Source organism: Saccopteryx bilineata, chromosome 7, assembly GCF_036850765.1.
Source record: "Saccopteryx bilineata isolate mSacBil1 chromosome 7, mSacBil1_pri_phased_curated, whole genome shotgun sequence".
Classification (NCBI taxonomy): Eukaryota; Metazoa; Chordata; class Mammalia; order Chiroptera; family Emballonuridae; genus Saccopteryx; species Saccopteryx bilineata.
The window spans coordinates 63,729,584-63,801,672 of record NC_089496.1 but is presented as its reverse complement, the minus strand read 5'-3'; the positions used below and the strand labels follow the sequence as shown (position 1 = coordinate 63,801,672).

At 47.3% G+C, this 72,089-nt stretch overlaps 1 long non-coding RNA gene across 1 annotated transcript; it reads left to right on the top strand.

The window, feature by feature from the left end:
* Nucleotides 1-44,400: 44,400 nt before the first annotated feature.
* Nucleotides 44,401-47,332, top strand: LOC136311233 (uncharacterized). The gene is made up of 3 exons (XR_010726692.1): nucleotides 44,401-44,538; nucleotides 46,378-46,463; nucleotides 47,074-47,332. It is a non-coding gene; the product is annotated as an uncharacterized lncRNA (long non-coding RNA).
* The last annotated feature ends 24,757 nt before the right edge of the window (nucleotides 47,333-72,089 follow it).

The following is a 72,089-nucleotide window of genomic DNA, read 5'->3' as shown; positions in this document are numbered from 1 at the left end:
GCCGACGAAGAGTCTATAACACGTCCTGCACCTCTGCACAGATCTGCCTGGTGTGTAAAGCATGTTAGAGATGGACAATGGACCACTACAGAAGTGCGGGCCTGAGTCCTCAACATCCCCCCAGGCCCTGGCCGGTTGGCTCAGCGGTAGAGCGTCGGCCTGGCATGCGGGGGACCCGGGTTCGATTCCCAGCCAGGGCACATAGGAGAAGCGCCCATTTGCTTCTCCACCCCCACCCCCTCCTTCCTCTCTGTCTCTCTCTTCCCCTCCCGCAGCCAAGGTTCCATTGGAGCAAAGATGGCCCGGGCGCTGGGGATGGCTCCTTGGCCTCTGCCCCAGGCGCTACAGTGGCTCTGGTTGTGGCAGAGCGACGCCCGGGAGGGGCAGAGCATCGCCCCCTGGTGGGCAGAGCATTGCCCCTGGTGGACGTGCCGGGTGGATCCCGGTCGGGCGCATGCGGGAGTCTGACTGTCTCTCCCCGTTTCCAGCTTCAGAAAAATACAAAAATACACACAAAAAAAAACAAAAAACAAAAACGAAAACAAAAAAACATCCCCCCAAAGTCATCTGGAGATGATAGAAGTGAAATCCCGTGGTTATTTATCTGTTTGCATGAGTAGTTGGACATAATGCATGTATACGATTATACGCTGGTATTAGTAAATCTCTATCTACTATTGTTATTTTTATCCACAATTTCCTCCACTTATCTCAATAAGTACTTGGTTGTACTTATTGAAAGAGAAGCTTGCCGCTGCAATGGTTACCTTCCCCACAGACCTTCCACAGGTTAGTTCACCTGCGGAACTAGATTCAAAGAGGAGTGGGCGGGAAGGCTAGACAAGGGACGGGGGTGAGACTCGCCCACTTATTTCAGAATGTTCCTCTACTGCTGAGTAGTGTTGATATTTTTAATGGGGGGGAGTGTTTGTTTAAGGGTTTAAGTATCTTTGATTGCATGGCGGTTGAGTCAATGGCCAAGGTATAGACAGTGGTTACACACAAGCCTAGCTGCTGGTCCACTGATTTCCGTGCCGCCCCAGGTCTTTGAGGTGAGTTAGGAGGGGGGTCGCTTCCAGTGGGGAGCACGGCAGAGACAGCTCAGAGAAGGTTCCTGATGCTTGGATCCCCTCCCCCCCTCCCGCCCTGCCCCTCTTCTCCGACCCCAGCTGTCAGAAGCCCTTCGGAGTCTGTTCCCATGGTCTCAGGGAGTAGCAAGCCCCTGGGTTTGCTGTACGGTCAGCAGGGAACCCCACGCTGACTGTCACAGCAGCGGCCTCCCCCGAGGATGGGGCCCCGCCCCTACCCGCCAGCCTGCCCTGCAGAGGTCAGATGTGACCCCCAGGGGCCAGATGCGGGTCACTGACAAACACAGAATACGATACACCTTCCATAAGGTGTCTGAGCCTACAGACTGTTCTGTCTGTCGGCACAATGGTGTGGAAAAGCATTATCAACTTTGCAATATGGCCAAACACACGAGGCTGGACCATATGCTTGCTTGAGCCACGGCAGTTCACAGAGTGACTCCCGTTTCGCCGGAGAGCAAAGTCACTCTTCCTTCCGAAAAATTTTCCATGCACTTCTCTCCCATCTCTATTTCTCTTTCTCAGTACTCCCAAAAAAGATGTGAAGTGACTACAGTGAACGTAACGCAATAGCAATAAAGCATTAACAGCAGAGTTAGGGGGAAGAAATCACTCAAAGGGGAAGAAGAGGAGGAGCTGTTATCAAGGTTGAGGGGCGCCACAGTGATAAAGCACAAAGCTCTTCTGGGAGCTTCCTAATGTCCAAGGCAAAAAGGGAAACTCGTTGGTTCTCTTCAATGAAACAAAGGCTGTCAGTTCTATTCTATTAAAATAAGCAGGAGGTTGGAGGGAAATTATAATAAAGGCACTGGACACCTGATGTCTTCAATGTAACAAACCGTTGTTGCTAGTGAATGGCTGGGTACCTTGGAATGCCACTTATTCATGGGGGACTTTTTGGTGAGAATAATTAGCTATGTGGTATGGATTTAGGGTAGTCGGAACACCTTCCTGGCCCCCCGCCTCCATTATTTGATTGATCTAGACAGCGTTGGCAACCTATGGCCTCCACGCCAAGTCTAGCCCACCTCCTACCTGGGTAAGTAAAGCCTATGGGGACATGGCCTGCCTGTGACCTATAGTCTGTGGCTGCTTTTGAGCCACAAGGGGGGAGTTGGACCACAGTGACAATATAACCAGCCAATTCTAAGATATTTGAGACCTGGCCTCATTACAGAAAATGTTGTCCAAGCTCTGGTCTAGAGAAAGACCTGAAAAATCAGCTCTTAAAACTAAGAATTATCCCCTTGTGGACCACATTCTGCTAATTTTTTGAACAAATACATAATGTGCCCCCTGCAAATGTCAGTGGAATCAGAACATTTTTTTTCCCTATTTTCATTGCAGGTCAGGTCTAGCCCGCTTACCTGTGTCGTATTTGGTATTTGTAAACCAAAGAAACAAAGGAAGCTGAACATCAAGCATGAGATCAAAAGGTCTTTTGTACGTTAAACTTGGAAAATTTAGGAGTCTGATCTTTTTGTTCTCAAAAAAAGGTAGACAAGTTGACAGTGGTTTTTAGAAAAAACATATCTGAGCTCTGGCTCCCTGTTAGAAACCTTTCTGACCTCCAGGCTCGGTGATTTCAAGTTTGTGAGCTATGCAGAGTCACTGCTATGTAATTAGGGAGGAAGAGAGGTCTCCGTTAGAGGATGTGTATTTTGGATTTTTCTGGCCTATGAGATTCTGCTTTAACAAAACTTCCTATTGAAATAGACTCCCCTCCCCCTCCTAATATGAACATCTTTCTTTTAAAAAAAATATCATCTTTTTAGTACTTTTTAGCAAAAAGCCCTCTGTAGTTTTAATGAATCGAGACTTGAGTAATTAAAAATGAACAAGAAACAAAGACCCTGACATAAAACTGAGTAGGAAAAAAATGTGTTTATTGAGTTCGTCCTGCCTGCATTGTGTTAGTTGCTGGGAGAATGAGAAGTGTAAAAAATCAGTCATTTTTTTCAGAGTTATTCAAAGCAGTAAGGAAACTGGGCCAATGTCTCTCTCTCTCTCTTTCTCTTCCTCTCACATGGAAAAAAAATCAAATACAAATATACTAATAAAGCCCTGGCCGGTTGGCTCAGCGGTAGAGCATCGGCCTAGCGTGCGGAGGACCCCGGTTTGATTCCCGGCCAGGGCACACAGGAGAAGCGCCCATTTGCTTCTCCACCCCTCCGCCGCGCTTTCCTCTCTGTCTCTCTCTTCCCCTCCTGCAGCCAAGGCTCCATTGGAGCAAAGATGACCCGGACGCTGGGGATGGCTCTGTGGCCTCTGCCTCAGGCGCTAGAGTGGCTCTAGTCGCAACATGGCGACGCCCCGGATGGGCAGAGCATCGCCCCCTGGTGGGCAGAGTGTCGCTCCATGGTGGGCGTGCCGGGTGGATCCCGGTCGGGCGCATGCGGGAGTCTGTCTGACTGTCTCTCCCTGTTTCCAGCTTCAGAAAAATGGAAAAAAACCAAAAAAACCCCCAAAAAATATACTAATAAAAGGTAAATATCAGTGATTTGCCTAATCTACCCATTGTAAAAAAAATGAATAAACCTTCTTAAAGATACATTAAATAATAAACATTTCTCAAAAATGTGTTATTAATGACAATTTGGAAATACGGCAAAGCGCAAAAATCTCGTGGGTTCTCAGAAATATGTTGAACTTACAGTGATGGGAAAAACAAGGTCATATCTTAGTGTGTTAACAGAGGGACTGAGCTTGTTTTATTGTGTTGCTAATTTTGCAGCTTGAGTCAGGGATTTTATTATTGTTCTTTTTTTTTAATTCAGTGAGAGGAGGGGAGGCAGAGACAGACTCCTACATGCACCTCGAACCGGGATCCACCCGGCACGCCCACTAGGGGACAATGCTCTGCCCATCTGGGGCGTTGCTTCGTTGCCCAGCAACCAAGATCTTCTTCACCCCTTAGGCCATAGAGCTATCCTCAGCACCCAGGGCCAACTTGCTCCAATTGAGCCATGGCTGCAGGAGGGGAAGAGAGAGAGAACAGCAAAGGGGGAGCATGGAGAAGCAGACGGCACCGCTCCTGGGTTCCCTGACCGGGAATCGAACCTGGGACTTCCACACTCTGGGCCAATGCTCTACCACTGAGCCAACTGGCCAGGGCCTCTTATTCTTGCTTTGTTTTGTTTACTTCTGTGTCCTCGGGTCCTAGGACAGCCCCTGGCCATGCGAAGGCACTCAGTAAACGTCTGTTGAATGAATCAAGGCAGGAGTGAGTATGAGAAGAAAGTTCTATGAGATAGAAGTTGTCACGGAAACACACAGTGACAGTGAAGGGAGATGAGCCCTCCCTTATCTTTGCTGCAAACATCCTTCTTTCCAAATATCCATTTTATGTTTTTCTCAGTTAAACGGTATCTACTGGTGTGGGCTGGAGAGGGTACTACCAACTGCCTTGTCAACAACACTAAACAATGATGGGCTGACAAGCTTAAACTACATGCTTCTAATTTGATGCTTGGCCCTGGCTGGGTAGCTCAGTTGGTTAGAGCATCATTCTGATAGGCCAAGTTGCAGGTTCAATCCCCAGTCAGGGCATCTACAGGAATCAACCAGTGAGTGCGTAAATAAGTGGAACAACAAAACGATGTTTCTGTTTCTCTCTTAAAAATCAATAAATGAAATAATAATGTGATGCAGAGTAGATATCATTTAACAAAACAATTCTTCTAAGTTCTGAAATTTCATCCTCTGAAATTTTGTGTTCAAAAAGGAATTTTATTTTGGAAATCTCAGACTTTTGTGACTTTGCTAACAGTGAAATGTAAACATAATCAGTAGGGTTAAGTTTGGAAATTTCATTCACTCCATTTCCAGTCTTCGTTTATAAATATATGAAGTCAAAGCTTTCAGCCTTCACTTTTTAATTACGAGGCTGAGAAACATCATTGGGAAGGGGTCTCCCGGACTCTGCTTACGGGCAGCAGGATGCTGGTGAACCCAAGGGGGGAAGTCAGAGCTGGAAAAGACAGTGCCCGGATGAAAGGCGAACACAGCCCAGCGCTGAAAGCCTACTCAGCGTCTCCAGTGCCCCGCCTCCCTGCCTCCCTGCCCACCTGCCCACCCCGAGGAGCGAGGAGGGATCCTAGCTGCTTCTACACACCTCGCAGGTCAAAGACAGGGAGGGCACTCACATGCGGCAACTATTACTACCTAGAGAAGGGAGGACCAGAAAGGCAACTTAGATGCTCACAGGTGACTTGTACCACTTTGTGACAGTTTTTATATATACGTTTCTCTAAAAAAAAAATAATGTAGGAGCTCATTTTTTTCATTGTTTAAGAGCTAAAAACAAAACAAAACAAAAAACCCTCAAACACCCAAATCTCTATTCTAGAAATATTTTCCTCTGTGGAAGAAAAAATAAAATAAAAATTACTGTAGAGGAAAAAATATTTGACATAATGCACTTTTCCTTTGAAGATAAGTCATGCATTTAAAAATAGCAGGCAAACTGAATGGTGGGTAAGATATATGTAACAAGTTGTACTGATTTTGGAAGTTCCCTAAGTATTTATAATACACAGGAATGTCAAAAGCTGTTTACCTAAATCCTGTGAGATATAAACACGTTACCCCCTTGGCAAGTTATCTGATGATGAAATATAAATTTTGCTGTATATAATGATTTCAGGATATCAAACATGACTCTTGCCACAAACTCCCAAATGTGTCAACATCAAGGACTTCTAGTTCATAAAATAAGGCACAAAGCTGAATTTAGAAACATTCCCATCAATCGGATACAGTATATCCTGTGTCTTAGACCACAAATAGTCCATCAAGATGTCTCAGTAGCAAGATCCTGTACCCTCATATATCTATTCCCCTTTTAAAATAAAAAAGATTCAATGAACACAATTCACTAAATCTCAAAAATAGGCCTCATTCATATTAAGACCTTGGGAGTTTCAAAAGCGGTAGCTTTTCTCTTTGGTTTTCCCTTTTTTCCCCTTCTTCTTCAATGAAGTGTCATATGAACACTTTGTAACAAGGACACCTCTACAAACTTGTCTAGAAATTTTAATCCGCAAAAACGGATGTCCGGCCATTTTGGAAATAGGCAGATAATGAAGCTGCCCCTTAAAATATGCACATGCCACTTAAAATATGCGTGCATTTGGGATGTGCAAAGAAAAGGCGTAGGTGGCGATGATACCTTTGATCACGGAAAGAACTCAGACACAGAGGAACCGCGGCGGGGGCGGCTAGCGTCGGCCCGTTTCCTATTCCCCGTGCGCAAATAATTTCTTGCATGCTACAAGTCAAGCCCCAACGCTGGGCTTCAAAAGCAATTTCAGCAGCAAAATAACGTGCTTTTCTTCAATTTTCCAGCCATTTGTAGGAGGTTAGTGTTGTTTACCCACCTGGTACACTGATATTTACATACCCCTTTAAAGAAAATTGGTAGGTATGATTTATGGAGTACCGTAAGAGCACAATTTTCCATGTAGTGAACCTAATCGGAAAGCTACCTCGCAAAGGTCACTGTGGCCATACAAATACCAAGTCTTCTCTTTGGAATAAGTTAGGATATTCATTTTTCTTGAGAAATGTCAGCCGTACACTACTCCAGGGGTTAGTTTATGCAGATAAATGCGTAAGACTTTAATCTTAGAGCAAAAATACTCTACAGAAACGTAAAAGCAGTCCATCTATCACTGTTAAGACCTGTAATTTGTTTTTATTTAAATCCCGAGCCGGGGCAGGGTGGGCAACAGGACCGCGAGGGTGGGGTCTCCCACGTAAGTCAAGAACAAGGCGCAGAAACGCGCTGCGTCTCTCAGCCCGGGTGGCTGACCCCAGCCAGGCCCGCTGCTCTCAGCTGCTCTGAATTCTGCAGCTGGAAGCTTCCTGTCCAACTCAGTTCCTGGGAAACCGCGCAGCAAGTCAGTCCCCTCTCCCAGGCTGCGCTTGTCAGAACTCAGATGGTCTAACTTAAAGGTTTGCTCCGGAGCAAGGAAGAAAAAACAAAGCCCGGAGAATCACTTCCTTTGTGAAGTTTTCTTTTCCCGAAAGAACTGTCATGTTCAAAGAAGAAAAATCTCTCACTTTTCCTATCAGGCATCATCCTCCGTCCTGAGATTTTTACCTTTGCAACTGACAAGAGGATTTTGGAGAGAGAGAGAAGACTGGAGAGAGAGAGAAGCAGGAACACTGATCTGTTCCTGTCTGTGCCCTGACCGGGATCAAACCGGCAACCTCTGTGTGTCACGGCGATGTTTCAACCAACTAAGCCATCTGGCCAGAGCTAAACTTTTCCCTTTTCCCCCAACAAGCCAGCATTTTCCCACCACTCTTTCTTTAAAGCTCATCGATTCCTAAGTCATTAAAACGGATGAGCCCTGTGTTTCTGTTTGGGCGAAGGGTGTGGGTAGGGGAGAGACAGCTTTGGGGGGATGCTGGGAACATCCGCACACGCATAGGGCCAACCGCAGAGCCCCGCTCGCCCCGTTTCCGTCCTCTGCCCCGCTGGTGGGCAGTGTCCGCGGACGTAGCGGCCAGGCTGCAGGGCCACGGTCACGCCTTCTCCTCCGGAAGGCTCCTGATCGGCGACCGGGCGGTTTCCGAGGCCCCACGAAGAGTGCTGCCCTCTGTTACGAGCTGTGTGACAGCGGGAAATACCACGACCCCCCTCCCCGGCTGCCCCCAGCCAGAAGACTGACATTTCCCTGCGACTCTGCTTTAATTAATGTCTGGGCGACGAACTTCGATGCCCACCCACAGCAGCAGCAATTAGAGGCAGCACAGGCGGTGTTTCCTTCCCGGTCTGCGCTTTGTACCTGCCGGTCGCCACGTGCTCAGACAGCACCGCCCCTCTAGACTAGGTCCTGGAAGGAAACAGGGGACCACAGAACTCTGTCCCTGGACACCTTCTCCCGGTTCTCCCTGAGAAAACAGACGCGTTCCAAAATAGATGTCCTTTTGCTCAGGGTTACAAGTGGGTTCTGAGCTTCCGCCGGGGAGGGCGCTGTCGCCCCCGGTTAATAAGATCACCGATGTCGATGTCAGACTCACGGGTAAGTAGCTCAGTGGCTTTAGGTAAGTCGCTTAACCTCACTGAATCTCACTTGCCTCACCTGAAAAAAGGCAATAATAACTGTCCTTACTTTACAGGCTCATGACAAAGGCAAAGTGAGAAAAATCGTATAAAGAGCCACCGATAGCCATAGATCTCAGCTATGAAGTGCTTAATAATAATTAGATTTTTGTTTTTGCTGCTACGTGACAAGCCGTACCCGGCTCAGGATAAAGGAGACTCCTTCCTTTTGCCTTTGTGGACCGCTTAACATTGTAGACTCTTTGGCTTCATCTAATAATACTACTGCTAATAAGAATAACATAAGATGTAAAAACAGCGAATCAAACTGATTTTTTTTATTTATTTTTATTTTTTCGAAGCTGGAAACGGAGAGGCAGTCAGACAGACTCCCGCATGCGCCCGACCGGGATCCACCCGGCACGCCCACCAGGGGGCAATGCTCTGCCCCTCTGGGGCGTCACTCTGCCGCAATCAGAGCCATTCTAGCCCCTGAGGCAGAGGCCACAGAGCCATCCTCAGCGCCCGGGCCAACTTTGCTCCAGTGGAGCCTTGGCTGCAGAAGGGGAAGAGAGAGACAGAGAGGAAGGAAAGGGGGAGGGGTGGAGTAGCAGATGGGTGCTTCTCCTGTGTGCCCTGGCCGGGAATCGAACCTGGGACTCCTGCACGCCAGGCCAACACTCTACCACTGAGCCAACCGACCAGGGCTTCAAACTGATTTTAACCGAAGAAGTAGGGTAGAGTATAAGCTTAACCACCAACTCTTGTGCTAAAGGTCCTCAGATTGTTTTCCTGGAACTGTAACACCCAGCGTCCCAGATGTAGTGGTCTCTTTGGGACTATTGGGTCCAGTTGTGGAGGTGGTTCTGGGTGTTTCAAAATGGCTCTCTGCCATCTAAAGGAGGGACCAGGGAGGGGTGACCAGGAGAGCGAGGGGTACCTGAGAGCCACATCACGGAAGAAGTGGAAGACTCTGCCTCCCTCCGTAGTCCAGTTGCCATTGATGCCAAGGGGACTAAGGGGCAGAGGGATCACTTTCAGGAAAGAGGCAGCCCCAGGCCCCTTTAGCTAGCCATTGGCCCTGGCTAGCTTGCTTAGTGGATAGAGTGTTGGCCTGGTGTATGGACGTCCCAGGTTCAACTCCCAGTTGGGGCACACAGGAAAAGCGACCATCTGCTTCTCTTCCCCTCCCTTTCCCCCTTCTCTCCCTCTTCCCCTCCCACAGCCAGTGGCTCGACTGGTTTGAGCATCAGCTTCAAGTTCTGAGGATAGCTTGGTTGGTCTGAGTGGCAATCTCAGGTGCTAAAAATAGTGCAGCTGATTCGAGCCACGGCCCCAGGTAGGGGTTGCTGGGTGAATCCCGGTCAGGGTGCATGCGCGAGTTTGTCTATCTCCCCTTGTCTCACTTAAAAAATATAACCAAGCACAGGCATGGCCAACATATGGCCCATCGGCCACATGTGGCCCACGTAATGAGTTTATGTGGCCCACGATTAAGTTTTTAATATTGTCCGCTTCTTTAAAATCTTAGCTACTCAGAAGCAGAAGTGTCTTTGATTACTGGAAATCGAGATATTTAAGAAGATAGTGATATGCAGAAAAGAATTCCATGTGTGACTAATCTAGGGTTAACTTCCAATAATTGGTCAAATGGATTTGTGATACTTATTTTTAAAAAAATTCCATTATAAAGATTTATAACTTTTGTACTTGTCTGTACTCGATATTAACTGTTTGACATATGGCGGTGATGTGAAACCCACATTCTTTTAGGCGGAGTTTGGCAGTGCGCACCCAAGGCCAAACAATTCAGTATTTTTGTGGTCAAGTGTGCTGAATCAAGTGGCATTGTAGCATAGACAATAGCTGCAGTTGATAACTGAAAACGTGTTCAGGCTGTTTGTAAAACGAAATAATTGTTTTATTTACGATATAACCCCTTCAATCTCATTCTATTAATTAAATATTGTTTCAATTGATTGAGATACAGTTTGGATATTTATATGGTAATAAATTTTATTAAAATATATTTTTATTAAAATAATATTGTATATTAAAATTTTTTTTACTCACATTTATTCGTAAACAAATTACATAACAAAATTTTGTTTACTTAAATGAATCGTTTTTGTATTTAACATTTTTTAATTTTAATATTTCATCCGGCCTGTGAAAAAAGTTTTCTTTCTAATCTGGCCTGGGGGCAAAAACTGTTGGCCACGCCTGACCTAACATCAATCAGTAGAGGGTGCAAAGAGAAAGTTCTGAGGAAGATTTATAATTAAGTTTTGAATCAACAAATTGGCAGCTTAGTGCGATGCCTCCCCCTGGGGAGGAGTGGAATTCTCTTCCTGGGACAGCCTGCCGTTCTGGGAGGGCTTTGACGGTCATCCTTATGTTGGGAGGTTCAAGTGGCTGGTCTGAGGTCTCTTCCGCTCTAAGTTCTGAGAGAGAGAGCCGTCTATCTGCTGCAGGAGAGACCCGGCCAGAGGGGCTTTGAGCCCTAAACTTCTCTCCTTTCTGCAGTTTCCAGATTTAGTCAGTGGCTCTCCAATATAAATGAAGGTGCTATGCCTATCAAAGTAGCAGATTTACCACTAGGGGATGTTCTTGGGAGAATGAGAAGCCTTAAAAATATACCCATTTCCCCATTAAAAAGTGAAAGCACGCCTGTGTTCTTCAGAGGCAAAATAGAGGGAAGGGCTCCCGTGGAAATCCCAGCCTCGGGGCGTGAACTGTTGCCGACACTTCACGCTGTCACTGCGCGGGCACCCACAGTCGTGCAACCCGGGTGTGCTCCCGTGCGGGCGGCTGGCTTGCCGTCGAAGCGTGACCGGCGCATCAGCAACGATAAGCAAACACGCGGGGGAGCATGTTAACATCATTTCCTATCATTTCTACCTGATGTGGAGGGGGTGCAGGGTCTGCGACACCAGCCATGCAGAAGATGCTCAAAGCGGATTAGCATTTCCTGGACACTGGCAGCCATTTATTTCCGTGACATTTCAATGCGAGCTCACACCGACTGGCTCTTTCGGGGGAAAAACACGCACCGTATCGTAGTGCAAACCTGAGGCAGCCCCGAGGATGGGGCGATGACAGTGTGAAAGCCCACAGTGGGCCACGAGGTCCGTGTGCTGAAGGCCACTCCGGGGAGACGAGAACCCAGATGAGAGGGTGTAAATGGTGCTGTCTGGTTTTATATTAGCTGTTGGCCCTTGTCGGACTCTCAGACTCTACTTGTGACAATGTGTAAAATGGGCTGCATGCCTGGCAGACAAGGGTCATTGGGTTGTCATAACAGCCATCACGGAGAAACTAATTTTCGCCGTTCACATGGACGCACGACACAACTTTGTAGAAAATTCAGTGCAAACACGTTCAGGGCCACTCTCTGAACTTTCGGGGATTTCAGGAATTGTCATGGTGGGCGGTGAACGTACAATACAATTCACAGATGATGTAATACAGAATTGTACCCCTGAAATCTATAGAATTTTATCAACCAACGTAATCCCAGTAAATTTAATTAAAAAAAAAATCTGTCATAGCAAATATTCAACTGAAGCCAGATGACTGCTTGTAGGAGTGATAAATTGGTCACAGTTTTACAATTTCTTGATTCCCTTCTGGTTTGCAGCGCACGACCCCCGTCCTGCAAGCCGCCGGCCCCTTCTCCGTGATCAAACACGGTCACAAAGTTAGGGAGCGCATCGCAGCGGGGCGCCTCTCAGAACAATGGGAACCTTCTAAGGGCGGCTTTTCCTTGCTTGTCAATAGTTGACATTTCAGCATTTATTTCAGACATTGCTGATAATATTTGTTGAGATAGTCAAGAAGAAGTGCTGTGTGGGTATGCAATTATGTTCATAATGAGATGCAAAAATGCAAATACGGTGTTACGTGCCCCCTCTTTGGAGTGCCTTTTTGACAGAATTGCAGGCACCATGAGACTTTGACAGATATCATGTCACGGAGCAGAGTTGGAGGGCTGATGGCTTTTAAAGAAGCATCTATAACGTGTTATCTGTAGATGCTAATTAGCAGGAACCCTTTGCGATGATAAATGTAGAGGCCATTTGTTTTCCCTTGGTAAATTTTGACAACTTCATCGAACCAATCGTATCAATAGGATTAGCCGGTAGATGCCGCAAACATCTTTATCCTTTTTTATTTAATGTGCCATTTAAAATTCATTGTATATTCATCAGAGTATCCATGAGAAGGCTACCTTGCATGATTGATTTTTTCGAAAGTTCATTTAAAATGGAAATAAGCGTGCACCCCATGAAGGGACTCCATCAGGTACTTGAAAATGACATGATCTCTTTCCGATATATTGTTTCCATCTATGCATGTTGGGCTTTTTTTAAGGAAGAAAAATCAAAGAGGTTACAGGGATGACGCCTTTGAAAATGATCGCGTGTTCTGCGTTCCTCCAGCTGTTAATCTAATACAGTTTTCAAGCATCACAAAGTAATTACAGCTATGGAAATAGGATAATGAAGAGGATATTATCCTTACTTCCCAAGCTTCCTTCCCCACAAGCCAAGTGTTAATTCTCACAATGGTGACAGGGAGCGATAGCTCGAAACAATGAATGATCTCGGCCAACAAATCACATACGTTTTACAAATGTCTGCTGGACACTCTACGCAGACTGGATGTGGCCGAAAGTAACACAGCCCTTCTCCTCGAGACTCTTAGGGTGCAAGCGGGGTGGGGGGCAGACAGGAAAGTCAACAATTACTTGACAAAATGACAAGGGCCACATGGAGATTGTGCAAGGGGCAATGAGGTTCTGAGCGAGGGGGTCTCACTAACCAGATGGCCTGGCTCCCTAGATGGCAATCTTTGTCCACGGACAGTGTATTCTTCTGTCCACTTCCCATCCCCTGATTCACCAACTGACTTTCAGAACGAGAGGTGTCAGCTTGGTGCTCAGCGACCAAGCAGCCTGGGCCAGTGCCCGCAGGCAAACTGGCGGCGGGCGGGGCAGCGGCCTTTCTGAGCACACAACTGCTCTTGCCAGTCTCTCCTTATTTCTAGGACATAGATGCCACAACGGCCAGGGGTTGATTTGGGTTGGTGACCTAACTAGAAGTGACAGCTCTCTGTGAGGGCAGGGACAAGCTCGTCATCGACTATAAGCCCAGTACCAATCTTTCCCCATGCCCAGCACACAGTTGATGTTTAAGTGAATGGATAATCAAAATGCTATTGAATGTTCTGATTTTATAACTAGTATGGATCAGAAAAAAAAAAAAAGTCAAGTATAGGCCCTGGCCGGTTGGCTTAGAGGTAGAGTGTTGGCCCAGCATGTGTAAGTCCCAGGCTCGATTCCTGGGCAAGGCGCATAGGAGAAGTGCTCATCTGCTTCTCTACCACCACCCCCTTCCCTTCTTGCAGCCAAAGTTCAAATGGTTGGAGTGAGTTGGCCCCAGGCACTGAGGATGGCTCCATGGCCCCACCTCAGGCGCTAAAATAGCTCAGTTGCTGAGCAACAGAGCAGCGGCCCCAGGTAGGCAGAGCATCACCTGGTAGGGGGCTTGCCAGGTGAATCCCGGTCAGGACGCATGTGGGAGTCTGTCTCTGCCTCCCCTTCTCTCACTTAACAAAAAAGTCAAATACATTTGTCAGAACTAGAGGTGAAGTCAGAGAAAAACAGTTCCAAATAACCTCCCAATTTATCCAATAAGCAATGGCTTGCCCAAAGCTCGGGGCTAGCTGGTTTTAGAGCCTAGACTCTGAATGGCTTTCCAGGGTGGAATTATTCTGTCAAGCAAAGGTCAGAGAGCCACATCATGTGCAGAGCAAGTGAAAGAACTGGGGCTGCTTAAGCAGGGACTGAGGAGAGTCTGAAGGTCGTGAATGCTATTTTCAGTTGTTTGAAGAGAGGTCGGAGAGATGTCACCCAGACGAGAGATTCGCTTTGTTTTGTACGTCATCAACAGCTCAGATTTAGGACAGTGCATGCAAGCTCGAAATAAAAGGTCCAGGAAAGCAAGATATGTCCGAGGGTCCCCCGTCGTAGGAGGTGTAAAACTACAGAATGACTGACTCTTTGTGGACCCGCTGTACCGGGGATTCAGGCCCTAGTTAGATGGTGGGGTCTAACCAGCAAGTTCCCTTCCGACCCACAAGTGAGAATGAACAGTACCAAGTCAGTAGCTTGGGACACGGGTGGTTTTAGCTCTACCTTGCTGGAGTCAAGTCTGGTAGAAACTACTTCTAAAAAAGGGCAAACCAAGTTGACTACTCATGAAATGAACACACAGAAATAGAATAGTATTGCCCATAACTTCACAGACGCATTGGCCAGAATGTAGGGATCACAAAGCATCGTATGCAGCTGGGTCCTGTGGTCAGGCTTCTGCCCTCAGAGTTGTGGCTGCGTCTCTTTCTGTCCTCCCACACGCTTCGACCCGGTGCCCTCCCCTACGCCCGTGCATTCAGGATCACAGCGTTGTTCCTGCTGACACACCCCGCCAGCTCTGAACATCTCTCATCCCAGGGAGCCAGGAACGAGTCCTATGTGACTTGATCGCTGGTCCTGAGCTCTAGGGATTCAACCCCCATTGGGCGTCATGCTCCCTTCACAGTGTAGCTGGAGTCCCATTCATATCCCGGTCATTGTGGTGATGTGCTGGCATGCTGGAGAATATCTAGTCTGCAAAGTGTGGGATGGAGTGGATGGAGCATCGACCTGGAACATCGAGGTCACCGGTTCGAAACCCTGGGCTTGCACGGTCGAGGCACATGTAGGAATTGATGCTTCCTTCTCCTCCCCCTACCCTTCTCTCTCTATTTCTGTCTCCCCTCACTAAGAAATTAACAACAAAAACAAAAAACAAAATATGGAATGAAAAATAAACGTGCACCTCACATTCATTAAAATGCATAAAAATTATTCCAACAATTCACGGACTTTAGGACCAGGATGGTGCTAAGGGCAAAAACTGGCTCCGACGATTGGAATAGTTGTTGTGATGAGTGTGAAAGAGCAATCATACGAGAGAACCAAAGAGTCTGGGTCTGTGTTTTCCTTTTAAAACAGTCAGAGTTCCACTGTTAATTATGAATTAGTTCTCACAGTGCGGACACACGCGTATCCGACTGTCAAGGATGCCGCCGCAATAAATTGTATGCCTGGGTTTCAAAAAAAAAAAAAAAATGATACCCCAGACATTGCATTTCAGGGTGATAATTGCACTTCTTAGGTGGTTCGGGAAAAGATGGTCTACAAATAATAATTAAAAAGTTGAGCCCCAAGGGAATAGGGATGTCAGAGTGGAACTCAAACATAGAAATGTTAGACTCATGGCTGGACTTCGTTCCACTCTGTTCCGTGTTATGAATTCTAAGCACATCTATGCTTCCGTATTTAGAGGTGACAATTTGAGGGTGCATTAGGTGGAGACGAGGTAATGTTTAGACTAGTGTATTAAACTACCCCTTTGACGCCATAGCTTCTTCGACACTTTAAAAAGCATCAGGCTGTTAACACTCATAATTAATCCGCGCCAAGTTCTCCTGTGCACTTTAGAGGCACGTGGCTGGGGGAGGGGAAGACATACTTAAGCCCCCTGCTCCGGGGTCGACATCGCACAGATGTGCTATACTTGGTCCACACATTATTTCAGAAGTTTGTAAGATTCGTTTCTTGCACTTGAAAATTAGAAAAAGTGTGAACAAAGCATTTGGATTTCTGGAGTCTCTCAGTTTGGACAGGGAGGGTTGGGGTGGAAATCGGTAGATGTAGCGAGACCGAGCCGTGGTTCCACACAGCCACGGGGAGTCGCCGTGGAGTGGTCACCGTGTCACGAGCGCTTCAGTTTCTCGGCGACTCCACAGCGTGGACGGTCCTCACCTTATTCTGCTGCTCACTCGGCTTCTGCACAGGGTGCGTTTGTATTTGACTTTGATCCTGAAGGAAGTCCTAGTCCTGCCCATGTCTCACAGATCCGAATAAAAGTGAGGTCTGCCATGTGGCGGTACCATGTGTGCTGTGACCCATACCCTCCGCCGGGGACCGAGGAAAGATCAGAATGATGTGACCTGATTCTCATGGAAGTCAGACTGGCTCAAGAGTCAGATGTGCAGATCAATAGGATGGAACAGCGAAAGGTGTGTTGCAAGAGAGCCAGGTCACTCCCTGGGCTGCCAAGACGAGGCAGCCTCTAAGCAGATGTTTTCTATGTAGAAGGAGGAAGAATGACAACCCAGGAGAGGAAACATCCTAAGTAGAAGCAAAGAGGGCACAAGCCAACAGTGTCTTGGGGACCTGAGGGACAATCCCTTAAGGAAGAGGGACAGGAAGACAATGGGAGATGACTCACAGCCAGGTCACACTGTGGCGCTTGGTTCTTAACATTTACAAAACATCAGGGACAAGCCGGAGTCCTCACCAGCACTGGACAGAGGAGTGACCCATCAAGCTCACCTTTAGAAATGAGCCTTTGCCCAATGGCTGACATGTAGCTTGCTTGAGAAGTGGGCTGTGCTAAAGACAGGATGGAAATCGCACCTGCGCATTAGCGGTCAGGCTTCAGCACCGGGCATTCCACGTGACTTGGGAAAACTCGGCCCCCCCCCCCCCCCGTGTGAGTTGTTTTGCCACTGCTGTGGTGATGGTTTGCGACACCACAACATGTGTCTGTAGCTATCGGCATGTACCAGGTGACGGCCGACCATGGTGAGTCACAGCGTCCGGCGCATGGGTGCTCTCTGACATCACCCTGAACTGCCCTTGAACGACAGGAATGAACAGATTATGTGGCAAGACCATCCTATGGGTTCCAGAGAACAGCCAGAAATTTCATGATGGCTATACTCTGACACTCAGCTAGAGGCGACAGTGTCAAAGGAAAAATCACACAAGTGGAGGCGGAGGGAAGTCAGGAGAATGCTGTGCGGAAGCACATGGCTCCCAAGAAATGGCAGCTGGTGGCAGAATAAGGGGGCGGGGACAGACTGAAGGCAGTGTCCCTGGGAGCCGGTGGGGAAAGGGAGGGCCAAGCTGCTGGTGAGTTGTGCCGCGGAGACAGATGTGACAGGGTAAGACAAAGACCAGCGCAGAGCCAGCGGCAGACAGCACCTGGAGGTGGCCCCACACACTCCTGTCCTGTACAGAACTTCCTGCAGTGGTGCTGCCCGTTGTCACTGCGAGTTAGAGACCTCAGCTTGCTTTCAGCTCCTCTGGCGGTGCCCGGGAGGTCTGGAGGCTCTCTTTGTGTGCTCATCATCAGAGAGGCCCGCCTCTGGCCCACGGACTGCGCACACCTCCACCTCCTCTCCCGCCACCTGTCTGCTCATCTGCCGTCCCTGCCGGAGAGTCGGGCGCCTGAGGGTGCGACCTCCACTTCTCACCTGTTTTTCCAGTAACTGTGTTTCTCCAATTAGGGTGGAGTGGGTCTGGCGGCGTGCCGTGTTCGTGCCAAAGTGTATGGTGCGGTGGGCGGGCCACCTTACGCAAAGACTTGGGTGACCGAGCATTTTACGTAAATACGATTACATGTATTGAGGAGCATGATGTGACAGTAATAATGTGATGAAGGGAACTCAACATTTCTAAAATCTCTTGGCTTTGGTTGGGCTGCTTTGTGCTAACCCCTTAGACCCGGCGAGGCTGATGGCAGACCCACGCATTCCCTCAGTTCCTGGGACTTCTTTCCCAAGTCTAGAAGCAGTCTGCAGTTGTTTCATGCTTGCTCGTGGGAAGGAGGGGGACACAGGGTACAGGCTGGTCACCTCCACTATCTTCCACGATCATCACAACATGGTCAATGGAATAAAATACCAACCAACAATCCAGCAAAGGGAGCCGAGAACCAACACTCTGTAACCATGGCGCCAGCAATAACAAAACCTCACTTCCTGACACGCGGTCCAATAACAAAACCTCACTTCCTGACACGTGGTCCAATAACAAAACCTCACTTCCTGACACGCGGTCCAATAACAAAACCTCACTTCCTGACACGCGGTCCAATAACAAAACCTCACTTCCTGACACGCGGTCCAGTAGAATGATGTTTGCAGTGACTGCACTCATTCGTGAAATGATTCCCTTTGTTCTACTGCAAGGTCTTACTCTGTCCCCTGGATCTGCACGTCCCTCTTTAGACCAATACTGCCCTGTCTCGGTGGCTGTGGCTTTATGGTCCCTTCTGAACTCAGATCATTTGATTGCTAACCTTCTCCAAAGTTATTTTGGCTTTGTAGGCATTGATTACATTTACTTTAATTTCTGATACTTGAAGTCATTACACTTTTAGAGAACAGCAATATGGGTTGGTAGACCCCGTTAACTATAAAGAAAGTGGCCCTGGAAGAGCCATTAAATTCATGGGTCTCTTGACAAATTTTTATCAATAATACGTACATCTTTTTTTTAATTTTTATTTATTTAATTTTAGTGAGAGGGAGGGAGATAGAGAGACAGACTCCTACATGTGCCCAGACAAGGATCCACCCAGCAGCCCCCATCTGTGGCCACGCTCGTAACAGAGCTGTTTTTAGTGGCTGAGGCAGAGGCTCCAGAGTCATCCTCAGAGTCTGGGGCCAACACACTGCAATCAATCTAGCCATGATGTGGGAGGAGGAGAAAGGGGGGAGGAGAGGAGAAGCAGGCGGTTGCTTTCCCTGTGTGCCCTGACCAGGAATCGAACCTGGGACATCCACATGCTGGGTCGATGCTCTACCACTGAGCCAAGATATGCCCCAGGGCCTACCTCCCTATCACATGTATGAATGTGGTATATACTGCATGCACAAACGTGTATACTGCATTTGTGAATATGTGCGTGTATTGTATATGTGCATGTACTTCTAACAAAGTGAATTCTAGACCTCCCTGGAAGCTGGTGGGCGTCAGTGCTCGGGACTCCGTGCGGCACCTGTGCTGCCCCTGACAGGCGCCCTGGGGGCTGGACCCCGTCGCGGCTAGCAGGCGACTACGTGGGCTCTGTAACTGGTGAGCAGCCCCGCTGATTGTTACCGGCCACCTCTCCGGGCCTTTCTTCCATTCAGACTGAGCCTTTCTGTTCCGAGTCCAGCGCTTCCAGGCCCCCACCGGAGCCGGGCAGAAAAGGCTCCGGCGGGCAGATTATCTCAGGGCAGTTAAGCATGTAATTGTTCAAATGAGTTAAAATCCCTTCAAATATCTGTCTTTGTACTTCCTCACACCACTTCACAGACTCAAATATTTGACAATTGATGAAGATAAACTCAAGGGGTCTTCATTAGCTACCAACCACCGTGACAAGCTTCCTTCAGAGAAGGCTGCTGAGTTGGGAACTTATTATCTACTCAAAAACTGCAGGAAAGCAGACAAATACTTCAGTGAACTTCAGAATAGAGAAGGCGGGAAGCTTCACGCAGAAGCGGGGGTGAGGGGAAAAATAACATGGTTTGCTAAACTAAGGCTGCGCTTGCTAAAAAAATGGGGGGTAAGGCAGGCAAATGCATTTATCCAATAAAGGGAGGGAACTCCAATCACATTCTCATGCCACCATCATTAATGGCCGTGTGTTCAATTTAGAGGTAATTACAGAAATGGAGAGAGGGAGGCAGAAAGAGGCTAGCTTAGTGTGGGGCTTCCCCAGAGGGACAGACAGGCTTTGTCCCGGGAAAACGCCAGGCGCTGTGCTGAGCCGATGTCTTGGGAAATTTGCTCTGGCACAAACCCCAGCAAGTCCTCTGACTTTCAGGAACCTCAGTGCTCTGTGTGAAGCTGTTTAGACTTGATGCCAAGGACACTAGGGGCTAACGTGACCAGTGGGCATCAGGGTGGAGCGGATAGCGAACTTCAAGTGTGAGGGCCTTGTACTCACCATTGTGAGGTATAGAGGAATTTATAGTGTCAACGTCCTTGTGTATCACACGGACCTACTAAGCCATGTTGTGTCTGACTGTTCTGTGAGGAACAATGCAAGGAGCGCTTTATACAAATATCGGCAGTTATAAAATGTGGAAGCTAGAATTCTGCACCATATTATTTCATACCTAATGTGGACCTGTAAACTCTATTCCTTCCATAATAAAAGTAATGGGGAAAAAATCAGTACTCCAAACTAGAAACGTCAGAAAAGGTACAAGGAAATGTGAAGAATTGCATTTTCTTTTTGGAGATTGGTTTCCGTTAGCTGAGCATGTCCGGGCTGTTCTGAATGGGGGTCACAGAGGGAGGTCTCTGGCTTTGGGGCTGTGTCTTGTCTTCATGGCATGGACTTACCCTTGACCACCCTGTCCAGACTTTAGTCTTCTGGCCACTCAGTAAGGTGGTTGGGTAAACAACAATGGTGAGTAGACAGATTTGAATGAGTCTTGACTTTTATGGGAATTCTTCTGGGGTTTATTTTTGAATATGATACTGGCTTTTGTTTAGACATAATAGCTCTAATGAAATATTTAAGCCAGATGTTTGAAGAATGACTACATTAAACTCTTATTAGCTTTAATACATTAGCCAGTTTGTCTTTTAACTTATCTTTTTCTATCATCATATACATACTTACACACACACATACACACACAATTAGGGCTGCACAAAAGTCAACCATGGTTTAGATATCCAGCCTGTGTTGACAATTCGCTTTTGCTTTGACCTTGGCCTTTGGAAGGCTGAGGCCTTTGGAATGGCTACTTTCTGGCCATAGTGTACGATCTATGATCAAATGGTCATGTTCATTACTATCGCGTCTAGTCATAGGCCCTGGCCGGTTGGCTCAGCGGTAGAGCGTCGGCCTAGCGTGCGGAGGACCCGGGTTCGATTCCCGGCCAGGGCACACAGGAGAAGCGCCCATTTGCTTCTCCACCCCTCCGCCGCGCTTTCCTCTCTGTCTCTCTCTTCCCCTCCCGCAGCTAAGGCTCCATTGGAGCAAAGATGGCCCAGGCGCTGGGGATGGCTCTGTGGCCTCTGCCTCAGGCGCTAGAGTGGCTCTGGTCGCCAACATGGCGACGCCCCGGAGGGGCAGAGCATCGCCCCCTGGTGGGCAGAGCGTCGCCCCATGGTGGGCGTGCCAGGTGGATCCCGGTCGGGCGCATGCGGGAGTCTGTCAGACTGTCCCTGTTTCCAGCTTCAGAAAAATGAAAAAAAAAAAAAAAAAAATGTAAGTAATACAGTGTAATACATGACAAGCACTAAAAAACAAGATGTTCCTTTCGAATGTATTGCATTATCTTAATATTGGCTTTTTGGAAGGAGAAGCATTCTGTATTTTACTCTAAAAAACACCTGTTTTTTATTCTATATTTTATATTTAATATAAGATCTACCGAAAAGTTCTGTCCGTTTCTATCACAACAAATTTCAGCACGTAAGTACGTTTATTTGGTGCATGTGTGCCTCTCTATTTTTATCACTTAATGTATACATACTGACGTAGCAAATTAACTAAAATGAAATTGATTCACGTTAATCTTATGTGTGAAGTGATAGTGTACCCGTGGTTACTGATAAAGTTCATTTACCCCACTGTAATTTTTACGAATTTCAACAAGAAAGAAATACTACAGAAGCATGTCTGTCACACCCACCATATTCCCCGGACTTAGCACCCTCCGACTATCATTTGTTTTTGTCCTTACAACATTTTTTGAAGGGCAAAAAATTCAAAAATAAAAAAGATATCAAACAAGCACTGGTTCAATTTTTTGCATCAAAAGATAAAACATTTTTCAAAAATGGGATATACAAATTGCCCTCACGCTGGCAAGAAATCATTAATAATAATGGCAATTATATTATTTAATAAAGTTTACTGACAGAAAAATTGGGCCCTGGCTGGTTGGCTCAGTGGTAGAGCGTCGGCCTGGCGTGCAGAGATCCCGGGTTCGATTCCCGGCCAGGGCACACAGGAGAAGTGCCCATCTGCTTCTCCACCCTTCCCCCTCTCCTTCCTCTCTGTCTCTCTCTTCCCCTCCCGCAGCCGAGGCTCCATTGGAGCAAAGATGGCCTGGGCGCTGGGGATGGCTCCTTGGCCTCTGCCCCAGGCGCTAGAGTAGCTCTGGTCGCAACAGAGCAACGCCCCAGAGGGGCAGAGCATCGCCCCCTGGTGGGCAGAGCATCGCCCCTGGTGGGCGTGCTGGGTGGATCCTGGTCAGGCGCATGCAGGAGTCTGACTGTCTCTCCCCATTTCCAGCTTCAGAAAAATACAAAAAAAAAAAAATTTGTATTTTGTTTTATTCCAAAAATGGACAGAACTTTCCAGTAGACCTTATATATTGATATAATGATATAATATATAATATATATATGATAAAATTACATAATTATTGTGAACAGTATTATTTTTATGTATAATGAAAAAGGAGGAAATAACTAACACATCCATTTCACAAGACTTTGTTGTGGGAACTGGTTTTTTTTTTTTTTTTTTTTAAGTGAGAAGAGGGGAGATCGACAGACTCCTGCATGTGCCCTAATTGGGATCCACCTGGCAACCCCCATCTGGGGCCAATGCTTGAATCACTAAGCTATCCTCAGTGCCTGGGGCTGATGCTCGAACCAGTTGAGCTACTGACTGCAAGAAGGGAAAAGAGGCCCTGGCTGGTTGACTCAGTGGTAGAGCGTCAGCCTAGTGTGCAGGAGTCCCGGGTTCAATTCCCGGCCAAGGCACACAGGAGAAGTGCTCATCTGCTTCTCCATCCTTCCCCCTCTCCTTCCTATCTGTCTCTCTCTTCCTCTCCCGCAGCCGAGGCTCCATTGGAGCAAAGTTGGCCCGGGCGCTGAGGATGGCTCCATGGCCTCTGCCTCAGGCGCTAGAATGGCTCTGGTCGCAACAGAGCGACGCCTCAGATGGGCAGAGCATCACCCCCTGGTGGGCATGCTGGGTGGATCCCTGTCGGGTGCATGCGGGAGTCTGTCTGACTCCCTGTTTCCAACTTCAGAAAAATACAAAAAAAGAGAGAGAGAGAGAGAGAGAGAGAAGAGGGAGTAAGAGGGGGTGAGAAGCAGATGGTCGCTTCTCTTGTGTGCCTTGACCAGAAATCGAACCTGGACATCTGCATACCGGGCCAACACTCTATCCACTGAGCCAACTGACCAGGGCAGGAATCATATTTGATAGGCCCTGTGCAGAGCCCCTGGATTCATCTTCATATTTATGGTTGAGAAAAACACTTAAAATTGACTTTGAAGTAAGTTAATCAGCCTAATACAGATTTATCATCCTGCATTTAGAAGTGCAATAAAATATTCTGTAAAAAAAAGGAACCTGTGACCATTTCCCCCTCCACAGACTAATTTGAACTTGTAGCCTCTTACTGAAGTTAATCACATTTGATCTCTGGAGTAAAAATGTTTTTAACGTGAAACAATACTCCACTGAGATTTAACAAACTCTATTTTAATTGTAATTGATTTATACCAAAAGATAAAATGAGTTAATTAGGGCATGCTATTAGAATTACTGGCGAGGGAATATATTTGATACAACTAGCAGCAAGAAGGTCTTGAGATGGAAAATTATTTTAAAGTCTGAAACAAAATAAATTTTAAATCCTAAGACTCACTAAAAAACACCTAGCTAGGTCTATGGGGATTAAAATTGTCTTCTTTTACGAAGTATTTTTATACCCAGAAAATAGAAAATAATTTTCTATAAAAAATAATACAGTGCCACGAATTAGGAGTTATGTGCGTTTATATGTCCTCTGAGTAGGGATGCTATACCCTAGCCAGGGTACACTTCAACCACAGCAACATTGCCTAGGAACACTTCACTTCCTGCCTGTATGAGATATCCTCGTAAAACAGAGATAGAAAGTCAAGCCACTGACAAGAGGAAGAGGGCTTTGTTAACCCTGTGGCCACAGAGAAGAACCCATATCCACGGATACTCATTATTGTGTTTGTCTGTCTTTACAATAATCCTAAAGACATTCATCTATATTTTACAGATAAGAAAACTGAGGTACAGAGAAGTTCATTAACACTCAAGGAATAGTTTAGACCGATTAACCAACGCCAGCTTTACCCTGTCCTGTCTAGATTCAAAGCTGTGTGCTTGTTCCTGTCCTATGCTGATTGATCGTCAGACAGAAGGCCTGTGCTATCCAGGTATATATGTGTTAACATGAAGAAGGCCTGTGCTATCCAGGTATATATGTGTTAACATGAAGAAGGCCTGTGCTATCCAGGTATATATGTGTTAACATTAACAAACTTCGTAGCTTAAAGGCAACCCCTGCATCATTCTGAGTAAGTCTCCCTCACCCCAAGATAAAGACGGGTTTGTCATGGAACAGTTATCTCTGAAGCCCAGAGTAATTTTAAATGAGGTGTGTCTATTTTCAAAATAGTTCCCAAGCAAGTAACGGAACTACAACTTGCGATCAGTTTCTGTTAGGGCAGTTACCCTCAGCCTCCGTTTCTCTGGAAAAATAAAAGGTCTAGATTTGGTTGTCTCCAAGGCCGTCCCCATCTTTAATACCCTGTGAAGGAAGTCTGATTTGTTTCTGCGACACCCGGCAGGTCTAGATGGCCAATTAGGAAGAAAAGTGAAAGTGGCCAACATGGCTACTTTCTTGTCATTTCTGATAATGAAGTGTCCTGGACAGGAACCTCTCATTTCTGGGACAAAGCTCTGGTGTGAACCAAGCTCTTAAAAAAAAAAAAATAGAGATGCTCTTCAAATTACAAGAAAGCAGAAGCAAACATCCCCTGTTCAACCTTACGAGGGGATATTTTAGGCAGACCTAGTGCTCGCTTTGTAAGGGCATTGCATTCACTATGCAAGACTTTGGGGTTTGCATGTATCCGTGGCGAGGGCTTGCCTTTGGGTGCTGGCACACCACGCCACGGGCATCAAACTGTGCACTGGAAACCATTTAATTTATGAACCCATGTCATCCCAATACATTTAATTAAAAAAAAACCCTGCTAAAACATTTATATGCAGACAGGACCGCACAGATGTGGCCGGGTTGAGATGACTTCTCCGCACTTTCTGAAGTGAATCCCAAACACAATGTCCCGTCATAGAAGGCTCATCTCCACCCTCTGTGAGGACGTCCATCATCCAGTTATTTTAAGTGGCTTGTGAAATACAAATACACATTTAAAAAAATCTAGTAACGGGTTCTGTTAAATGCACTAGAAGGGTAAATACTAGTTTTAATTAAACATTCAACTAGAAGATTATTATTTCACTCTCTTAAACCTCAATGAGACTCATCCTTCGGGGACATGCAATCCAGATGTCACTTCAGGTGCTCCTACGAAAACTGTATCATGGATGTTAAGTTCTCTTTAAAATTTGTTCTTAATCAATTTAGGAGTTTTCCCTCTTATAGATCGATTACAAGTTTTTCTTTTATTTTTTTCTTTTTAGAGAGCATATTTGTTCTAGTCCCTTCAATAGAGCAGTGTTGGTAATAGAAATTTAACTTTCTTTGCTATATTTTAAATTGAAATGTAACTTTCATAAATAGCAACAGCTTTGTGGAATCAAATGTATCAAGATTTTCTTTCAGGATGTCTTTGATTGTTTGGTTCATGGAAATATTCCCCTAAACCGAAGTCATATATATAGTTATCCATATTGTTTTCATGTTTTATTTAAAAAAAACACAAAAAAACACTTCTTAAATATTCCATCCAGTTTAAATACTGGATGTCTGCTGGTTTTATATGTTCATTAACTCTTTCCTGCCTCAGGTTTATCTGTACACAGCGCAGGAGGACACCAGCCCCGCGCAGACAGAAGCCCGGGGTCACACCGTTCCTTCTGTCCCTGCATCGGCAGACAGAGGACTGGCCTGTGGTGCCTCCGTGGGGCCTGGGAGCCGGGCGGAGCGGCAGCTGCAGGCTGCAACGTGCTTTGAGCTGTGGCCTTGGCCCTGGCCCTGGCCTAGCAGAGCCGGGAAACCTGCGGCAACGTGGGCAGGAGCCCCTTTCCCAAACTGGGGACGAGGAATGCCGCCAAGTCGACGGAGCCTGTGGCTGCCGCCCTTGGGGCTCTGAGGCTCGACCACCTCCTCTGGCTTCTCGAGGGCCTTGAACACTCGGCACGTGTGCTCGTGACCCTGGTGCTGCTGGTCTGCATTCTCAGGCCCTTCTCGTTGTGCTTCTTGGCAAAGGGCGTGTTTCTAAAAAACTTGGGGTCTGCACCCTTAAGAGATCCACATCTTTGTGACGGGGTCTCCTGGTGCCGTCTCTGTGCCGGTGGAGCGTGGGGTGTTCTTGGTCTTGGCCACATCTGCACCAGAGCCCGCGGCTCCTAGCGCCTGGGACCGGAAGAGGAACGATGTTTTCTCCTTTGAAACGGTCTGCCTAACTTTCTACCCCTGTTTGAATCCCAGCTTTATTAGCAGCAACTTTTGCTTTTTCAGACATTTATACAGACATCTATGGTTGCCCCAGCTCCTAATTGATCTCCCTGAACAATTGACATACTGCTGTCAATGAAATGGTGGCCAAGATTATTGGCTATGCAAATAAAGAGTCAATATCTGACATTATGGTGAGCTCTGACTTGACAATATGTTAATTCAATACAAATTTAGTTAAGTTTCTGCTATCTGGCTGTAATAAAAACTAAACTTGTGAGGTGATTGCAGAAATGACCATGATAAACAAGACAGTGCTTATGCTAAGATACTCACTGACTAGCAAGGGAGCTAGACATGAAATACACAGTTATGATGAAAAAGTTATATGATAAAAAATAATTATGACAGCAAGATAAGTTTGTTATCCAAAGTGTTGTGGGAGCACAAAGGTTGTGATTAAGTTGTCTTTAGTTTGTCTTTAGTTTCAGGCTGATGTTAAGGTTTTAACATCACATCTCTCTTCCCCCAATGAGATTCTGACCGGCTTGCCTAGGGTGACCTCTAGCAGTCTAGATAAGTGTGAGCTGTCTCTTGTGTGGTCCATTACAGTGTTAAATCAGGGCCAGTGGGACCCTAAAATGAACACACGGGGGTCTAGTCTAGTTTCCAAAAAATAAAGGTTTGAGAGATACTAGGCCTGCTTTTTATATTATGATGATGATGATGATGCATTTTTTTAAGTGAAACAAGAGGCAGAGAGAGGGCAGACAGGAAGGGAGAGAGATGCGAAGCATCAATTCTTTGTTGCGGCACCTTAGTTGTTCATTGATTGCTTTCTTATTTGTGCCTTGACCGCGGGGTGGGGGAGTGGGGGAGGGCTCCAGCTGAGCCAGTGACTCCTTGCTCAAGCCAGCAACCTTAGGTTAGGCTCAAGCCAGTGACTGTGGGTCACATCTGTGATCCCACGCTCCAGCCTGATGAGCCCACAACTCAAGACAGCAACCTCGGGGTTTAGAATCTGGGTCCTCTGGATCCCAGGCCGACGCTCTATCCATTGCACCACCGCCTGGTCAGGCGATGATGATGCATTTGTAATAGTTGTAAGGATGCAAAGCTACTAGCATAAACCCATGTTCAGACCTTCCGGGCCTGACAAGTTCTGGCTGGTCACTATGGCCCTGGCTCTTTGCTGGATGCTGGATAGAGGTATTCATCAGACACAACATTTGTACCTGAGGAGTTTTCTTGCCACACATGGTGCAAGAGTGTGAATATCTTTGAGGTAAAAAAAAAAAAAAAAACCTCTCTCTTTTCACTGATGATACAAAAATACTTGCTAAGCTCTTTGGGACTAAGAAGCATTGACTCCTACGAAATCTACCCCCCTTGAACTACTGAAGACTACCTTTGTCATTCACAGAAAGACAGAGTGAGGGTCTCTTCTCACATACGTTTGGTCATTCCTATGTTCCTGAGAGAACAGGAAGCAAATTTTGAACAAGGTTCTAAAGAACTTGGCAAATTCAAAATTCAGTCATTCACTTTGTGTATACTTAGTAAGTCATAATTTTTCTTGTATGATTCATGAGAAAGAGACCTCACATTTTAACCACTTATATAAACTACAACTCATTTCAATATATTTACTGTTATAATTTTTGGAAAAAAAATTTGTGTTTCGGGTTTTGAATGGGATGAAAAAATTTTTAAACATTTCTAAAACTTCATTATCTAAACATATCAATATCTAAACATTGTCTAAAACAGTTTTAAGGGTAATAATGATAACTTGAAATATACTAATGTTGGATTTTAATTTAGCCCTATTTTGCATTTTAGCAACCTACCACACAAATCAATTGTGCATTTTAATCCAATTTTAAGCCTCCTGCCGTGTTGCCCATCTGTTCAATGTCTCTTTTGCTGGGTCCCTTTCTCGGGTCTATCATTTAAGTGCATTGTCAGATTATTAAATTTTACAAATGACAATTCAAATGTGACTGAGTGAAGTTCACTCTGGAAACCGGGCAATTTCGATGACGGCCTCTGTGAGGCAGAATAGGCACCGCGCCCCCTGCTCCCAGCCTGGCCTCCAGGCTCACGGTCGGAACCACCCCCTTGGAGCGACAAGGAAACGGAAGAGCCTGACGTGTTTCGAGAGAAGGGTCATGGGCAGCCGTGGCGCTGGCTGGGGCAGCTGGGAGAAGGCAGACAGATAGAACAGGCTCGGCCCCGTTGAACATCTCTGGCCCATTTCCCCGCATCTCCCTCAGCACCGCCCTTAGGAAGGGTCTTGGATATGTGGGGGCTATTCTCAGTGCTTTGCCGTCTATTGAAAGACTCATTGAAAACCTTCTCTTGTACTATTGCGCCCTTGGGGGCGTTGGCTTACGCTAAGTTAAGCTAGTGTCTTCACTGCTAACAAGTCTAACCATGGGCCCTGACCCATTGGCTCACAGGCAGAGCATCGACCTGGCGTGTGAAAGTTCCAGGCTTGATTCCTGGTCCGGGCACCCAGGAGATGTGACCATCTGCTTCTTCCCCCTTCCCACTTCTCTTCCCCTCCCACAGCCATGGCTTGACTAGTTCAAGCACATCAGCCCACACACTGAGGACGGCTCTGTGAAGCCTCTGCCTTGAGTGCTAAAAATAGCTCGGTTGCAAGCTCGGCCCCAGGTGGGCAGAGCATCAGCCCTAGACGGGGTTGCTGGGTGGACCCTGGTCAGGGTGCATACAGGAGTCAATCTTCCATCCTGTCACTTAAATAAAAAAAAAATAAATAAAATCAAGTCTAACAGTGACTGTAATAATTACTGTTTCTCCCACATATCTCCCATGAGTCATGCTTTGCTTACTGGGCACCTTCTGGACTACAGCTTGAAGGCAATGCTTACGAATGACTGCATTCATGTCCAGACAACACACCTACAGAGCCATCTATTTATGGTGTCAGGTCCCCCCACCCCGGTGGGCACAGGCTGCATGGTTCTGTCTCTGACTCCATTGTCTTCCTCCATGCTCCTGACTCGAACCCAGTCATGGAGGAGTTTCACGACCCAAGTTGCCCAGAGCTTTGATTTGTATTCAAATCTCCCCAGCAGAACTGAAGAAGCATTTTCCGCCTCCTTTTCTTTTCTTTTTTTCTTATTTATTTTTTTTTGAGAGGAGAGGGAGAGACAGAGGGGGAGAGAGAGAGGAGAGACAGAGAGAGAGAGAAGGGGGGAGGAGCTGGAAGCATCAACTCCCATATGTGCCTTGACCAGGCAAGCCCAGGGTTTTGAACTGGCGACCTCAGCATTTCCAGGTCAACGCTTTATCCACTGGGCCACCACAGGTCAGGCTGCCTTCCTTTCTGATGATTAAAATGTCACCACTGATCGTAAATGTTCCAAGGACGGTCCCTTTGGTAGCACAGCCAGTCGTGTAGAGGACTGTAGTTGAGTCCCCCCAAAATGCTCCAAATATGGTGGGTTGAGCAGTTAGACTTTTCTCCTAAAAATATTTAGGTTTGTGACATGTGACCTCATTGAACTTGTTTTCATCCTTTTTCAGTTCATTTAAAAAAAAAAGAAATCTGCTTCTGAGTTCCCACGACTTTCACTTAAAATTTATCACCGCTTATTTTTGGGTTCCATCATTGGCCTGTTCCTGTCCTGCAAATGTCCCAGGGACTGTCTTAACCACTCTGGGCTTGGGGTCTCAATGGAAACGAATATTCTTGTTGCTGATCCAGGCTACACTCTCTAATGTTGGGCATGGGAGCTGGGAGCTTGAGTCCCTGGATGTACCTTAAGATACATCCTGAAACCATGTCTAGGGTCTGGCCATTGCTTTGGGGCACTTTCAGAGCGGCAGGCAATCACCTTGTGATTTTGAACAAATTGCTCTCAAATTTTGGGAGGCCCATCTGTGCTTTCTTCTGTTCTGGCTTTTTTTTTTTTTTTTTTTTTTTTTTTTTTTTTTTTTTACCTCTCCCTTCCACAAATAATCCACCTAATCACAATGAACCTTTAAATATTCACATTCTGGCCTGACCTCTGATGGCTCAGTGTGGTGGCTTAGTGGATCAAGTGTCATCCTGGAATGCTGAGGTCACCGGTTCAAAACCTCAAAACCCTGGGCTTGCCTGGTCAAGGCACATATGGGAGTTAATGCTTCCTGCTCCTCCCCCCTTCTCTCTCTCTCTCTGTCTCTCTTCTCTAAAATAAATAAATAAATAAAAAATAATTAAAAAAAATATTCACATTCTAGAGAAGATGGAAATGTAATAACCCAGCTGGGTTGTTTGTTTTGTTGTATATTTAAATGTTGCCAAAGGAACAGCCCTGCCCCCAAGTGATTTCCAGGCACCGCATGGAGGCTGCCCGCGGGCGTGGCAGTCTCTTCTTCCGTAACCCCAACGCCACAACATCCAGGTGTCTAATTTCCCTTCCTTTTTCTTTATCATGGCCCCAGAAACAAGTCTAGTGCTTCTCCTCATCCCAGTTTCCATTTTAAATTTTCTCCATCTCTTTCTCTAAAAATAAGTGTGCTCCAGTCACATACCATTGAATTGAAAATTCCCATCGCTACCCAGAAAGTTAAAGAGCTAGATATGCTTCAAGTCAACATGTCAAAGAATCATGCATTGATTCAACCAACGGACTGCATGTCTACAACATGCCAAGAGGTTTGAACCCTTGGAAACAGATGAGTAAATGCAGATGGGATCCTTGTCCTGAAGGAATTTACAGTGTTTTGGGAGAGATAAAGAACAATTATAATACTGACTTCTGAGCCACAGCGGGAAACAGCGGGTGACAATGGAGACTTTGGGGTGAGTACCTCTCCTCACCCGGGAAAAATTTGAGACTTTCAGAAAGAAGGCAAATCTAAGAGGATCGAGGAGTGAGAAGAACGGAGGAAGGGAATGTGTTGCAGGAAAGTAGAGCACCTAGAGCACGATCAAGGAGGCAGAGAGAGAGTCATCATTCTATAAAAGTCAAGAGGGTGTCACCAGGGCTGGGAGTTGTCCTTCAAGGTGAGCATGGCGAGAGTGAAGGCCATGAGACCCAAGGGCTGGGGAAGAAGTGAGAGACATTTCTGTAATGACTTACAAGACTCAAGAGCCCCAGATTCACAAAGAACTACCAAGTAGAAGTCTACCTTGTGAAGCTATTTCTCGCCCACTATCATCTAAAAATTCAAGTAGGTGCCATAATTTTCCCAGAAACTCTCAGGTAATGACCAGCCATTCAGTCAGTTTTATTAAAAAAACACACAGATCAGTTAGTTTTGGTACCTAAAGCATAGCAACTGAAATACCCCAGTCCTGCATAACAGTCAAATGGAGCTTTCTCCCTCTTAGTGGTGGTTGTGGGTGTGGTGGGCTTCTCCCTAATTCCCAGCCTTGGGCTTCTTTTTCTCCTGCTCACCCCTCCTGGCCTTGGCTTTCATCCAAGTGATCAGGAGTGACCAGCAGGTCGCTGTGCATGTGACCCGGTGACCACATGCTCTGGGCTTGGTGCATGTTCAGGGTACTCTTCTGTGAGGTGCTGTTGAGTGTCTCTTGGACGATGCCAGTGTGCATGTCTAACTGCACTTCCCAGCTACAGGCAAAACACGTCCTCATGTCCAAAACCAGCTCTTGCTTTTCAGACAGATTCTCCCCTTCCTACTCTCACATCCCTGCTAGGACCTCCTCTGGATTTTCTGTGAGCACGGCTCCTGGTCTACTTTTCCCTGCAAGGGGAACCATCCGGCACTCTTCTCTGCCACTTCCCAATGAAGTGGAGTCCCTGCACTTTAGTCCTGGCCCCTTCCAAAATCCAAGGGACACACATCAAGCGCACTGTGGGGTGGGTGAGCTCAGTTTGTGACAATAGGGGAACACGTTCCAAGAACTTGCTACAAAGTCCCTTTTCTTTCATAAGCCCTCCAACATTTTTATACCCTTCTGTGTATACCTTATATTAAGGCTTGGAATTTGGGTTTTGGCTACTTTCTTTGTAATTCTCAGCTCCTTACTTTAAAAAAAGAGCAGAAATTGTCCATTTGTGTATGTAGGGGGGCTTTTTATTAGAACTTCGATAAAAAGGCTCCTGTTTTAAACAAAAATTTAACAAGTATAATACATTGTATTTGTATTTATAGAAAAAGGTGGGACTTTATCTGGGTTAGGGAGGCCCCCTAAATCTGTTTAGTAGCTCTGAACGTGGCAGCAAGGGCATGACTCCTGATGCCTTGCAGGTACGTCCTTGGTACCTTGGTACTTCCCACTCCACAGCCCTGCAGAGCAACCACCCTTAGAAGGGATGGGTGGTTTCTGGCTGCCAGATCCCCCGAAGTCTGCCCAGGAAGAAGGGACGTCGTTATTTGAATCACATTAGACTGGGATGAGGAAGGTAAGTGGCAGCTGCCTGACGTGCCCCCAGCCTGAGTCCTACCACCCACTCTATCATACTTCTTTCTTCTCTTTATTCCCTTCAGCTGAAGTGGATCAGACACCTGACCCCTCACCAGAGTGGGAGTACAGCGGTCGGGTGGGGACGTCGGGAGGATGGGCATGGTGCGGACCCTCAGACCCTCCCACGCTCTGGACAGTCTCCAGAGCTGCTCCCATCTGCTCTCTGGTCTCATCTCTTCCTCAAAACTCGTCTCTTCAATCTTTGGGGCTCCTTCCTCTTGCCCCCTCCTTCTCCCTGGGATTCCCCCTTCTTGGGCATTCCCTTTTGACACTACTTTCTTCCACTGCTATGTTCCTCTCTTTTATTGTAGAGTTTCCTTCCTCCAAGTCTCTCTCTCTCTCTCTCTCTCTGCCAGTACCATATTTCCCCATGTATAAGACGCACCCTTTTCCAAAAACTTTGGGTTCTAAAAACTGGGTGTGCCTTATACAGTGGTTGTAGGGGTTTTTTTTACTTGCATTTGCCACTTTCACACTTGTTTTTGCCCTATGTGTGCACGATCAGTTCAGGAAACACATAACAACAAACACAAAGAAGACTGCTGCAGAGGAAAAAACAAAACTTGCCGTCATACCCGGAGGCTTGACACCCAAGCTCCAACCACTTGATGTCAGCATTAACAGACCCTTCAAAGCCGCCATGAGAGACGAAGGGAACCAATGGATGAAGTCTTCTGGCAACAATTAGACACCAGAAGGAAAAATAAAGAAACCAACTCTAGGAGAAGTTTGTACCTGGGTGAAAAAAGATCCTGGATAATATCAAGATTGAGATCATTGTCAAGTCATTTAAGAAGTATGGCATTTCAAATGACACAGAGAGATAGAGCTGAGGATGAAGCAATATATAAAGACAGTGACTCATCGTCAGACACAGACGAGGACAAACTAATGGATGGGAGTTTTGAAAGTGGTAAGGAGTGGTGTGAATTTTATGATGAATAGAACTTGAGTTCAATAACTTTATGTAATACTTTTTTTTTTTCAAATTTCAGGCCCCCAAATTAAGGTGCGTCTTATACATGGGGAAATACGGTATAATCTTCATGTTTCTAGGAAGACAACAAATCTATTTTTTTAATTCACTTGTTTTCTGTTCTGTGTGCCTCTCTGTTTCTTTCATCTGAGTTTGCCAGGGTCAGGAACTAAATGTCTGTCTCTTATCAGGCTCACCTAATATGTTTGCTAGCAAGCAGAAATGGCTGGAGCCTGCATGGGCTGCAAGAGCAATAAGGATATGGGAGGAGCAAAGAGACAGGATGCCACTTCACTACCCAAGGGACAGTTGATGCAGCCAGGACCACCCTGCCCTGGACAACTGTCTGGGTGGCCCATTCCCACACTCTCTTAGCGGTACCGGGCTCTTCTGCACCCCTGCACAGTTATTTGCTATAAAAAGAATAATCAACCAAGTTCAGTATCAGCATATCCATCACCCTCACCATCTGGCTCTTTATTCTCCAACTGGGAACAGCAAGAAATCACCTACTGCCTTTTTCTTGAATTCCAGTGTTGTTTGTAAATTCCCATCGGGGAACTCCTCAAAGGACAGAGTACCCGCCTGACCCCGCCTCTCTTTTCTGCCGTCTGTCCGTCAAAGCTCCGGAATAGTGACATTCTCAATGGGAGAAACCAACTCTCCTGTGGACTCTGAATCACAACCTGACGAGAAACCTGGCATAAAGTAAAGCTCAATAAATGTTCACTGAAGGGATATTCACCAGTGATCTCATATAAAGAATGCGAAAACGTTCTCAGGTATCTATTAGTCCAAGGGGTGGCCACCTGCATGGAGGCGTGAAACCAGAACAAGAGGACTTGAAGGGAAAGGAGAGAAAAAAGTGAATGAATACCAGGCTCTTTTTCTTTCTCGTTTTATTTTCAGGGCATAAACCCTAAAGCTGGAGCTGGTCGTCTGAGCAGCCCTGAGACTGTTGCAGGTGCTTGACCGCTGCAGTCTCCAATGTAAGGGACCCGACAGAGGTACGTGCCTCTTGTTACAAATAGTTCAAGACCAGCCCCAGTTCCCAGCTGGGAACGTGGGCCCAGCTTCTCAGGTGGGCTCTTTTGCCATTGACCTGGATCGCAACGGGCCCTCGGTGCCACCGCTCTGTCCCACCTATACGGAAGTCCGGCACAGGATACAGCCAGAGGTCTCCGGAATCAGGTGTAGCTTCAAACAACATGCGAGCGACTTCGGGGAAAGCAGACAGCTCAGTGCGATTTACTCAGCAAAGGGCGTGTGTTGAACTGGGGAGGAGACTGTTCCCTGGGCCTCACTGTGGATGAGGTCAAAACACACACATTGCCCTCCGTGTGGAGGAACCCATGTGCATCGAGGCTGAAAGGTAGAGCAGGAAGGGTCCGCATCACCTCAGCGCTCTTGATTTGAAGACTGAAAGCTCAAAGGCATCTCTTCACTTCAAGTGACAGGACATCAGAAGCTGAGCGGATAGGACGAGCCAGGGCCCAAGCAAGCACAGGACTGGGACCCGCCCCTTCCTGCCCCGCCTGAGGCCAAAGACCTGGGATTGCAAATGATGGCGCACCATTCCCCCACTGCGCCAGGGCAGGACCAGTTCCCCGAGGCCCCCAAAGCAGGCACACGGCCAATGTCCACTGGACGCCCTACTCACGCCCTCGCCCTTGTGACTACAAGTCTGGATCCAGAGCACCACCAGAATATCCCTGACAAAGCGTGCGCAGTGAACTGGAATATTTATTTCAAAAGCAGAAGAGATAAATAGGCTGGGGCTTTTCCAGGGGCTTCGAGTGAGCCACCCTCACCCAGCCACGTTCTCTCCCTCCTGCCTCCATGTTTACTGGGGTGGGGTGGGGGGTGGAGGGATGTGATGGTTGAGGGGTACACTGCCAGCCTGGGGGATACTTTGCGCTCCACAACAATGGCAGAATCCTTTCTCCCTTCCTCACTTTTCCAACACTCCCCCTCTGGGGCCTGGGCGTTCCCGTGGCTCCCAAGGTTTTCTTTGAGCGTCTGCCTGTGACAGTGCGGGAGAGTCTTGGGGCTGAGTGGACAGAGCATCATACACGAGAGCTGAGTTCCTGCTCTTTGTCCTTTTCTAGTTTTTCACAGGTCTCTGGTAGAGACACCTCTGTCCCTGTCTTCTGCTGACATTGTCTACTAGTTCTTTTTTATTTAATATATATATATATATATATATATATTTTTTTTTTTTTCTTTTCTCTTTTTAACTCACTGTTCTTTGCTCTGGACTTTCCAGAGAATGCTTCCAACATGCTCACTACTTTTCTTCTAACTCTTTTGTTATCAGAGTCTCTGTCCCTGATTCTCGCCTGCGTCTCTGTGCATAGCAATCTGTCTCCTTACTAGATTCTCCTGTGCCAGGGAGATGGTGTGCTTCACTCATTTATCTTTCCTTTCAGAGGAAAGCAGGACCCTAGCACGGCTGCAGTGGGCTTGAGGAACAATGGAGAAATAAATGGACACCGTATCTCTATTCCATGGGCGTGCTCCAGCAAAAGAACCGAGGGACTGGCACCTGTCCCTGCCAGCCTTGTCCTTCCCTCGGTCACCCTCTTTTTCATTCCCAAGAGGTACTCTGGGTGAACTGGAATTTTCATGAACCCCATCTGATGAACTTCTCCCCACCTGGCTGGCTCACTGTCTGCCTTCCAGATGAGAACGCTTCATAAAATGGCTTCCCGTTCCAACTGAGCACCTCCTATCCAGAAAGGCTCGTTCCTTTGAGACGTTAATTCTTCCTCTGAGACTGGGGCTGGGGCTCTCTGCCTTGACATCGGAGTTCTCTCCAGGTTTCCTTATCTGCAGTCCCAGCCACCCACGGATAGTGCCTTCAAGGGTTTATTCCATTTGTCTTCCAAGAGATTGACTCCCTATGTTACCTGGCTAACCCCACCTTACTGTTCTAGGAGATACTGAATGTTATGCTACAAGATTAACTGCTTTAAGAGAAAAGGGCACTGTTTCTCATTCATTGCTGTATCCCCAAGACACTGTAAGAGTGTCTGACTCATCTTGAGTTTCCACGGATGTGTGCTGAATGACAGTGAGACATTAATGTCCAATTCCCAAAGTGCTTTATGGATACAGTGTGGGAGGCAGGGCGGGGCAGGCAGCCAGGAGGAGAAGACAGGATTATGGGTCCATGAGTTCTAGAAAGAACTGCAGAATTAGCTTGCCAGGTTAGGGCAGACCTTCTGTGTGTCAGAACACTTGCACCTGAGGGACCCAAGCAGACCCCTCCCCCCAAAACCGTGGTAACCTGAAGTCACTCAGTGCCCTGGAAACAGAAAGAGTTCCTAGAAGAGCATGACTTTCTAAGCAGGTGCAGCCAAAACTACAGATCAAGGCCAACTCTTTCAGCCTTCAGCTGCCAAAAAGAAAAACTAAAATTGTACTTGTTTTCAGGTCCACAAATGCTCCCTTCAAAGCAAGCATCCCGTCTCATTACAGAGTGGGATTGCATCAGTCAGGGCCCAGGGGCCCTGAGGTGCGGCGGGCACCACCCGTGCCAGAGGGGCCAACAGAGGGAGGGGCCCGCTGAAAACGGGTGAAGCCACAGCTGGGGGTGCAGTACAAGCAGAGAGAGGAATGAGGTACAAGGGAAGTTGCTGGTGAAAATGCTTGAAGTCAGTTAGCCTTTCCGACAACCTGACTTTCCCTCATCTGTGTTAAAGGAGCTCTAACAAGGGTCACTGGAGAAAGCTCTCTCTTGAGAAAGGGGGACAAGCCCAAGCTGCTCTTGGGAAACCAATCTTTCTTTTTAATGTATTTATTTTAAAAAATTTTTATTGAATTTGTTGACTTTGGTTAATACAATTATATAAGTTTCAAGTGTATAATTCTCTGGGGCATCCTGGTGCGGACAGCTCGCCCTCCTTGCTCGTAGAGTGTGTCGGCCCCCCCAGGACAGGAGAAATGAAGGCTACCCTACTCACTAAGGGTCTCTCTGGGGGGGGGGACCCTAGGCCCAAGTCCGTTTGTTTCAGGAATGCTTATTTTGAAGGGAGAACTTGTGGGTCTTGGTCAGTTTAATTCCCTTCAGCACCCAGTCTGGGCTCTGGCCCGGCTGAGAACTCCGTCGGGAAGAAGGCCTGGAAGAACCAGCACAGGAGGAGGAGGTGCAGCGGCTGGAGTTTCAAGAACCTCAAGGATGCCATGAACCTCCCCCAGCCCCAGCCCCAGCCCCGCCTTGCAGCCACAGGGCCTCCTCCGCCCGACACACACACCGCAGCATGGGGAGCCCTGCCCCTTCCATGGGGAAACCCTCTATTTCCGCCCTCCCGTGTTGGGCAGGCCGATGCTATACAAGCTTCCTCTTCCTCGGGATCTTTTACCGAGAATCAGAAGGAGGAACAGACAAGTCAGACAGCGACGTCCGCGTGCTGGGCCCTTGCCATCGGAGTTCTCTTCCAGAGATGCACTGACAGATAGCGTGATGTGCCCTCAGGGAAAGAGGCCCCTTGGCTCCCGGGGGCCCCAGGGCCTGGCCCTGCCCCCGACCCGGGCCCTCGGTGGCCCCCTCTCTGCTCTCTCCAGAGTGTCCCTCTGCTTCTTCCTAAGGCTCCTGTCCCCACGCCTTTCTGCGGCTCCTCTCAGCTACTTCTCTCCGCCCTTTGTCTTGTTTCGGGATATATACCCTGCATCTATTGGTCTACTTAAAAACAAAATAGTGTCCACAGTGTGACAAGACCGGTTCAAGAGGAAGACGCAGACTCATTCCAACGAGGACAAAGCCACCTCATGGTTCCCCTGGTCCAGTGGTCCCATGTCCCCTTCGCCTCTCCTCGTGGGAATCTCGGGACTCCACAGGCTGGACGGGGGCAATCTCCTTCCCCACCCTGCTCAGCTCCACCGCCCTCTGGTCTTGACCTGGACACAGCAGCGAGGTTTCAATATAAAACTGGGTACTTCAACCCCCTGAGCCTGAAACCTAGGCAAAGCCCTCCCTGTCCACGAGGCGGAGCCCACCTCCCTGCCTGTGCGCTGGTGTGAAGACGGAGCAACGGCTCTCGTCCACAGAGCTGCAGGCCACGCAGCCTTTTGCTGTGGGTGACCTGGTGACCCGGGCTTCTCCAGGTGTGAGGGCACTGGGGGACACTTCACCCAGGGCCGAGTGATTCCACAGTAGATGGCCCCCTTCCCTCAGACTGTGAGGGCACTGAGCACAGAGCTTTGGGGAAGCCAGGGGCTCACACCCCTTCCTACCCCTGAGCAAACATGTCAACGGCGTTCACCGGGTGTCTCTGAGAACACGTCTCCTAGGCGAGCTGTGTTACGGACGAGCCCACTACAATCGGAGCAGTTCTGGAACTGAGACCTCAGGCCCGGATACCTTGTTTATTTAATTAAACAGTGATTTGGGCATCTTCAGAACAATTTTGCTGTGCCTGGGACCCATTTCAAAGGCTCCATTAGCCATTGGCTTCTCAAGACTGCCTGGGTCTCAGGAGGGACTGGAACGAGACACTTCCGGGGCTGGGCTTTGTGAAATTCAGGGGAGTGCCTGACTCAGGGGGCATCAACCCCTTTCTAAATAAAGGCCACCCAGTCTCTGGCCTTACACTTCCCTCAGTTTACGTTAAGAAACATCCGCTGCCAAGACAGGACTTTCTCTGGGGAACAGTTACATTTAAGTGCCCTTGGCCTGAGAGGAGGGTCGTCATTATTTACACAAGAACAGTGAGGGGCGTGCCTGCAAACCCCGTTCCTCAGGGCTCTCAGCAAAGGAGAGCCAGCGGAAGGAGGAAGATTGAAGTGCAGGGAAAGGAAGATTTCCCAGACAGCAGAGCGGGGCTGGGACAGGGATCTGGCAGGCCCCAGCTGGGGATGAGCTTTGCTGACCGAAGGTGGCCGTGAGCCTGGGCGCAGGGCTGTGGCTCACTGGGTGAGGTCAGGTCAGCCCTGACCTCAGCAGCAGGGGGGGGGGGGGCTCTTAAGGCCGAGGGTACCTCTCAGGTAGTTTACAATATGCTTCCATCTGTACACGCCCCCACCCCCACCCCTTTCACATGGCCTCCTCAGGCCGGTGCAGGTAGGCCGGCTGGCTCATCGAGACCTGGCTCAGAGCTTGATTCAAAGAGAGATGCGGGGGGCAGCTTCCCGCCCCACCAGCCCTCCGGTCCGGACCGTCTTTCTTCCCATCAGTTCTGACTTCCCTGGGCAAGAAGGCCACAGGTCTCATAGTTGAGAAGATGCAACGCTAACCCCAGGAGCCGAGGCTTGCAGGCAGACGCGAGGCACACGCCATCTTGTCCAGGTCATCTACAAAACCCTTCGTCGTCCCCGGCCCTGCCCCCGCCTCTGGGCCCTCCTCATTTCTCAGTGTCGGCCGCGTTGATTGTGACCTTCAGAAGAGCTGGCTGACTCTCTGAGAGCCCGCGGCCGGGGCCAGGGGGCAGGGGCCAGGGGGCAGCCAGCTGTTTCCCTATCCCAGTCTGCGTTGCACCCTCTGCGGCCGGGGCACTGTGGTCCGCGGGAGACCTGCTCACACCTGGACTCTTGTGACTCCTCGGTCCCTGAGGCCACCTCCCAACTCTGTTCTGTTTCTTCTCTCTCATAATGTGGCTTCTCCCCCAGTCTGCCCTCGTGTGCAGCTCCCCACAGGATGTCTTCTCCATCGCCCTGTGGCTTCCTAGGCGTGAGAGCCAGGGCGCCCCTCCCCCCCAGCTTCCTTCTGCTCCCCCTCTGTCACCACTAGAGATCTTTGACAACAGTGACAAGACAGAGTATGAGGCCTGTCTCCTATCCTCCAAGTGAGCAGGGACCTTTTTTTTTTTTTTGCTTCAGCTCAACATCCTGTTTCTTCCCTTTCTTAAGATGACATAAACGCAACAGAAACGTTCCCGTTGAGCCATCGACCACGTGGGTTTCTGCAAGGAAGCAGCGTCTCGGTGACACGGTGACACGGTGACACGCCAGCACCGCCCGTTCACCCTGGTCCCCTCCACGAGCATCTGAAACTCATCCTTCCTTCGGTACCAGCTCCTGGCCTCTGCCCTGTCCCTGGGGGTGCCCAGGGGGCAGCTCCCAGACACACTCCCAGCCCTGGTGGGTGCCCACAACCCCAGAGCGTGGACCCCCGGGGCGTCCCTGCTCCCCACTCCCAAGCCCGCGTCTGGTCTCAGGAAACTTCTGACCACAACATCCCCGACAGGCCCGTAACGCAGCCCCTCGTAGACCCAGGACCTCCAGCACTTTGGGGGTACTCTCTACATTGGACATGTGGCCCCAATAATCTTTGGTCCCCAAAATAACAGTAGAGCAGAAAGGGAGATGACGGGGAACTGGACACCCAAATGAGCACCCCCTTGAAGACTCTGAGATCTTGAGGAGCAGAGAGGGCTCGCTTACCCACCTGGCACCCCCCAAAGACTCTCTCACTGTGGTCCTTTTCTGCTGACATCTTAGCTGCACCGCCTGAGGTGGCTGTCCTTCTAGGTGAGTGTCGCACAGGAGACAGCGTGTGGGATACGGGTATTTATAAGGTCTCACCAAGGCCATGGGGGAGCTGTGTGACCATCATTTCCCTGATATGTAGGACAGTGCCCGTCCTTGGGACCCGGTGAGCCACAGGGGCTGTGCCCCCCATTCATGGCTGCATCCCTGGGACCAAGTTCAAGTTCATAGCTCTTTAGTGGAAAATACTGGAGTGAGGAAAGAAATAACCGCAAGAAGAAAACTAGCAAATGAGAAGGGCTTGCTACTGTGTCCTGGACTCAGCTGGGTCCCCTGGGGAGGGCCGTGGGGGACCCTGCCTCGGAGCCCCTGCCGAGGGGACTGCAGGCCTCTCCTACAACGAAGCAGAACAAAGTTGGTCCGAAGGTGGTGGGTTATTGTTAAGCTGATTAACAATGAAGCAGAACAAGATGAGCCCCGCGCCCCACTCAGCGGGCCCTCTCCCACGGCTCAAACAGTCAAAGCAGCTGACCCAGAGAAAAACCCCTTGGAGAGCTGGGTGAGGAAACCATTAAACCCACCCGGGCTGCCGCACGTGTTTTGAACTGAACTGGCTGTTCTGTCCGTTTCCCAAGTGGCCGCCTCTCAGCCTGTGACTTCGGTCCCTGCGGCCACACTGCCACGGGGGTTGGGGGGGCTTCTCCCAATTCAGGTCCTCACTTAGGGGCCAGTTAGCAGAGTTCTGCAGCAGGAGAACCTGGGGAGCCAGCCTTGTTCCCCTGGAGGGGTCCCCCCGGGCCCAGAAATGGTTCCCCTGGTGACGGGTGCCTGGGGAAAGTTCTGGAAAGTCTACATGGCCATCTGATGGCAATGACTCTTGGCAGGGCCTCCTGGGGACCGGCCTCAGGTCCGCACATTGCCACCAGTTACTCCTTCTAGTCCCCAGACCTGGGACCAGCCAGTGCCTCCTCGGCAGGGCCTGCCTCTCCCCCGGACTCTATGTCCCAGGCTGCCAGTGTGAGTCTCCTCAGGTCTTAGACACACAGGGATGCCTGTGTCTAAGGTCTGAGGACAGGAGAGTTGGGAACTTCTGAGAGTCGGGGGTCTCTGCTTCTGTGGAAATCATCCGTCTCTGTTGGGGGCCCCCGGTCCGAACTGGGAAGGCGGGACGGAGGCTCTAGAAGGCATGCCCCGATTTCCCCGTCAGGCCTGGGGTTGGCCCAGAACAGGGGTCCCAGCAGGTCTCAAGGGGGGGGGGCACTCAAACTGGAGATGAGCCTCCCCCGCAGGGAGGCCCACGCAACGCCAGGGAGGCCTCCCTTCTTTGTTGTGGCTGCCTTTTCTCCTCATTATCCTGGAACACCACACGGGCGAGTCTTCAGGTAGGAGCAGAAGGGACAAAGACTGACCACATGTCTGCACAGCAAGCAGGGGACACCCCACGTCACTGTTCCCCGTGGGGTTGGGGGAGCAGCTCTGGCCAACCTCAGCACCTGATGTGCTCAGCCACCCGGCCTCCCCCTGGCCCTGGCCCTGTCCCCACGGCCCCCTGGCTCGTGGCCACTTCTCTCCTCCTCCTCCTGGCCCCGCCCCCGCCCCCAGGGCTCTCCCCACCCCCTCTCCCTTCCCGTTTCCTCTTTCTCCCTAGGTGACATTTGTCGTCGTGGCCCTGTCTGCCAACTGCCTGGGCTTCCTCTCCGTGTCTCTCTCTGCAGGTGAGACCTCCACATCTCTGGCCCCTTGCCCCCCCTCGATGTCTCTTCTGAGTCCTGAGAACTCAGTGCTTTGAGACTGTGTCAGCGTAGCCAGCTCAGTTTCACCCCTTCCTCCCAGCCCCTGCCCGGGGGGGGGGGGGGGGGGGGGGGGCAGGCTCCTTTCTCAGAAGGCTCTCGCCTGACTTGGAGGGAGCACCACCTTGGTGACACCGCAGTGCCACCAGTCTTATTCCTGGGTCCCTCCAGTTGTCTCTGAAATGCCTCATTGGCCATCAGCTCGGAGCTCTGTCATCACCATTGCACTGGTCCCTGGCTTCTGCCCTGTCACTGGGGGTGCCAAAGAGGTAGCTTCAGATACAACCCCAGCCCCCGTGAGTACCCACACCTCTCCAAAGCCTGGATCTTGGGGCACCCCTGCTCCCCCTGCACCAGTGTGTGTCTGGTCCAGAGTGGACAAAGAACATTCTAGTTTTCAATTCCCTGCCTGGTCACAGGGATCGCTAGAGGTTTCCCTATTGACAAGGTCCCCCCGAATGCTTCTTAACATAGACTTTATCTGAAGTATGTATTGTTCCGTGTGGACCAGGACTCTGGGGAGGAAGACCCCCAAGCCGTCCTGCTCTGACACCCCGTTCATTTCACTCTCAGCATGGCACTCTGCCCTTTCTCACTAGGGGGGAAGGGTCTTCAACGCGGTGGCTTTGTCTCCTTCATCTCAGGGTCCCCACTGCCCAGCAAAGTGCCCCCTAAATATGCATTTCTTATGGAAGGGGGAAATCCTAAAGGAAGACCTGGAGCAGTACGGCAACAGGAAAAACACGAAGGGATGTGACAGGCAGCTGGGCCAGGGCCCCGTTCTGTGGTCGGCTGGGAGGGGCCTTCCCCACAAAGCCCTTTCTTCCAGGTGAGCTGGGTCTTTACACGGGTCAGTGGCCCAGAGTCACCGTCCCCCACCCCACCCCACCCCACCTCTTCAGCAGATACCAGAATACATCATTTCCTGCCTCACTGCAGTCCCACAGCAATAATGGGAGCCTTCCTAGAACCAGCACAGACGTCTGTGGTAGAAGGGACTGCTCGAGAGCCCCGGGAAGCAGGGGCCCTACTGTGGGCGGGAAGGGAAGGGAAGGGAAGGAACAGCGGCCCTTGCTCTGCCAGGGGTTTCCTGAGCAGCCTGGCAGGGGTTCTCAGCGAAGAGAGGCGTGAGTCTGGCGCCCTCCTCCTGGGCGTGTCTGCACCCAGCAGGGCTCTGCAGGCAGCAGCTTCCGAGAAGAAGTCACCTTGTCTCTCAACAGAAGCCTTTCTGCGGACTCATCGGACCCTGTGGCCCGCGGAACCGCCCCCACCGTCTCGGCCCCAGCTGGATGCCTGACTGTCCACCATTACAGAGCTGCAGCTGCCGTTCTCTGTGAACCAGTGGCGGAGTGGAGGTTTCCTTCTGGAAAGTGATAGAATCCCTTGGAATCCGAAACCAGCGTAACTCTGGCTTTATTGGGGGGGGGGGGGGGGAACCTGCCAGGCTGTCTCGTAAAGGAGAGAGAGCAGCCCCGGTTCTCTAACAGGTCGGGTTAAATAGGAGATTTGAGGGTGGGGGCTGGTAGTAGTCATTACAGAAAAAGGTATCTTTCAGCGATTTATGGAAGATTAATTGTAAGTAAGCTAGGGGACCTTCCACACCCGGCTTAGTCACCCGGCTGCCCAGGGGGTAGTGACCTGGAACATCCAGTTTGTCAGTGTCCCTTGGCCCATTTAAGGGAGGAGGGGGTCATGGCCCCCACCTGCAACTCTATCAGAAAGAGCCCCTGTTTCCCAGCCGCCCACCCCTAGCTTGCCCAGCTCGCTGCTTATTTCCTGATTTCTGGGGCTGGGCTTCCCGGGAGGGCTGGGATGAGGGAACAAAGAAGAAAGGAGGGCACTTGGGGGCTTTATGTCATCCCCTGTCACTACGCCCTCTGCTCCCCGACTCCCAGACATCAGTCGGTGCCTCGGTGCCTTAGTCGTCACGACCACCACCCTGAGGATATAGCCGCCCCCCCCCCCCCCCCGTCTCAACCTCTTTCCCCCTTCCCCTTCCCCCCATCCCAGACTTATTTTCCCCTTCCCACCACTTCTCCTCCCTCTTAGCATCACCGGCCTATCCTACCAAGTGGCCCATCTGACCTCCAACTTTCCCTGTCCCTGTCCCCCTCGACCCCACCCTGCACACGTGGCCCTGGGCATGGTTCCTGTTCGCTCTCGTTGCTTTAGGAGAACGGGGCTCCGCCCACGGGGCTTCTGGGACCCCCGGGAGGGGGTGACTCCACGGACCAGCCTCCCTGCCCTGCCTGGCCTGTTCCCTGACCGCCAGTGGGGCGCTCCTGGCCGGCCTCAGGGTGGCAGTCTCAGGGTGCCCGCCCCTTCGCTGGCAAACCCGCTTCCGGGAGGTGGCTGCCGCCCCGCATAATCATAAACATTTGAGTACAAATCTATATAATTATCAGGGCCTCTTAAGGGGAGAGGGCTGTTTGTGCAAGCTTGAGGGTCTTCTCAAGACTTTGCCCCCCACGCCCACCCACAGAGAGGCAAGTACTAGGAGGCCCCAGGGCCACCGCCTCCCCCAGGAGCGCAGGGCGGTGGGCGGGACCGTTGGGGGACCGGTAACCAATCAGGCCGCAAGCTCCGCCCCCACCCTGCCCAGTGGCAGTTGTTTCGGTTGGCTCCGGGGGCACCGGGCAGGGTTCCAATGCCCGATGCCCGCAGTTGGCCGGGTAGAACATATATCCACCGGTCTCACACAGACCCTGCACTTGGGGCTCCCTGAAAGCTGAGACTTCTAAGGGGCCCAGGCCAGACCCCCTATTCAGAACAGGCCGCTCTGCCCCTAAAGAACCCAGGGACCCACGTGGCCATCCTGAGATGCTGTCTCCCTGCAGCGACCCCGGCATTCGGGGAAGGAAGGGCGTGCGGACCTGCCTTGGCTGAGATTTCAGGGGGTTCTGATAACACCCGCCCCTGTTAAGAGAAGTACCCCCTCCTGCCAGTTGCCGCCCTGCCCTATCTGTCTCAGGTCCCACGATGATGCCGCCTTCTGAGGGGGCTCTGGCACCATGCCTCACGCTGTCAGCGTCCTTTTCTTCTTGAACATGAGTTGTCAGGACCCCTTTCAACTAGGGCCAAGTTGGAGAGGGGGGGTGGGAAGGGCCCAGGAGCCCACCCCGCGGGCCTCAACAGGCTGGCTGGAAGGGACGGAGAAAGCATCTGAGGACACACCTCAGGTGTCCCATGTGGGGGCCTGGCGGGGTCCCAGCCCAGCCCAGGCTCGAGACCCAGTGCCCAGCAGGGCTGGGCCGTCGGGCTCTGGCTCTCGGGTGGGCTCCTTGTCGTGAGGGGACGTGCTGAAGCTCCTGACTTCTCCCCCACAGACCCTCCCAGTATCAGTGACCCGGAGCCAGGACATGTCCCTGTCACTGGAGGCTCCTGGCCCCAGCAGGCCTGAAGACAAAGGAAGGTGAGTAGCAGAGTCCTGAGTCGGGGCCCTGCAGGCAGCCCCGTGTCTCCCTCCCTTCTCCACCGTTGGGCCCTGGACGGCTGCTGCCTGGGGTGGTGGGAGGGACCGGGGTGCCCAGTCCAGCGTGGGGACCGTCCCTGACCTTGGTTGACCCTTTTTCTCCTACTCAAATGGTACTCCTGCCTCCTTGTTCCCCCACCCCCTCCACCCCACCTTTTCCTGACAAGACATGTCAAACCGGAGGAAACTTTCTGGGCGACGTCAGCAGGCAGGCAGCCGCTTGCGGCGGGGTAGTGCTCCCTGTCTCCAGCATCTGCATTCTGGAAGCTTCCTTTGGTCCTCCTTGCTTGAGGTCGTCTCCTGGCTTTTCGGTCTGTGTCTGCCTCTTGAACACAAGTCCCCCCTCTTTTCTTGTCTCTTCTGGGGGGAAACCATTTCTCCAAAGCTTCCTGATCACTATAGGTCACAGGTGGGCCAAGATAATGGTACACGCTGTCCCCAGGGCCACCTGGGGGGCCTTGACCATACATCCCTTCCCCATTAGAAGGTGCTGCCCCCCCCCAACATCAGAAGGTAATCTTTGAATATCCTCTTTCTGCTTTACTCACAGGGAAGATTGGACCCCAAGTCAAAGATGGAACCAGAAGGCTCAAAGTGACGGCCACATCTGACTCCCCTTAATTTCACTACGCTGTAAGCACAGGTGATGAAGAGAAACACCTTGCTTCCTTCACCCCTATTATTGTCCCTGGGGGTCAGGAATCTCAATGCTGAGATGACCCCTCCCAATAGTATAGGTTACTGGTCCCCTGTCAATTTTACCTTCTCACCTGCCCCAAAACTGGAAATGGCAAGCCAGATCCATGAAGGACATGACCTCCTGGTCCCTGGGGGGGGGGGGGGGGTTTTCGGGCCAGTAGATGCCACGCCCCGAATTTGTTACCCCCCGGCCCCAGGATAAGCCTAATCTCTCCTCCTTGTCACCCTGTCTCACTCTCTTACGCTGACAGAGGGCAAGCTGCTGTTTCTCATGCATTTCTGGATCCTTGGAGCATAGCTCCAAGCTTGGCGTACAGGCTTAGCACGTGCTTGAATAAAAGTATTTCACAATGGCACATACAAATGTTGACTTTTTTGTTTCCCTGAAATTAAGAATAAGGGAGGTAGAAGAAAGCACAGGACAATCCTGACGAGCTCAGGAAGAGGGGCGGACGGGACCACAAGGACTGGGGTGGGCATGTGACTTAGGGACCCTCTGCCTCCTGCGGATGAGTGGCTGAGACTCGGGACTCACAAGGCGGATCTGGAGGCCACCTTGGGAATTTCAGGTTCAGGGACTATTGTCGACCTCAAAGCAACCTCCCGTGAGTAGTTGTTGTTGCTAAAACACGAAGAAAAGGTCAATCCTATCCTAGCCGGGTCAAAGAGGGATCCCTTTCTCCGCCTGGAGCTCGAGGAACTGAGGCAGACAAATGGCTTTTCATTGTTTATCAACCCACTGTCTGTCTGCACCCTCGTGAGGCACTCTTTCCAGCTCTTCCACATGTATACGGGATGTAAAACAGACCCGTGGGCGTAGGTAAAACTGAAGTGGTACTGGGGGGAGGGGGGTGGGGGGAGATAGAGGGGAAGGGAAGTAAAGAGGGACAAGTACACAGTGACAGAAAATGATCTGACTTTGGGTGACGGGCGCACAACGCAATCCACAGTTCAAGTGCTGTAGAAAGGTTTACCTGAAACCTAGGTACTCTAACTGATCAATGCTACCCCTTACATTTAATTTTCTAAATAAAATTATATATAAGAAAATACGGAACAGAAACCTCATATGGCCCACAGAAACAACAGAAAACTAGAATCTTCAACTGTTCCTGGGCTTCCGAGTACACACATTTCCAGATAAGATTCAAATGTGGGGAACTCGCTTTTGCAGGGCAGAGTCATGCATGTGTGCGTGTGCGTGTGCGTGTGCGTGTGTTTGCATGCATGCATGTGTTTTTTGTTGACATGTGTCAGTGTTTTGGGTACAATGCTCTCAACAAAACTGTAGCCACGGTGCTAGGACTTCCATTGTATCCACTCCCGGACAGTGCCCAGGAATTTCCCGCTTTGCTACTGGCTGCACAGAGTTCAGTGCTGACAAAGACGTCATCAGCAAGTCTAAGCACAGAGGAGAGAACACCAGGATGCCTCCAGTCTGGAGTGTCAGCTCCCGCTGAGAGTTCCCAGCCTGCCGGCCTACCCTACCAACGCATTCTAAGTCCTTCCCTCCTCCTGCCTCCATTCGGCTCTGTAAAAAATCCATCGCTGCACAAAATGTCTAGATAGTTGATAACCTTCGCCCTGCTATGTGTGACGATCCATCCAGACCAACAGTTCTCTCTAGCTTGTTTGCCAGAGTTTTTATGAAACACTTCACTTTTGGTGGCTTATCCACTATGTCCGGCACCAGAATCCCGATAGTAACACAGTATTTTGCTAAGGGGGCAGGGGAGAGGGAAGGAAACGGACGTTATAAAACACCTTTCATACATCACTTCCTTCGCATACATTATTATCCCCTTGACTCGCTGCAAAAGTCGTGGTGGCGCCCTTGTTAGCGCCTGTTTCACAGATGAAAGAAATGAGGTTCAGACACAGAGATGCAAGTGAAAGGTCATTGGGGACACACACACTAGTCTGTACCGCCCACACTCTTTCCATTCTGTTGTGCTACCTTCTAGAATGTCACCAGAGGTCCGGTTTCACGGCTTCTTCGTCAACCTGAGCAAAGCATTGTTTTGTCCACCCCCCCCCCCCACCAGGACGCACACATTAATTACATTTGCACATACTGTAGGAAGCTTTTGTTCGGATCACACCGTTCCTGTAATCGGATAATGTCCGGCACAGGGGTGTTATACTCACTGTTGTCTCAGCCCTTTTCATCATATGGGATGATGTCCCCAGGGAGGTGAGTGGTCTCCAGGGAGAAGATTATAAAGCTAAAATTAAAAGACATGAGAAGCGGCTTAACCATCGTCAGCCCTGATCATTTAAAATCGCCCTGTCTAGTCAATATTGAGAAAGTGCAGAAGGGTGAGGTCCGCTAAACGCTGGGACGATTGGCCCCATCAACACCAAATAAACTGCGGTATGGTATAATTTTAATCTCACATAATTAAACAGTATTAACTTTGTAAAAACCAGAAATCCTTTTAAACCTGCATTAATCATCCTTTTAGAGGAAAATAAGCAACGTTTCTCTCTCATTATGTTATTACCTACTAATTAATGGAAGGCGTCAAATTTTCCCGTTTCTTTAGATTTGCGTGAGCTTAAAACACCTTTTCATCTCCATTAGGTGGAATGTCAAAACTAGCTTTTGGACTATTTTAAAGCTTGGTAAGATCACAGGCTTCCTGAAAATATATCCTATCTTGACAACGCATTAAACCTTAAAAGTTTAATTAACAAATGTCACAATGTGTTTCTTCTAAAAAAAGTGATCTATTAACAATCCATCCCTACCTCCTGAGCCTCACATCTTAACCCTTAAAGAAAAGATAGACATATTTTACATTTTTATATGACTTATGCTAACTGAAATTTGCTGTTTTAAAATTAAAGTACATATAACCTAATACAAAAAATTATGGTTTTAGATCACTTTTATATTTTATTTTTTAATTTTTATTTATTGATTTTAGAGAGGAAGAAAGAGAGAAAGGCAGAAGAGTGAGAAATATTGATTTGTCGTTTCACTTATTTATGCACTCACTGGTTGATTCTTGTATGTGTCCTGACCGGGGATTGAACCCACAACCTTGGGGTATTGGAACCACACTCCGACCAACTGTGCTATGTGGCCAGGGTGCCGTTTCAGTTCACATTTAGATATGCATTCTTACTAATTTATAGACTCTCAGTTGACCTGGTTCATACTATTAGATTCTAATTCTAATTGCAAGTTTTCCCACAGATCAGCTGTGATCACAAAGCCAGTTTAAGATACTGCTGAAAATCTCCGGACTTCTCCTCTATTTTTGGGAAAACAAGAACAACTGAACTTCTTTAGCCACTGTATATAAGGTATACTGGAAAGTTCTGTCTGTTTCTATCACAACAAGTTTCGACACGTAAGCACATGTTTATTTGGCGCATGTGTGCCTCTCTATTTTTATCACTTAATGTATACATACTGACGTTGCAAATTAACTAAAACAAAGTTGATTCACGTTAGTCTTTCATGTGAAGCGATAGTGTACCCATGGCTACTGATAAAGTTCATTTATGCCACTGTAATTTATACGAATTTCAACAAGGAAGAAATGCTACAGAAGCATGTCTGTCGCATCCACCATATTCCCCGGACTTAGCACCCTCTGACTATCACTTGCTTTTGTCCTTACAACATTTTTTGAAGGGCAAAAAATTCAAAAATGAAGAAGATATCAAACAAGCACTGGTTCAATTTTTCGCATCAAAAGATAAAACATTTTTCAAAAATGGGATATACAAATTGCCCTCATGCTGGCAAGAAATCATTAATAATAATGGCAATTATATTATTTAATAAAGTTTATTGACAGTAAGAAAAATTTGTATTTTGTTTTATTCCAAAAACGGACAGAACTTTCCAGTAGACCTTATATTTTTGCAAATAACAGAGGAGAAAACACCCATACAAACACTTTGGTAACTCTTAGGGGTCATGTTGAAGGTTTATTTGTATTTTTTAATTGAATTTACTGAGGGGACCCTGGAGAACATAATTATACAGGTTTCAGGTGCCGGATTTTTTGACACATCTCTGTACCCTGTATTGTGTTTTCACTCCTCAAGTTTTATTTTTAATTTGTTCATACCTTTATTTTTCGAAGAATGTACATGTACAAAAATAAATAATTAATAAAGAAATAAGATTTCCAATGGCCATCAGCTTTTCACACATCAATTTTGCTTAATGAAATAAACCCCTACGGCATATTCAGCTTTTCCTCTTACCACCCCGTTATAAGTAATGATGGGCCGAACCTGGCCACACCCCGGATTCGTTCCTTAAGACAGACTCCTAAAAGTAACATTGTTGAGTGAAAAGGGCGTGCATCATTTTGAAGGGTTTTGCTAGGTATTTCCAAATGCCCTCAAGAACCAGTTCTCCCCCTTGACTCCATCCACCCACAAGAAATGAGAGCCCAGCGTGGCTTCCAAGGCCCTTGTCGGAACCAAGTGCTTGCACTGTCCCCAATCATAATAACAGTTTACTGTCACCAAGACGTACCTGTCCGGAGTCCTGGTATTGTTCTTTCGCTTCCTCCCCCCCCCCCTTTTTTTGTCGTTTCTCACGTACTTGGTGCGAAAATGCAGGTTGTGAAACTGAAAACCGTCCCTCTTTGAACTAGAACTCCTTCGACCCCAGAGGCTCAACAAGCTGTCTCCCCCAGGAAGGGTGCGGGCCCCGGTAAGGCTGGTGGCCGCACTGGACACGGGCAGACGGCCGAGGGACTGCGGGGCTGGGGCGGGAAAGCGGCGGGCTGTTCCCGGTTAACAGTCTCCCCAAGGCGGACGAGCAACACCGCAGGGAAAGCCGCTTCCGCAGGCCGTAGGCAGCGAACAGCAGAGACAGCCCCTCGCAGCGGGGGGCAGGCGTTCAGCCACCGCCCTCTGCCCCGAGCGAGCGAGCGAGCGCAAGCACTTACACGGACTATCCCCAGCTGGAACGCCCCGGGCTCACGCACTCCGGCAAAGTGCTTGCGGCTGGTGAACCAGTGGGCAAGCCTAACACAGCTGCTGCTTCTCCACGACGCTCCACAGTTTTCAGTGTCTCCATCAGCCTGGCCTCCTGCAGGGACGTCCTTCCTGGAAGCCTAAGAACATGTATATGCATCCGTTCATTTATCCCTTTGGTGCCTTGGGGTGCATGCTTTTTAATTTTTTATCTTTATTTTGTAGCTAGAGTTATTTATTGATCATGGGAACCAAAGGGAGTACTTACCAAGGTGGCGGGGGTGGGGGTGGGGGGTGTCTGCTCACACTTCAAATGGCCCAAGGTCTTTATGTGCCTGAGGATCCGAATCCCAAAGGCAAAGAGTTCATCTCAGCTGGAGAATCGGGACCACCTGGGACTTAATGAATTAAAGGAAAGTATTATGAGACATGTTTGCAGTCATAAAAAACAGAAAAGAAAAAAATTCAATGTCTTTGGTGGTCCCTCTTCTGTTAAATTTTAAGTTCAACAAACGCCGTTTATGAGAATGTAATACAAACATGTGACGGCCAAGCCATGGTGCTAAGTGATAGCGTGGTTTACCCAATTCCCCAACCTTCTGGGAGAACGGATGGATTGAATTTGGGGTCTTGGGGTTGGATGGGGCCATTGGACTGCTTCTGGCCCATTAATTATGAGAAGAGGTGACATGAGTCACAGCTAATTGCTTGCCAGTGACCCTCCCCTCTGCCATAGGGACAAGAAGCATTCCAGGTCCCCAAGTGGGGACAGACAACATGGAGCAGAGCCCACAGACAGCCACAATCGGACATGAAGCAGATAGGAGAAAATTGGCTTGGCTTTGCAACAATGAGATTTCTGAGTGATCATTTTCACCAATAATTTGTTACTGTAGCCTATCCCAGCCCATCTTGACTGATACAGACATTTTGGAGGTTTTTTCTTTCTTAGCAAATTTTTTTTTTTTCCTAGCAAATATTTAATGATACCTAATAAACCTTATAAAATTAAGAACCATCATTGGTCATAGGGAAAATCAGATTTCTGATGAAAAAGACATCTTTAAAACCTATAATTATTTAATCAGTTTTTAGCTTTTTTTCTGTTATTACTAGCTCTTACGCCAATCTCTTCTACTAAAATACAATTTGACACACCGACTTAAAAAGTAAAGGAGAAAGAGAGTTAATGTGTATTGAGCGCCCGCTATGTGCCTGATACAACACCAGGTCGTTGACTGGTTTTCTTTGACTGAAGGCATCGTTGTAACCATGGGCCACAAATGCCATTTCCGTTTAAGGAAGGAACCCTGAGGTGCGCACAGTAGAGGAACTTGACTCTGAACCCAGTTTGGTCTCACCCTACTGCCTTTACTCTCTCCCCCCTCCCTAGGGGTTTAGTCCTTTGCTTGTTTATGGGCTCGTACCAACATGGGAGTCCAAGACTCACATGCTCACAAAATGTACACACTTCTTCTGTCCTGGAGACAGAGGCAAAACGTGGTTCAAGGTCAGACACGGAGTCGTGTGTGTATGGGGATTGCCAACACCACGGAGTCTGCTGAGATCCAATGACATGTGGGACAAAATCAAGTATTTCCAGGGACCTTCTCTTTAAATAAATATCTCTGGTTTCCCAGATTCCACGTGTTACTCTCTCAAGTTTACCCTCAGCCCTGGTCCACTTCAACTCTTTGTTAAATGTTGCAGCTGCTGGCTCTGTTTTTGTGGTAGTTGAAACAATTTTATCATTGCATGTAGAGATACAAGTCAGGACGTGCAAAGATGGGGGCCCAGGGACAGCATCCTTCCTGCTCGGGAGACGGCTTTAACCTCGCCATGCACCAGCAGGTGGAGGAGGAGAAGGGGGCATAAAAGCTCATCATTCGTGGCAGCTGGGATTGTCTAACTCTGAGGCAGTGCGTGAAGTGTTCTGGGTCCTCTCTGCCCTGCATCCTTGTAGCTGATCACCTCCACTCAAACGTGTCCTGCTTTCTCTGGGGCACAGGTGACAGCGCTGTTCAAAGCTTTATGAACACAGCACATCAGAAATGCTGGCCACCTGACCACATTATAACGCAGTGGATAGAGTGTTGAACTGGGACGTGGAGAACCCAGGTTCGAAACCCCGAGGTCGCCAGCTTGAGTGCGGGCTCATCTGGTTTGAGCAAGGCTCACCAGCTTGAGCCCAAGGTTGCTGGCTTGAGCAAGGGGTTACTGGGTCTGCTGTAGCCCCCCAGTCAAGGCACATATGAGAAAGCAATCAATGAACAGCTAGGTGCTGCAACAAAGAGTTGATGCTTCTCATCTCTCTCCCTTCCTGTCTGTCCCTATCTGTCCCTCTCTCTGTCACAAAAAAGAAAAGAAAAGAAATGCTAGCCCTTAATAAATTCTAACCAGCCAACTTCTTCCATGTCCTTTGAACACATCTTGTTTGTCCAATCCCAACCGGGGTCTCCAATTATTCTTTCTCAGAGCTGTAATATTAATAAGCGTACATCTCTATGTCGTATTTTCTTATTCACAAAGACTCTCGTCTTCATCACAGAGGGGATAACTTTTACGTCTTAGTGAAGAATCCCAGAGGACAGGGAAATTGGGAACCTCCTTCCTCCCTCTGTCATTCGCAAGAGTCAGTGCAAGTCAAGACTCCTGCAAGACTCTTCTCTCCAGCCTTTCTTCTATTAACACGTTCTCTTCTCACATTCCCAGAGCAACATGGCTGCCTTCCTCACCCCTTGCTGCCTCCATTAGACTTTCAGGCGTTTGGAAGACTGTGAGCTGGTGGAGAGAGGACTTTGGAGCCAGACAGAGGCTGGGACCGAGTCCATCTCTGCCCATCAGCTGTGTGAACACTGGACACATCTCCTCACGTCCGGCATCCTGGTCTGTTGACCTGTAAATGGAGACGCTACTCGGCTACCTTGTGTGGTTGGTCCACCGATAAAAATACGGTGATGCTCAGAGGAAACACTGAGCTCTCTGTCCTCCTGCCTGTCCCTCGGAGGCAGAGACTGCATTCTATACGCCTTTCCCATCTTCCATTCGCCACTGCGGTCCCAGGATGCTGAACACACATGAACCCACAATCAATACTCTCTGAATGTGAATCATACAGAGGCCAGCCCCGGGACGCTGCTCTGGAGGAAATCTCCATGCGGCAGTCGGCATAGACATCTTGCTTGTCAGTCAGAAGTGTCCTTTGCAGTCCAGGGACATCTTGGATAGAGAGGGGTACGGGCTCAGCTGAAACACATGTATGTGAGTCCTACCAGATTCCAATAGTCGCTCTCTGTGTGGAAAACACACACACACACACACACACACACACACAAAACAAAACCTTGGGTTATGTATCTGGGGAAATAAATATCCTTCTTGTGCGTTGTACCAGTCAGTTAAAAAAAAAAAGGTTGAAAGGCAGAATATTCACTTATAATTAAGAAAGAAAATATGTTTTCTGCTGCTGCCCTGAGGATTTCTTTTTTCTTTTTCCTTTTGTTTTGGTGTTTTCCATTTCCCTGTTGGTTTTAATTAATTTTGCCCTAGACTCACCAGGCTTGTGAACCTGGAGAATATTTTTTTTCCCCTTTTTTGCATTCAACTAAATAAAAAAGAGCTGGCAAGTTGTCCCCAGATCGCCAGGCTTTAATATTAAATTACTGTTCTCCGGCAGGATCAGCTGCGAAACTCTGATTCTGTTTCCTTCTCTGTCCCCGTACTGATAATTGTGGCTCAATCCCCCTGTCCTTTAATTCGCCGTACACTTTCCACCTGGTGAAGGAGGCAGACAGGCACAGATAACACATACCCCGTAGACCCAGACAGAGAAACTGCTGTAATTGCTTTCATAATGACTCCGAGACATCAAAGGATGGCAAATAATGGTATTTAACACTGTTTCCATTCTTTCGCTGAAATGTAATTTCATAGAGTTATTGTCAGGCAGGACAGTGAATGTACAAGTTCAACTGTCATAGTCGGCTCACATTAATTAGCTGCCCACGAGAGGGCCAGGCGCAGGATGGCAAAGTTCCTCTCATTTCAGATGGTCTGATATTCAGACCGAACCGGGAGCACAATGGCTTGATTAGCGTAGTTGCTTTAGATCAGGTTATCCCCGGGAGTGTGTCAATTGGCATTTTGAAGAATCAATTAATTAGCTCTCCAAATAATCCATGCTTGGGTTCAAGAAAGTGTTCTGTACAGATGCAAAAAAAAAAAAAAAAAATTACACAGAGAAAAATTAAACCTTTCCAAAGTGGCAATGAAAAAGATTTATCTCAGAAAACCATGTTGTCCGTTTCAAAATGTCACCAAAAATGTGCGTGTCCCTTTAGAGCCGGGGGAAATGGACGTGGACAGTGTTGAGACACATGGTGGGCACATTTTGGCTGAGAATAAGGCAAGTGGTGGGTGCTTTGATGACACGGGAACCAGAACTTTTATTTTCACTGTTTTGTCCTGATATTGTGTTACTTAATTAGGGTAAGTCATGGCCAGCGTTTTGCATACCATTATCTGCTATTTTCAACAACTACTCTTTGACGGTAATATGCTTATTAACATTTTTAAAATGCCAGGATCACACAGATAGATTCTCCTGCTTTTCAATGTTCAAGACAAATGAGAATTACAAATGGAAGATGCCCATTTATTTATTTATTTTTTATTTTCATTGCATTTATTGGGGTGACATGGCGTAATAACATTATACAGGTTTCAGGGATACAATTCTATGATGCATCACCTGTATACAGTGGTACCTTGAGATACAAACTGACCAACATACAAATTTTTTTTAAGATACGAGCTGTGACTCAGTCCGTATTTTTGTTCAAGATCCGAGCAAAATTCTGAGATACGAGCATGATTAAGTTTTGGTGGTTTCATTTTAAGTAAAAAAAAAAAAAAAAAGTGCAGTTTTAGTTTTGTTTAAAGTAAAGAAAATGCAGTTTTAGTTTACGTGTCTACAGTACCTGCATCCCTTCCTCCCTCCCTCCTCCTTCGTCATTCACCTCCGTGAGCCGCACTCGTCTGTCTCCAAGGTAAGAATACAGTACTATCAATAAATAACACTTTTTTCTTTTATCTCATATATTTTGTTATACATTGGTAAAGTATACATGTGTGTTTATTAATTAAAAACATGTCTTTTTTTTCATAATTTAGGATGGTTTGGGGAAGTTTCACAGGGCCGGAATGGATTAAATCTATTTCAGTTATTTTAAATGGGAGAAATTTGTTTGATATACGAGTTGACTGACTGACGAGCTCGGTTACAGAACGAATTAAACTCGTATCTCCAGGTACCACTGTATTGTATTGTGTGTTCATCATTCCACATCACGTTCCCTTCCATCACCATTCATCTCCTGCCTTCACCTTCTTCTACCCCCCCCACCTTTACCTCTGGTAACCACCATCCTGTTATCTGTGTCTATCAGTTCTTCCTTTTTTTTTTTAATCCTTTTTTATTTTTAATCAAAGCTGCCTAACTTAAGAGATATAAGACATTTTCTTCAATGCAGTTTAAACTACCAGAAAACCAGACTGTGAAAATCTGATACATCTGCTATCATTGGAATCTTATTCCTGGCACACCTTACTAATTCTCTCCGATCCTGAAAGAAAACGCCTGTGCTATATTCTCTTCTAATTCTTAGATTCAAATTTTAAAGAACGGAGCTTTGTAGCAGGCCTTTCTTTTCCTCTGAAATGATCTGAGTCCAGCCTGTCAGTGAATGAAATCGCTTATTTCTGGGGCTTCAGGTCTCTCCAGCTTTCCAGAACTTGGTGTGAATGATGCGTGGTATTTATATAATAATTCCTTCTTTGGGAAATCCCACCATTATCAGCATCCCACATGTAAGTTGTTTTTAAATCATGCAACTGAAAGGTGTAAAATCAATATTTATCAAATGGAGCGAGTTATGATATCAACTAAAATTACTTGGAATTAAAATATAAATATAATCATTTGCATTAATGTTGTTTTTGGGTTTTTTTTGATATTTTGAAAAATGTGATTTTGCATTACTAAGTAATTACTAACTTTCTGATTTCATTTGCAGGATAGGGCTATTGATTTGGGTAAACATCAACATATTTAAATGAGATCAAAACAAGTGTTTGGCGAATATCAGACATAGCTTATTTTCAATCCTTTACATTGTTTTAGTGAATACTTTACCTAATACAGTGAAGGGATTGAGGTGATGTTGAAGTATGTACATTTTTCTGATTACTATGTGGGTGAGAAGTAAGAGGTAGTTACACGCTCACAGGAGGTTTTAAACCCTGATATTAGCATACCTCAAAATCAAGAATACACAACCAAAAAGGTAACACACACACACACACACACACACACACACACAATTCAGTAGAAACAAGCTTCTCATCTTCCCATCAGAACGAACAATTCCCCAAACTTAACTATTTGCTTTCAAGGTTTAATGAAGCTGGTAACGCAGGGGCTGGGGAAGAGCCTTTTTTTCTGAGACCTTGGGGGACAGAGGTCACACCTCATCCTTCTGGGTGAGGGGAAGGTGGGCGGTGCCTTGTTTCTGTAACGTGTCTGAACGGGATAGGAGCGAGCGAGGCTCCGCAACGCCTCCTTTATTTTTAGACGCTCTCGGAAATGTGAAGCGGTGAAGTTTCGCCACCACGGCTCGCGGTGGACTCCAGCCAGAAACGCCATCTATTGCTTATTTTGCTAATCAGCCCCTTCCCATATCTGCATGCTCATTTTCTGATAGCTGATGAGGCGACAAGGTCATTGGACGTACAAGTACTTATTTAAAAACAGACACGAGAGTGAGATGGAGGTTAGTTGGGTCTATCAGACCTGTCAATCAATTAATGAAAATTATTGAGCAAGGACACTGTGGGGGAAGCGAACAGAAGGAGGGAAAATGACCATGGAGACACAACATAGGGAAGGCGACAGAACTGACTAACCACGAACACGTGAGAGCTAAAAGCAGACACGACCACATCCCAAGTGAGAGACAGCTTGGAGAAACGCTTGTGTCTGGAGTCGCTGCGTCTCCGAGGTGCAAGGGCTGACAGCACGTTGCTTTCGCCCAAAGGTATACCCTGAACAGCGCCTTTCTTACACGTGGAGGAGCCAGGCGGGATGCCGGATGAATATTTTATGAGGGTGCCCAAGACCTGTGGCCAAGATTGTCAGTCATTTAAAGACGCTATTACCCAGACCAAAATATGGGGGTATTTAGAGGCCAACAATGCGAAACAGTGCCCCCCCTATTTCAAGCAGAGGAAATGTTAGATCCCCACCTGTGTGACAGACGCAGAGAGCTAAGCAGAGGAGTCCTCGAAAGGGCTTGCCCAAGCTCACTCACATAGTCAGCCATGCCACGGTCCGCGTATCTGGCACCGGACAAGCCCCCACACACCGTTTGTCAGCATGAAAAAGAAATAATTCATAACTTGATCCTTGACACACGGGGGGGGGGGGAGGGAACGGGTGGAAGATACATGAATAGAAAAAAATATATAAATGAGACGAATGGGAAAGAGAGAGAGAAAGAGAGAGACTGCCGGGCGAGGGCAGAGAAATTGGCAGCACGCTTGTGGGAATGGGAGATAGCGAGGCAGACAATTGAAAAGGCGGAGAAGTCAAAACCGGGAAGTTACTGACACCGACTCTCTCTGCAAAGCGTTCAAAATTCTCCAGCTGCCATGCTTTTAATTTGCTACCATTCTAATTAAAATGCAAATTAAATTTATAATTAGCATCAGCGCTTTGTAAAGAAACCTTCTTGTGCGGCCGCAAACATATGGGAAGGCGCTGTGGTATAAAGTTTGTAAAACACAAGTAATGGTACAAAGTGGGGGAACTGGGTGGTGGTGTTGGGGGTGGCTTTTCTTTTCTTCCCTGGGAGGTAGGTTCCACGCAGAGGCAGGCAGGCCGGCTGCAGAGGGGACCGCGGCGTTGCTGCCCGACCACGAGGATGGAAGTGGGTGAGTGTCCCATGGCAACAAAAGAATTGCTGAGTGTGGAGGACGTCTGGCCTGGGGTGGGACTTCGCGCGGACTCAGGTGTCAAGGGTTACCCTGCATGTCATCGGGATTGTATAGCTGATGCCAGGAGGCGAAAGGGGGTCAGACCTTCTCATCAAAAAGTCTATGGCCAAAATTAACCGCTGCTTGCTTCCATATAATTAATTTAAAAATTGATGGGGAACAAAGTACCCAAATTACCTCATGATTTGCACATGGATCATGTTTCCTTTTTTTTTTTTTTTTTTTTGCAAACTCTCCCAAGGCCACAGGGGCCCAGCGGAGACCCAGGGACAGGTCCATATTTGCTCGGCGCTACATTCGCTGAGCTGTCGGCCGCCCGTGTGCAAGTTTATTATTATCATCCTTATAACAATCAGTCTATTAAATCTGAGACGCCTGTTCTTTCCCTTCAGAATTATGATTGTGCTCGTTGGGGCTCGCAGGGAAGAATTGTTGCGCCTGCAGGTGCAGAAGGAAAAAGCAAAAGTCCACCACAAAATCGCTCTTCTATCCCCATTATTTTAATTCAAGGGAATCTTTATGCATTCAAAAAAAAGGAAAAATGTGCAGTGCTCATGGTCATTGTGTTTTCTTCGCTGGTGAGGGGACCCCACCTGCACTGAGGTACCTTTAATATTCCAGGAGCTGTCCTTTATCTATTAAGCAGCCTCTCCATCAGATATCTGAAAATGTGAATGTAGCAGGAATGAATATTTCATAGATGTGTGTTAAGCTGTTATTAAACTATAATGTAAAGCAGGATTGTAGGAATGTTTTCATATGTCACCAAGTCAATTAAAATGATAAGCCTATAATATCACTCTCCGGATCCTGTGCCAAAAAAAAAAAAAATGCATTTCATATGCGTGGGAGGCCCTCGACCACCTAGCATTTGGGTGGGAGGCAGGATTGTTACATATTCACAGGCCTGAGTACTTCAATTTTATTGCTGACACTTAGGTCTTTTTTTTTTTTTTTTTTTTGCAAGGATTAAATGGAGAGCTATGGGGAGGAATTTCACCTGATTAATATTTAGCGAGTGTTTCAAAAATGGCAACAGGAATTCTTAAAAGTAGGCGCTTCCCAAAACACACTGCAGATTCATTTGGAAAGAAACTGCCCTCTCCTAGCACGCTAAGTGGCCCATAATAAAATCTCTAGGGAAGATGCTACCCTTGACTAGAATAAAAGGGATTTGGGGTCCATTGGAGAATATATCCCACAAAACTGAAGACAGAGAAAGAAATTAAAATAAATGAGGGCCATGATAATATTGTGTTCAAAAACCCCATAAATTCCTCATCGCAGGCTTTAAAGTAAAAATGTTTTGTTCACGGGAGTCTTTTTGAGTTTGGTTTGTTGTGGTGTTTTTTTGCTTGTACAGTTAGGGAGAAATATTTAGAAGTATAGTTGGTCGGTTCGTTTAGAATGCCTGACAAAAAGTTCAATGCTTTCCCAAACTCCCTTTGACCATCAATTCTTCCCCGGGCAATGACCATTGTCAAAAACTGGGACGAGAAAAGATGACGTGGTTCACAGGTTTGACATAACTCAATTAATCAAGACTTCAGCAAAGAAAGGAAAATAATTCTACCCATACGGTGATGAAAAGTGTCTTCTTATGTTCACAGAGGACAAGTTCCTTACTCCTTCCTGGTGTCCCTGAGGAATGCGGGCCCCCTAAATAAGTCTTCTGTGCGACGGACAAAGGGCCGAAAGCTGTGGCATAAAAAGCATGTCTTTGTTGCATTTCTAATTGTCGTCCTTCTCTTATTCAGAAAATGAAGTCACCTTTGTCGCGGTTTCATGAACCACTGGGTAATCAAAATTATTATGCCGCCACCTGTTGTCTGTTAATTATTCTGAGGAGATACTCATAAATCATAACACTGGACAATAAATCAAACTGTCAGCTGCCGGGTCAAAGGTGACCCATGAAAAGTTATAGGTCACCCACCGGGTGTGAAAAGAGCAGGGGTTTAGAGCATCACTCATTGTCAGGCGCCGTTGGGAGAAGCGCCGCCACCAGAACAAAAGGAGAACTAGGGGAGATGGGGGAGTTCCAGTCCGGGGAGGGTCACAGGGACGCGAGCAGAATCGAACCCGCAGCACGTACGCACGCACGCACGGAGCCACCAGCCGCACATCCCCGCCACAGCGGGCCTGCCGGTCCCCTGGGGCCCTGTGGCAAACAGCGTTGCTTTGGGCAACGCCTGAAGACCTACAGGTTCGGGATATCATCTTCCCTTCTCTCCTCCTCCGCAGGGAACGCACAGGAGAAGTCCGCTTCCTGCACCGGAACTCTCGATCAAGACAAACACAACGCATCCGGCTGCCTCTGACCGGGCGCTGGCTGGGAGAGGTCTCCCTTCCCAAATGGGTTTGGTTGGGAGCATGTGGCAGGAACTTGAACCGCATTTAAACCACTTCAACCCATTTATTTTCTGTCCCCGGAATTGAAAATAATATCATCGCTTCAGACCAGAGCGCATGGCTGGGCAGCCTTGGTTTAAATGCTGGGTAGGGGGTGAGACTCTCTTTTTTTTTTTTTACAGAGACAGAGAGAGAGTCAGAGAGAGGGATAGATAGGGACAGACAGACAGGAACGGAGAGAGATGAGAAGCATCAATCATCAGTTTTTCGTTGTGGCACCTTAGTTGTTCATTGATTGCTTTCTCATATGTGCCTTGACCACGGGCCTTCAGCAGACCGAGGAGCCCCTTGCTCAAGCCAGAAACCTTGGGTCCAAGCTGGTGAGCTTTGCTCAAACCAGATGAACCCGCGCTCAAGCTGGTGACCTCAGGGACTCGAACCTGGGTCCTCCGCATCCCAGTCTGACGCTCTATCCACTGCGCCACCGCCTAGTCAGGTGGTGAGATATTTCTGACATGGTGGAAGCCACTTTAGGAGCAGGCGCAGTCAAGACTCAGTGATAAGATGACTGGGAGACAAAGGGACGTTCAGTTGGGAAGTGCGCTATCTGCTCTTTCAGTTACATTCTGTAACATGGATGCTGTCATCCTTCAAAATTCCTTTTTAAACTATTAATTTTTTTCCCTTGGTGTTAATTTGTTATTTTCTGCTCAGGTAACTCATGAGGACCAGGAACGCCGCTGCCCGTCTCAGAGGAGAAAAGGTGTGCAGGCATCGTGAGTTCAAAAACGAGAAAACCAGGCCTTGGCCGGTTTGCTCAGTGGTAGAGTGTTAGCCCAGTGTGTGGAGGTCCTGGGTTTGATTTCCCGCTAGTGCACACGGGAGAAGCGCCCATCTGCTTCTCCACCCCTCCCCATCTCCTTCCTCTTTATCTCTCTCTTCTCCTCCCATAGCCAAGGCTCCATTGGAGCAAAGTTGGCCCGGGCACTGAGGATGGCTCCATGGCCTCTGCCTCAGGCACTAGAATGGCTCCAGTTGCAATGGAGTAACAGCCCACATGGGCATGCTAGATGGATCTCAGTTGGGCGCATGTGGGAGTTTGTCTCTGCCTCCCCGCTTCTCACTTCGGAAAAATAAAAAAAATAAAAAATAATAATAAAAGAGAAAGAATGAGAGAAACAGATATAAGAGCCTTAGTAAACTGTTCTCACAGATAGGTACAGCCAGGCCTCACATAATTGCAGGAATCTGAGAAATGCACTATGAATGATTCTTCATTGTGTGAACATCACAGAATGCACTGACACAAACCTACATGGTACACAGACTGCCACACACCTAGGGTAGATGGTATGGCTTATTTCTCCTAGGTCACAAATGTAAATAGCACATTATTGTACTGAACACCGTAAACAATCCTAATGAGCTGCACTGTGACAGTAAGATGGTTCCATGTTACTAAGCAATAGGAATTTTCAATTCCATTATAATCTTAGAGGACCATGGTCACCTACGCCAGTGGTCCCCAACCCCCGGGCTGCGGACCGGTGCTGGTCCATGGGCCACTTGGTACTGGTGCGCAGAGAAAGAATAAATAACTTATATTATTTCCCTTTTATTTATATTTAAGTCTGAACAATGTTTTATTTTTAAAAAATGAACAGATTCCCTCTGTTACATCCGTCTAAGAATCACTCTTGACGCTTGTCTCGGTCACGTGATACATTTATCCATCCCACCCTAAAGGCCAGTCCGTGAAAATATTTTCTGACATTAAACTGGTCCATGGCCCAAAAAAGGTTGGGGACCACTGGTCTACGCGGTCCACCATTGACCAAAACATTGTGATCCAGTTCGTGACTTCCTCATCGTCTCCATTCTCCAGATGGGAAAACAGAGGCTCAAAGACATTAAAATCTTTTCCCCAAGAGTCTAGATCAGTAAGTGACTGAACCCCAAATCAAACACGGGTCAAGGTGATCTTCCTCTACGTGGCAGCCCTCTCCCAATTTACTTGTTGCATCATGTCAAATATTTTAACATCAGATGATTGTCCTTTGAAAATTATTCACTGAAGGGCCAAATGTTGCTCGGTGAGACCACAATGGGTCCCCCAATATTTTAAAATATACAAACAGTTCTGTTTAAAAGACATTTTCAATGACTAGCACGTTAGAAGAAATGTGGTTCACTGTGTATGTGTGTCTGTGTGTGTCTTTTTTCCAGAAGGCTCAAACTTGCTGCTCATGGGTTAACTTGCCAGCATCCGAATGGATAGCGTTACCGTATTGCTGTGCTTCGTATCTTCAGCGGTTGCCACGGAAGAATGTAGGAGGAGCCCACACTTGGAACAAAGGGCAGGACTTCCAGGGGTCATCAAACTTTTTATAAAAACCGCCCACTTTTGCAGTGCTGGTCAACCTGGTCCCTACCGTGCAACCAAACAGTGCCACGATTGGCCCATCATGAAAGCTGGAACGCCCACTAGTGGGCGGTAGGGACCAGGTCTACCAGTACTGCAAAAGTGGGCGGTTTTTATAAAAAGTTTGACGACCCCTGAGTGGTGAGATCCTTAGCCAAGAACGGGTCAAGGTGTGGAAGTCATGGGAGAAGCACACCGTCAGGTGACAGGTTAATGGTTAAGATGGAGATGACCAGTCGATATGAGATGCCAGCAAACAAAGAGGTGGGGGGGGGGCTGTCATACAAAGGAGAAGCGAATCATGAGAAACTAATTACAGTGGTTGTTTTGACAGCTAAAATCTGCCCTTTTTTGTGTGTTACCATGTTTGTTTGAGAAAACAGTGGTTGCTGCCTGAGAATTTTCTAGATCAAATTTCATTCCTTCAAAGCTCCAGGAAAAGGGCCTGAAGCATTGGCTATGTGGTCACACCTCTCTGAAATTCAGGGTTTTAGATGAATAACTCTAATTCCCAGTAGCATAGAGGCAACTAAAAATTATTTCATTGGTTTTTAAAAGCACTGTAGGCTTTGTCTGGGTAGTTCAGTTGGTTAGAGCATCGTCTCAATACGCCAAGGTTGTGGGTTCAATCCCCAGTCAGGGCACATACAAGAACCAACCAATGAATGCATGAATGAGTGGAACAACAAATCAATGTTTCCTTCTCTCTCAATTTAAAGCACCTCAAGTTTATTTTAATAATTTAAAGTCATATTTCAAAGTTCCAAAAAACTAAAAAAAAGATAAAACCACTCCAAAGTCCATCCTTTAGAAATTGCCATAATTAAATAAATATTATTTTATATATATTTTATGTCAATGCTTAGATACAAGAATATATGAATAGAATCATTTTATAAATACATTTTCATATTACTTGTACATTATAATAGAAATTATTACACTTAAATTTTCTTGAATTTAACAGAATCAGAAGAAACTAAAAAAACTGCTGGATTTAATTTAATTTTTTTATTTATTGACTTTAGAGAGAGGAAGATGGGAAGGGGGAAGGGAGAGAAAGAGAAAAACACCTGTTTGTTGTTCCACCCATCCATGCATTTACTGGTTGACTCCTGCATGTGCCCTGACCGGGAATCAAACCCACAACGTTGGTGTATAGGGATGACACTCTAACCAACTGAGCTACCTGGCCAGAGAAGAAATGCTAGATTTTATATAGCTATATTTCATATTATTCTTTATTTCCTGTATAAAATCTCTAAAAAGAAAAAGCGTGTGGCAATCTTTTCATAACTTTAGGTGATGGCTATTGGTCTCCTGCTCTGAAAGAAGAAAAGAATTGGATGGTAACAGTTTTTGAAAAAGTTGTCTTCCTTCAACTCCCCCTTTTCTTAGTTTTCGAATGATGTTTCTAATTTTAGGATGTATAGTACTTAGCTTCTGTTGTATAGGCTTACTACTCAGAGTTGTTTATTCTTAATTCTTCCCATGAATTGGTTCAAGGCTCACCTTTTTTTATTTTTGTAATTTTTATTTGTTAAATTTTTTTTTTCTAAGAGAGAGAGAGAAACATCGAATCATTGCTCTACCCATTCATGCATTCCCTGGTTGATGCCTGTATGTGCCCTGACTGGGGCACCTAATTTCTTCCTCTGCTTCAAGGTATACCCACAGTCCAAAGTCTCCTCAATTTTAACTGAAGTCCCAAATCGCAAAAGTCAAAATTACTATGGAAAGGCAGCATTTCCTGGAGCTGAGCTGAAGATAGAAATCACACATATCTTTCTCAATTATACTAGAATTGTTGCCTCCCCCTGCCAGCACGTCACCCTCTGCGTTTTTTAAAAATTATTTTTATTTATTTATTCATTTTAGATATGAGAGAGAGAGAGAGAGAGAAGAGGAGGAGGAGCAGGAAGCATCAACTCCCATATGTGCCTTGACCAGGCAAGCCCAGGGTTTCGAACCAGCGACCTCAGCGTTCCAGGTCGATGTTTTATCCACTGCGCCACCACAGGTCAGACACCCTCTGCATTTTTTAAACAAATGCATGCTCCTTCCCTGATTTGGTTGCATTTGGTAACTGTGATCACTTTGGTACTCAGAGGTGGAAACAGTCATCATCTTTCTTCCTGTTGTTATCCATTCTCAGGAAGCCTGATTCCACCCTCACTCTCTGGAAACCAAAGGCAACCAGACCAGGAAAGGAGCATGCATTTGTATCAAAAATGCAGAGGGTGACGAGCTGGCGGGGGGGTGGGGAGGCAACAATTCTAGTATAGTTTGGAAAGATATGTGTGATTTCTATCTTCAGCTCAGCTCCAGGAAATGCTGCCTTTCCATAGTAATTTTGACTTTTGCGATTTGGGACTTCAGTTAAAATTGAGGAGACTTTGGACTGTGGGTATACCTTGAAGCAGAGTAAGAAATTAGGTGCCCCAGTCAGGGCACATACAGGCATCAACCAGGGAATGCACGAATGGGTAGAGCAATGATTCGATGTTTCTCTCTCTCTTAGAAAAAAAAATTTAACAAATAAAAATTACAAAAATAAAAAAAGGTGAGCCTTGAACCAATTCATGGGAAGAATGAAGAATAAACAACTCTGAGTAGTAAGCCTATACAACAGAATCTAAGTACTATACATCCTAAAATTAGAAACATCATTCGAAAACTAAGAAAAAGGGGAGTTGAAGGGAGAAAACTTTTTCAAAAAATGTTACCATGTAATTTTTTGAGTAATGAGATTTTTTTCATGCTCGTTGACCCCTGGGAGTGAGTTCTTTTTCAAAAAATGAAATTAGTTCCAGTTCCAGTTTTATTAATTTAAATCATTTTTGTTTGATAACCAATTTATGGAAACAAGAGGAACATACATTTGCCTTTTTTGAATGTTGGCTTACACATGTACGATCGTACTCTGGATGGTCAGGGGGCACAAGGAGGTACATGAATGTCCATACTACTCAAAGGGTTAAGAATATTTTATTCCTGTTTGGCTACTCATGCACCATGGGCAGCGGTGAATTTCCAGGTGGAAGTTCATGTGCATTCTTCAAGTTCATTAACCCCATGGAACTTGTATGACCTCTAACTGCCAATCCATTTGTTTCCTAGGAAAATGTGCAAATCTCCCACGAGGAACATGCAAAGAGTATGGAATATTCCGTGTGTCCCATGTAAAATTTAGCGAACTGGTAAAAGACTAGATGAATGATTTAGAGTAGTCTTCCAAGCCTGGCCTGTGGGGGCACAGTGGATAGAGTGTTGACCTGGGACACTGAGGTCCCAGGTTCAAAACCCCAGGCTTGCCCGGTCAAGGCACCTGCAAGAAGCAACTACTACCAGTTGATGCTTCTTATTTCTTCCCCGCCTTTCTCTTTCTTCTCTCTAAAACCAATCAATCAGTCAATCAAAAGAAATAGAGTAGTCTTCCAAATGTCACCTGTATTGGGTTTTCTTCTGCTCTGAAAATCTTTCTTGTCTCGGCAGGAGGCAGGTGTGTCCTTGATCAGAAGTTAGCAGGAGCAATCGCATAATCTACATATCTTCACCAACGTAGCCACATCAGGCCTTAATCGTTCCAGCTACACCGACCAGTTTCACACCTATGTTCTCTGGCCCTTAATGCATCTTGGCTGGGGTCTCAGGCTGCCTCGTTTCCTCGAATGCATGTGTAATGTCTGCTTGATAAGTGTCTTCTCACACACCCTGAGGACTTTCGTAGGCAATTTGCATTTCATAATGAGAGAAATCAGCTGGAGAAGGCTTATTGTTGTGTATAATAGAGAGGAGTGTGAAAACACCTCAGGCCCACAGATGGTACTTCTCGTTAGCCTTGAACGTATATGTGCGCGAGAATTGTTGCCTTTAACTAATATGGCCACCAAAAAAGGCTATTTTTAGAGGTGGATTCACAGTTTGGTTGGATCACAATAATTAGGAGAATTTCTTTAAAAGAGAGATGCAGTAGTTATTTGAACTCCTGGCTGGAGAGTGACTTCCTGAGTTTCCCTTTGCGTGGCTCTCTTTTAAACAGCAAACTAATAAGTCTGCAAACGCCATCAGCCTGATTTTTAAATAACTAAAAAGACAAAGTTGTGTAGGGCTACCACAGCTATAGGTGAACTTCTTACTTGTGGCGGTTATATACCGAGGAAAACACAGGCATATGCGAGCTAAAAAAAGGTAGGTAATAAACAAAAGCTTCCACAGAGAATCTCTGCAAGACCCACATGTTCTTAAAAACACATATCAATGGACCATCAACTCTTGTAGAACCTTCAAGCCCGTCACAATTCATAAACTTAGCTTGAGACTTATACCATTCCTTCTTCAAGTTGTAGTTCTAAATTTCGCAGAGATAAACGAAGAGTGATTCCGATTGATTGACTGATTGATCGATTGATTGAACTCATCTTGCCCAATTTAAATAAGTATATATAAAATTTGTATGTATATATAGTATTATTAAGTGAGAGGTAGTGAGACAGAGACAGACTCCTGCATGCACCCTGACAGGGATCCACCCGGTAACTCCCCTATTTGGGGCATGCTCTGCCCATCTGGGGCCCTTGCTCCGTTGCTTGGCACCTGAGCTATGTTAGCGCCTGAGGCTGAGGCCAGGAAGCCATACACAATGCCTGGGGCCAACTTTGCTCAAACCATTTGAGCCAGGGCTGTGGGATAAGGAGAGAGAGAGAGACAGAGAGAGAGAGAGAGAGAGAGAGAGAGAGAGATATGAGGGAAGAGGTAGAGAAGCAAATGGTCGCATTTCCCGTGTGCCCTGACCCTGATCACAAATCGAACCCAGGAATTCCACATGCCAGGCCAACACTCTACCACTGAGCCAACCAGCCAGGGCTATATTTATATTTTCATGAAGATACAATCTTTCATGCAGGGGCAAGGGAGAGGAGAGTAAAGAGGGACAAGTATACAGTGACAGAAAATGATTTGACTTTGGGTGATAGGCACACAACACTCTACAAGGTTCAAATGCTATAGAAATGTTTAGCTGAAATCTATGTACTTTTATTGATCAATGTTACCTATTAAATTTAATTTCTTTTTTTTAAAAGATTTTATTCATTAATTTATTTTTATTTATTCATTTTTTTAGAGAGGAGAGGGAGAGAGAGAGAGAGAGAGGAGAGACAGAGAGAGAGAGAAGGGGGGAGGAGCTGGAAGCATCAACTCCCATATGTGCCTTGACCAGGCAAGCCCAGGGTTTCGAACCGGCAACCTCAGCATTTCCAGGTCGACGCTTTATCCACTGCGCCACCACAGGTCAGGCAATTTAATTTCTAAATTTAAAAAAAATAAGAAGAAAAGATACAATCACCTTTGGCCCTGGTTGGTTGGTTCAGTGGTAGAGTGTTGGCTCAGCATATGAATGTCCCAGGTTCGATTCCCAGTCAGGGCACACAGGAGAAGTGCCCATCTGCTTCTCCATCCCTCCCCCTCTCACTTCTCTTTTTCTCTCTCTCTTCTCCTCCTGCAGCCAGGGCTCCATTAGAGTGAGTTGGCCCCAGGCACTGAGGATGGTTCCATGACCTCTGCCTCAGGTGCTAAGAAGAGTTTGGTTGCTGAGCAATGGAGCAAGGGCCCTAGATGAGCAGAGCATCACCCCTTAGTGAGCTTGCCAGATGATCCCAGTCAGGGCACATGTGGGAGTCTGTCTTTCTGCCTCCCCTCCTCTCACTGAGTAAAAAAGAAAAAAGAAAAGATACCATCACCTATCTTAGCACTTCTCAAACTTTTAGTTTTCCTTGTCCCTCTTCACTCTTAAAATTTATCGAGCATTCCAGAGAGCTTTAGTTTGTGAGAGTTGTGTGTATGAATATTTACCTTATTAGAAATTAAAACTGATAACTGTTTTTAAAGGATCATTAAATGATTTAAATGTAATCATAACAGTCATTCCATGCTAACAGACATAACATTTTCTAAAATAAGATAACAAGAAATAGGGAAAAATTAGCACTGATTTTCATTCTGCAGATCTTTATAATGGTTTAGCTTAATGGAAAATGGCTAGAAATTTCATGTCTGATTTTGAAAGTAACTGCTCTCATACATTCTCTTGGTTGAACTATACAAAGAATATCTAGCTTTACAATGACAGTTAGTGGGAAGTGGAAGAGATATTTTAGTAGCCTTTTTAGATAACTGTGGATATTCTTCTTTGGTATTACACCAAAACTCAACAAACGGCAGTTTATTAAAAAAAAATAACCGAATGTAGAATTTAGATAATATTTGTAAACTGGTACGTTAAAATTATTTGATGCATCTTAGAATGGATGCTTGACCCACACGTGACTTTATATCAGCATTTCATGAGTCATTTGTAAAATTTTAGCTCCCTAAATTATGTAGGGATTACAAATGTTGACAAAAGTCATCATTTAATAGTTTAAAAGTGCACATTCGTTAACATTGGTGTTGCTACCACCTCTGCTCCATGACTCCTGCCTCAGATACACACTGAGTCTTGGACACCCTTCTGAACCACAGGGATGAGTTAAGACAGGCATTTAAAGTGCTTTCTTTATCCCCCGAGTCTCTTAAAAATGGGACATTATAGTTAACTTAATAAGTGGGTTGCATAGCATTCTTAACATTGCTTCTGAAATCCGAAGAGTTCCACCACAGAGGGAAAGACTGCCTGTTATTTGGTGGACGCTCCACCATATTCCAAATCATTGGGTATCCAGAAATGTCACCAAGGTGGCAGGATCATGAATTTTCATCTTTCTTTCGTACTTTCTGGTGTGTATGTGCCTTAATAAGTTATTTAGGGCCATGCATTATATTTCCCAGTCATCAAATCCAATCGGCCATGTTGCCACCAGTGAAGACAAACAGTGTCACATTTTCTAGGATGTCTTTTATTTTGAAATTTTTGTTTCTTGGATTTACAGTAGTACTTTGAGACACAAATTTAATTCATTCTGTAACTGAGCTCACAAGTCAGTCAACTCGTATATCAAACTGCCGATACTGGACCCGTGCGCCAACGTGCCAACTAGCGGCAGCTTCCGGAGTCACGACTCGTATCTCAGAATTTCGCTTGGCTCTCAAAC